This window comes from Ixodes scapularis, unplaced genomic scaffold (assembly GCF_016920785.2).
Source record: "Ixodes scapularis isolate PalLabHiFi unplaced genomic scaffold, ASM1692078v2 PGA_scaffold5__190_contigs__length_132052651, whole genome shotgun sequence".
NCBI classification, from domain to species: Eukaryota; Metazoa; Arthropoda; class Arachnida; order Ixodida; family Ixodidae; genus Ixodes; species Ixodes scapularis.
This window is the reverse complement of record NW_024609880.1, coordinates 53,405,985-53,478,073: the sequence shown is the minus strand read 5'-3', so window position 1 is coordinate 53,478,073 and position 72,089 is coordinate 53,405,985. Positions and strand designations below refer to the sequence as shown.

The window sequence follows — 72,089 nt, the reverse complement described above, 5'->3', positions numbered from 1 at the left end:
GTCATAAACCCTCAGCAGACTCCCGGTTTAACTCTTGCCGATGAATCGGGGAATGGGCTTAGCGATAGTGAGTGCGCTAACATGCTTAATATCGCGTTCTCATCAGTCTTTACTCAAGAGCCCGACGCACCACTCCCACCCGTAATCGTAACTATTGAATCGGAAATGCACCCCATCTCATTTTCCACTGCCGGTATTTCGTCTATTATTGATAACATCAAGTTGTCATCATCAGCGGGCGTCGACGAAATCACCTCGAAATTTTGAAGAATTGTAACCATGTAGGTTCGTCATTTTTCTCACTTATGTTCTCGCAGTCACTTTTCACAGGCGGCATTCCAGATGACTGGAAGGCGGGGAAGGTCGTTCCCGTTTTCAAATCAGGCAACAAGGACTCTCCATTAAATTATCGACCCATTTCCTTAACAAGCGTACCCTGCAAAATCATGGAACACGTCATTTATACCCACGTGTTGAACTTCCTGGACTCTAACCAATTCTTTCACTCTTCTCAGCACGGGTTTCGCAGGAACTTCTCCTGCGAAACTCAACTAGCTCTCTTTCTCCACGACTTGCGTATACCTATCTCGACTCTAACTGCCAAACTGACGCTATCTTCCTGGACTTTGCAAAAGCCTTCGACAAAGTACCTCATAGACGCTTGCTACTAAAACTTTCTCGGCTAGGATTAGACCCTGACGTCTTGAAATGGATACAGGAATTTTTGACTAATCGCTCTCAGTCCGTCCTCGTTAATAACCAGTCCTCCAAGTGCCTACCAGTATCATCAGGTGTCCCCCAGGGCTCCGTCTTGGGCCCACTGCTATTCCTTATATATATTAACGATTTACCCTTACACGTTACTTGCCAAATCCGTATGTTTGCCGATGACTGCGTTATTTACCAACCAGTTACTAACATTTCTGACCAAATCAATCTACAGGAAAACCTCAACCGCATCCAGGAATGGCGCGACCACTGGCTCTTGTCACTTAATCCTAATAAATGCAAACTCATGTCCTTTCATCGCCGAACCAACCCTTTCCTTTTCCCCTATTCAATTGCTAACACTCCCGTCGAACTAGTACAGTCCTATAAATATCTTGGTGTCACCTCAGGTAGCGACCTGTCATGGCGCGCACATGTCACTAACATTATCTCATCAGCAAATAAAAGTTTAGGATTTCTAAAACGCCATCTACGTACCGCTCCTCAAAGCATAAAACTGCTAGCATACAAATCACTCGTAAGGTCAAAGCTGGAATACGCATCCCCCATCTGGAGCCCGCACCAAGCCTATCTCAGTTATGCACTCGAACAGGTTCAGAACCGCGCCACCAGATTCATCCACTCATCTTACTCGTACAAAGTTAGTATCTCATCCTTAAAAGCTGAATCGGGCCTTTTAGACCTCTCCTCTCGTCGCCAAACTGCTAGCTTATGTCTATTTCACAAGTTTTTCTATTCTCCGCTCTATAGCGCGCCCTACATTCTACCCCACGCCCGCATCTCTCTCCGAACAGGTCACCCATTGCAGGTCACCCGTCACCGCACTCGAACTGCCACTCTTTTCAATTCCTTCTTCCCCCGTACTGCAACAGACTGGAACGGCCTTCCCGGCGATGTTGCTACGATCACCTGCCCATTAAGGTTTGCTGAAGCTGTGTCAACCATCAATCCAGCGTAAAAACCTATTGTTCAAGTTATTTTTTTTTTTTTTTTTTATATTCTCCCGCCCCTTATGTAATACCCCTCCCGAAGGGGTCTTTAAAGAAATAAAGTGAAGTGAAGTAGTTCTACTGTCCAGAATTTCGACCATTAGTAAGCAGGAACCACTAGAATATGAACCATAAAAATAAACGCCTTCTAAGTTCTGCCACCTTGGTCTGTTGGCTGTGGAACGTATTTTAAAGGCGCGTTCAGTAGCGCCTCCCTTGCCTCCGAACGGAGTGCCTCGAGTCGGAGACATCGGAGCGCCTACTGAACGGCAAAAAAACCCGCGGCTCCAAACCTGCTTCTACGCAACTTCCGCTTCCTCCCCTGTGACAGACGGTCTCCGAATAAACTGGAGGCAGACGATGGCGAGCACGATCGCTTTTATTTGACGCCGGTATTCAAGAAGTCTGGACAAGGTCATTGAAGAAAAAGCGGGTGATTGTACGCATCAGCGCTGCTGTTCGAAGCGATGCAACGCGATCGAGCCCTTCGCTTGGCGGTGCAAAGGTTAGAGGTTCAACTGACGCTAGTGTCTATGCGACTTCCGGGAGGCAAATTGAAGCAGACAGCAACCAGTCTACTTTTGCGGTGCTCCTGTGCATTCCTATGGGAAAACGCGTGTGAAATTTGTCTCTTCGCCGGAAAATAACATGAATAACTTTTATTATTTCGGTTGTAACGGATAGTATGTACATTTATTAATATTGTAAAAGTGTAATTGCTTTAATTACAGCATTTTTCTTTACCACTGAACGATGTTAAGCTTCGCTATATTTCAAGCCCAAACCTATGTTCCATGGCAGGTACGTAAAAACGAGCGACGATCCTAAGCAAACTAACGATTGAAAAGAATGTAGAGTGTGTTCAGGGTTCGCTAGCATTGCGGTGGCGCTTATATATTGCTAATATGCCCGTCCTGTCACTCTATGAAAATGACTCCTTCGTGCTTCTTTACGACGGTTAAAAAACATTTGAATGTAAGAAATAAAGTACGTGGACTACGAAAGGTGTGTCTTATTATTATTACCTATGTCGGGCAGTTTTTATCGGGCACCTGCTCTCTGGCTTCTCCCTATTTGCAAAGATTTGGAGCGTGTAAGTGATGATTTGAACCCAGAACAAGCATCTTCGCACATATTCATGAGCAGAAAGAATAAAGCGCCAGTACTTATTTATTGCAAATCGGACTATATTACGTGGCTTTCAATTTATTTTGATCGCCTGCATGCACAAGGAGTTACTTATCCAGTGTTACTGCGTAGGTCTTGCCGTCTCTCTTGGTTTTCCACATGTCCTTCGTTCGTTTGACACGTATATCCCCCATGGTGGAAAGCGCCGATGCTGTGTTCGCGCTAACAGTGCCCGACAGTGCACATAAATACATGTACGAAGCGGTTTTAGCACCATTTTTCATGCCACTAATTTCAAATAAAAACGCCGTAACTGACCAATTATTTTGTCTGCGTGACTGAGAAATGTTCTAATGTGCAAGTACGTACGAAATATTCGTGATATTTGCTCTTATAATTGAGCGCAGCGAGAAAATGCACTCGCTTTTTCCCATAGAAATGCATTACCGGAATCAATTGCCGACTGCAGCAGCACACTAGCGCCACATGAACCTCTACGTACATTATAATAACTCTATGGTCCGAACGACGCCGAGCTCTGAGTGAAAGGATAGTGGGTCGACCTCAATGCTAGATGCCTCGAGGTCAACTTACTATTTCTTTTTTTCAGTCAGCCAATAAGAGCTCGACGTTCTGTGATCATCGCAACCCCGGTGTCGGCAGCGAGCCCCGCGTCTCTTGTATGACGGACGAGTGGTCGTGCACTGCGGTTTCATACCCGAGAAAGATGACGTCCTGTGACGCGAAAAAAATGCCTTCTGCGCGGATCTCATTTGTGCGGGAGAATCGTCTTACTGGACATCGTTATTCGCTACGTTTCTTATGTTTGTACGCGATGATTTAACTGTACGCGTGATCTGTGGGTAAACAGACGCGCGGACCTCGTTCGTAAAATGGTACGTAGATTACTGCAGTGTATGAGGTAATTGGGATTGTATTGGAAAAACAAGACTCCTGAGCAGCTACTCTCTTGCGACCGAGTACGACTGAGAGCGACTCCTTAGGACCGGATGCGAGGCAGCGGAGCTGGTCCTAAGAGATCGCAAGAGGCTTAAAAACCGGTCTGGTCTCTCTCGGTCGTACTCGGTTGCAAGAGTGTGAACGGGCCTTTACCATATAAGTAACCGCGCGAGTAACGAAAGAAAAAGTCGACGCCGCCAGCTGCGCGATTCGACTGTCACCAGCGCCGCTACAAACGGCTGAACGATACGCCGTTTTGCCTCAATTTAAAGGACTATACCGAGGCTACGGATGTAAAGGTCGGTTCGGTCATTAGCGTTTGAGTATGGCCGAGTGCATTTGAGACCCCTTGGTACCGTTTTTGACGAGGGAACACCAGCTAGACTATAGATAGAAGAGCTAGAGTTCTTCTCAGACCACGGGAAGCGTCTGCAATTTATGGCGGACGTCTGATGCGCTGATTGATCGCGAGTCCGCGTGCGCTGCGTTTCCGCGTGGCGAGGAGTAAAGCAGCAGGAAAGGCGGAGGCACCTGCAGACGATCAACGCTTTCGGCATCTCGTTGTTGCTCGCATTGCAAATGCGGCCCATAAACCACCTGACTCCATCGAGCAGTTGAAAACCTTCTGTAATAGAAGCTCTTCCAGAACATGTATTACAGAGAGTTTCCAACTACTTGATCGGAGTCACGTGACTGACGGGCCGCGTTTGCAATACGAGCATGCGAGGAGGTGCCTAGAGCGTTTATCGTCTGCAAACGTCTCCGCCTTTCCGCCTGCTTTCCTCCTCGCCACGCGAAAACGAAGCGCACGCGCACTCAGTGCGACCGATCGCTGCAGGAGGTTTGCAAACGCTTCCCATGGTTTCAGATGGACCCTTTCTTTAATCTAGGCTCTCTAGAGAACACACATTTTCCGGTATAGACGCTTTACACACGCGCCAAATTACAGCCGCCATTGGTGACCTTCTCTTGTCTTACCGAGATGCCGAGCAACTGAAACGGTAGTTGACGATCCTCTACAAAGGCCGATGCTTTAGAAAAGAATACAGTTGAGTCTAATATGGCAATAGCCTGGCCTGCTATGGTAATGATGAAGTGAAATAAACGGAATAAGAGGAAACAAAAACTGAAGGTCAGTTATGGCGGCGTCCATGCACAGCTGCTGCAAAGCGTCTATTCGCGAGACCAAATCTACGCGCTCTCGATGAGAAATGGTCGGGAATAACATTTTGAAAAGCATTGATTGCCCACGGTGAGAGAAATGACGAAAACAATATGAGGAAATATAGGGTGGCGCAACCGAACCTTCCGCTGTAAAACGAGCCGGGAAATTAGGCGCCTGCACATAGAAAGCGTCGATTTTCAACGAATGTGCATTGAACAGGCCATTCTTACCCACATAAAATATCAAGGTGTAGTTATCTTCCTGTAAAACATGAGAGCAACAAACTTGCCAAAGTCAACGTCCACCGAGTTCGCATACAACGGAGTTTTTTTTTTTTTTACGTTTTATTTACATGAAACTAAAATGATTTGTAATTAATTAGCGACGCTACTTACTTATGGCCCCATCTCCTGATAGGCGCAGCGAGCAGACGACGAATTCTGTTCTGTGTCCGCTGCGCTTATTGGGAGATGGCGCTAGAAGTAAATAGCGTCTCTAACACGTTCGTCTGCGAAAGCGCCCAAGCTTGACTTTCGCAAGTTTGTTGCCCTCATTTTTTACTGGAAGACAACTACGCTTTGAAAGTGTACACGGTAAAAGCGATCTGCTCAGTGCACATTCGGCGGAAGTTTGCGCCCCCCCTACATACGCCGATCGAAAGTGTACCAGGGTTACCTTATATGTGGCGCCAGTGTGGCCTCTCGTCGTAAGCGGTTGCAAGTAATTGCAACGCAGCCAATCACAGTCAAGCATTAATGTGTGAACCAGACTTAAATAAAAAAATTTGGAACCTGATAGTTCTTGCAGAAGTGGGAGTTTCTAAAGCCATGAACCCAGGCTTCCGTTTTTCCTTCTCACACCATCACAAGATGTGTGCAGTGCCACCAGAAGCACGCGAATGACCGCGTAGCTCTAGCAGATGCTTTGTTTGAGTGAGCTCTCGCAGAAAAAAAAAAAAATAATTTGCCGTCGAATGCCGCGCCTCATGTTCTCGCCTTCCACAACGCCGCACGTAAACTCTTGAGTTGGAGTGTGTATATAGATCTGCCTCTGCGGCATGTCAATAACAGTCTGAATTGCCCGGACTCCATCTGCCGCCTGAGCAGAGCAGAGAGCATCGTCCTGTGACTCCGCGCGTAGCAAAGGAGTAAACAGGAGAAGGTGGCCACAGTGTTGACCGAGACCCTCGAGGTCGATGCAGAGTTGAGCCAAGGTTGAGTCTGTAGCCAATAACGAAAACGAGAAGAGTAAAAGGAGCAATACAAGCACACGACGTGCTTGTTGGTATGTCTTTCAATTGTTTTACTTCTTTTTTTTTTTCGAGTTTGGGCGTATATATATATGCAAAGATAACTATTGGAGAGCTTATCGCACCCACCGGCCAAGGTTGGCAAGTCTGCAAATCGCATCTCATAAGCCCACGCGAACGTTGACACGATGGCGAAAGATGCCCTCGGATGCTCATTACCTTGGACATAATCAGGAAAACATTTGAAATTCAACGGCATTTCAAAGTGTTTTATCGCTTTCTAACACCGGTGTAATTCTTGCAAATATTTGTTTCTTTCCGCAACCAACGTAATTGTCTCATCGGCAGTTGAGTGCCAGCTGGAACGCCTCATCACTTCGATGCCAGCATTGCAAAATGTAAAAGGAAAGGGGAAAAAGCGATTCAAAGCGTGGAAGTTATTGCTTTTTAGAAGTGTTAGACGCGGGACATCCTTGATCATTGGACCAAAATTCCAGGCGGGTTATACTGGCCCGTCAAGCTAGAACTTGGTCTGCCTCAACGGGAGACGAACCTCCCAGCTGTAGATGAGAAATTTATCCAGTGCAGTACAACCGCTAGCCTGGGGTCTTTAACGTGCACCACGCAATAGTGATACACGACCGCACACCGGTATACGATGCTCGTCCAGATTGAAACGGGCAGGAGTAACTATAACATTCTTGTTTAATTATCTAATAAACGCATAGTATAAATAGCAAAATGCAAGTGGCTGTTTCGGGAGTTCGCTAGTGACCCCAAACTGCATGAACTACACGATGATATAATAGCTGTCGTCGTTGTTTGTTCTGTAATAAAATAAAAAGTAAAATAAAAGAGCGGAAGGTGCAGGGCACAATCTTAACATCCCAGAAGAAAAAAAAAGCGGAAAAGAAAAGAGAGAGTAAGTTTATTTGTCCTGCAGGGGAAGAAACAAAAGGAAAACACTTCGATGCATAAAAAATAGAAAGACGCGCTCTATTATTGAGGCAGCAGTTGGGTAAGGAGGAAATATAATTGGGCCAGATATGCTCCATGTTATAATGTTCACTGGTCAAGGGATTATGTAATTAAAATTCATGTCGTATGCGTCATTTATAGCCTTCCTATTAGTTAAATATTGAGCCACGCCATTTTCGCAATTTTCCGATCTTAGTAGCGAGAGGAAACTAAGAATGACAAAGCACTTTTCAATTTAAATCAAGTTGGACGGCGTCCCTTGTTCAGACTTGTACGGCAATCGTTACAGGTGATCAAACTACTTGTAATCGGAAACGTTTTGGAGTAATTTTGTAATCATTTCGTTACATTTATTAGGTAGTAACCACAACAGTAACATGACTACTCTTGAAAGTTACTTTTGACCGTTACTGTTTTCTCCTCACCTTATAACGGCGTCCTTTGTCTCCACGACTCTCCAGTATATCCCTACCAAGGAATCCTCGAATCAAGTCTCTGAAAAGGGGACGGTCTACAAAGAAAATTATAGGAGGACAGTTAAGACTGCTTAAGGGGGGTGTAGTAACTCGAAAACATTCCTACACGGCGCGCCAGGTCTTCCCTTTTCAAGCGGCGCTCCGGCGGTGACATCACGCTCCCCCACTGCGCAGGCGCGGCGAACCCCGCCGGCTCCACGGCTTCCGTGATGAAGCCTCTGCGTTGCTGTGCTTTTGGCCAACGGGAATTTAACTGCCGTTTCGCTGCTACAGACGGTTACTGATAACTCCGGCTTCGCTCCATGGAACCAGCTAATGCTTTCGCATTAAAAAAGTGGTGGCTTGAAAAGATGAGTAGTTCGTAATCCGGTGATTCTGAATCAATAATGAACGGTAATGAAAGGCCCGTTTTTAAACTGGCAGAAAGATATGCCGTTTCAAAAATCTGAAGTAGTCTGAAAATAACGGTTCGGTTTCGACGAAAGTAATCCCTGGAGAAGGGGAACAAGAGGGACAAAGGACAAACATAAATCTCCAAACACAGCTAGGTGACTGGTGAGCGACCGAAAAAATCCGCCTGGTCCGGGTATCGAACCCGGGACCTCTCCGTTTTCTTTTTCAAGCCACAGTCAATCACTTTTCCTCTCGAGTAATCAAGTAATATAGCTTAATCTTTTTCAACCAAGTAATAGTAAATCTCATTTATTAATTTTTTTTAGTAATGTGTACAACTTACAAGCCTGCTCTAGTGTCAGGCTACCAAAGCTGTTAGAACCTGTTATATGCTATAACGGATGAGCGTAGGTGAGGCAGGGTTCACTACTCTGTAGGTGTGTATGAAATCAACTTCATGAAGCCCAAGTTAAAAATACCTAAGGGTTAGCATTGCAAAATCGTCAGCGCTAAGATTCGAAACTGAATAAGAAATTCCATTGAAGCTTCAAAGTGAAAACACATTAGATTCGAAGAGCGTAGAATAAATACAGCAAGATCTACGGCTTCTGCCATGAAGTTAGACCACAGACGTAGACCAGTCCGATATCTTCTCTCCAACACCCGCTAATCCGCACTATTTAACGCTAACAATACGACACAAATTATTTGGTCCTCCTCGTGTCAATAGTTATTTTAGCATATAGTACGAGGAGCTTTTTTCTTACCGACCGTACTGAACGCTCATTCCGTTAACTCGTAATGTGTGCTTACTTCAACTTAAAGAGAGAGAGAATGAACTTTGTTTGTACTCAGGAAACCCTGGTCCAGGTCTCCTAGGGGTGGGGGCATGCGGTCAGGACCTCGTACTCCTGAAGCACTTGTGCCGAGACAGTCTTGGCATGAGCCGCGAGGGCTGGAAGAGTCTGCTCGGCGATGTCTAAAGGTGGCGCCAGCCACTCCTCCCAGGAGGTGATTTCGGGCGGAAGGGGGGATTGAGGGGGGTAAAGGGGGCACGCCCAATATGTGTGACGCGGCCAGGGGTAGGTGTCACAACATTGACAATGGGGGTGGCTGGGTCGCCGGTGAATTCTATGTAGGACGTGATGTGATGGCAGTGAATGCGTTTGCGCCTGCCGGATAAGTGCGGCGTCTGCGCGGCTGAAATGGGCGGGAGGAGGGGGCAGCGTTTGTCGGTTCCTACGGTACTCCTGCAACAGTGTGCGGCGGTTGCGTTTATCGAGAGCTCTCTGTGTTTTGGGAGAGTATGGGCTAGACCAGCCAATGGAGGGTCCGGGAACGGGAACTCGGGTCAGCGCATTGGCTTTTGCGTTGCCCTCCATTGAAACATGGCCTGGAACCCACACTAAACGAAAATGATAGTAAGAAAATTGATGCAATATTGGGGCGAGGTAGTTTCGAGTGTAAACATTGACTTTGTTTTGAAGGTAGCTGCGGAGTGCATCCTGTGAGTCTGAAAATATAAAGGTTGGGTGGTGTGTGTAGGGTTCGGTGCAAGCATGCTCAATTGCTATGGCAATGGCGTGTTCCTCTAAGTCATCGATGGCGGGTGGGTTAGTGTAATGCAAAGCATGTTCGTGGTGCTTGGAGTGGTAGGCAATCGTTCCAGTGTTGGTGTCGGGCGACGCCAGCATTTCGCAGTAGCTACATAAATGTTCTTTCATGTTTTGACTCATCGGCAAAGCGCGGCGCTGTTATCGTATCCAGTTTGCTCTCGGTGGACAGGAGTGGTTCGGGTCTCAAGGGTGAGTTTTAGTGTTTTAGTAACATTGGCTTAGCCGCATATCCGCCACTAGCTTCAGGCGAAAGCCCGTTTTTAGAGTGCGTTGCAAGTCGTTTGAGTGGAAACTAGTCTATAATGTTGCAACTACAGCTAAATTAGCTTGAGGAGTGTAATGATAAAAGCTTGTGAATAACCGTTATTAAGTTCTGCTATTTCTTTTAGACTCATTTAGTGAAGACAGCACTTGCTACGATGTGAAGACAGCACTTGCTGTCTTCACATCGTAATAAAACTTTACATATAAAATGTCATTGATGTCCAGAATGGAAGGCAATATCTGCGCTATTTAATTGAATTAGAAATGACATAAATTAACTGCTAACGAAACTAGTGGAACAAATAAAAACATCGTATACGCCTGTGCTCCAAACGTTACTTTTTCAGCACCAAAATAAGCTTTTTGCTGCTACTAAATAAGCTGTTGGCTGCTTGAAAAGGTAATTCAAAATGACTTGGACCAATCACATCGCTGCTGACACGGAGCCAACTGTCTGCGCTGGGTGACTGATGTCCGATTCGGCATCTTGATCAATGTTTTTGTGTCAATACGTGTTCAGATCATTCTCTAGGTTCCTCCCATTTGGTACAGGTTATTGGCCTTCCGTGAACTTTGCACCAAAGAGGAGCGTGAACAATTGAGGGCGATCGAGCGATAGACAGACATCATTTTTAGCCTCTGTTCGAATGTTACGTTGTGTAGGTCTACGTATGGCCACGAAGATTGCCAACAAGACCGCTTCATTCCTGCGTTCGTGTTCTTCTTTAGATGAAACAAGACAGGAACAGGAAATTCCGGAGACGTGATAAAGCACACGAGCAGTTGCGTCCTCAACTTCCGTAAGAGATATATAAACAGACAAGGGTTCCCGCACCCAACGACTCGCTGACGCCAGTTCCGCGAAAGCCTGCTGCTGTATTCGAGGGCTGGGACTTCCGTTCGAGACACCCTTAACAATGAACGCGAGCGGATTTCTCGATCCTTCGGGGGAAATCTGCTTTCTGTGACGGTTACCCGTGCGTACTGGAGTGCTCTACCTGCGCGACAACTTCTCCAGAAGGAGGCAGCAGCATTGTCTTCAAGAAAGCTTCAGGAAAAGCGTCTGCTGAGACTTACACACGCATTTCCGCAGCATTGCCCGCGCCTTTTTAGGCAGATACTGTGCGTGCGGCTTTGGCGTTGACGTCTTACGTTGAATGAGGAAAAGGATATTAGAAATCCTGTCATTTTATGTTCAAGATGGGTTGAATTCAGATGATAATAGTAAGATGCGACCATTTCTTTATGGAGGACTTATGTGATATTTTAAACCCGCTCTTGAATTTTGTACGACGAACAGAAAGGAACTTCAAATGGACGAACAAGTCAGATATCACCGCCAAACAAAATGAAAAATGTAGCAACATGTTTATTGTCTTTTTTATTGCGGTAGTGTAAGAATTGCTGGGTCACCCCAGCACGCCTTGATATTTCCCCCGGCTGGTATATGTTTTGGGATAAAGACATTGCTAGTTGCACCGTCTGCAACCCATGCACGTCGAAGGAATTATGCGAAAAAACATTGTCAGACCAAATGAAATTAGGACACAGGAGATAATCAAGAAATAATGCGATAACACCGGAAGATGAAGCGGCACTAGATTCCGCTCATGTATGAACAGCGGTCACGCATTCCCAAGCTTATGTTTGCGCACAGCTGTCGAACATTCATGCACCATCAGAATATGAGTACAACCGATCCGATGGCGAGCTTGCAGGGTGCTTTTTTGTGATTGAACCTAGCACTTAGGCGCAAACAAAAAGCAGATGCGAGACAAGCTTCTTTGTACCCTCGTAGGCGCTCGAGTCTTGGCTTAGGTCACTAAAAGGAGCAAACCTCTCGCCTAAACGGTGCATGCTCGCACTTGAGTTACAAGAGAGCTATTAGTGCAGGCAACAAATAATTTCCTTATAAAAGAAACGAATACATACGGTGTCCAGCCTCGGAAAAACGGCCCGATAGAATCTCGGACGAGGAAAGCAAGAACGCGGTTCTGGATTGTCCACGAACGCGATGACGTTCGAGCTGCCAGTATCGGACAAAGATGCATTGGGCTTGGCACGCGGTTCAAGAAGGAAATGCACGCCAGACTCTCCGACAGGGCTGGGCGAATGTTATTCGTGTTAAGAAATCAGTATACTGTAAGATAAGGCAAACGAGAAAAAGTCCGAGAGCCAGCCAAGAAACTGACCAAATCATTTACAAAATATGCGTTTCTTTTTTTCTTTTCTTTTTTTTTTTCTTCCGAGGAAGAGAGGCTGTTGAAATAAAAATAATCTCCATGACACGTTTTTTTTCATTTTTTTTTTCAGCTTTTTACAAAGGAAAAAACGTTAAGCGAACGAAGTTATCGTGGAGGGTCATGTAAGTGTACTACCCGAGTCACCAGTTTCTTCGTGCTGGCCCCGGCGTATCATGCGGCAATCTCCGGTCACGCCCCGTAATGTTCAAAGGGTATGATCGCGCTGACTCGGCACTTACGTTTAACGGGTGTAAGGATATACTTCCTACCCGAATCGTGGATCACATGCTGATCCGCATTTCTTCGAATGGTGTAACTGTTTTAGGCGCATCAACTGTTGTTGCACAACCGTTTGTAAACTTGCAAAACGAGTTACTAAAACTTCCTGAATTCATGAGTGCCGAAGTATCACTCTGGAAAGAAGAGCGACAGTTTTCGCCAGAAGACCAAGTCAGCTAATGACTTCGTTCAAAGGAGCAAACTCTAAATCTTTGATAGTTCCATGACTCTAACTCCTGAGCGCCAATCCAACGCCTCCTAGCGGTAAAAAGTCAGACTACCAAACTCGCGCCAAAAATTCAAACCAAATCCAGACCAAAGCTGCTGATGAATCTGCTTGTCCATCACAGGTTTTTAATTTTATTGAGCTAGCTAGCGAGATCCACTAGTAAGGCTATAGTGTCATCTGCGTCGGCATTCGCATTTGATAGCGGGCTCAAATTTTAAACATGATGTATATATGTTTAATTTTATATACATTATATACATATACACATCACGCTGTTGTTTAGTATAAGTTGAGCGTTGACTTCCGAAGAACATGTAGAATGTATTAGTTCGAGAAGTTGGCTTAATTTTTTCGCTGGCTTTTGTAAACTGTGGAGAGTGAAGTGTTTCTGAATTTTGACGCCCGGGAGGTTGCTGAACGGGCAAAAGAGGTCCGCCAGCTAGCCAGACTACGGATTCAAGACCAGCAACATGTCGACGCCGGCCGCTACAATCCTCGCCAGCGTGACGTCCACTTTCATCCCGGGGACAGAGTATGGGTCTGGATACCGATTCGGCGACGTGGGCTCAGCGAGAAGCTTCTCAAGCGCTACTTTGGACCCTAGAAGGTACCTCGCCGTCTCGGGGACTTAGAACTACGCGGTGCTCCCCGACGGAACTCGACCATCAAGACGACGCCAGCCGCGACCCGAAGTAGTCCATGTTGTGCGCCTCAAGCCGTATTACGAACGATAGAACTTTAAACTGTCGTCAAACTGTGAACTGTGGCTCCCGATTCTGCTGTCCTTTTGTTGTGGATTTCTGTATTCGGTTTGTGCTGCATGGAGATGATGCGCGCTTTTAAACGGGGGGGGGGGGGGGGGGGGGGGGGGGATAATGCCGCGCGCAGGGCTGAGAAAGCAACGCTCGGTCACGGACTTCTAGAAGGTTCTCGTTTATTCTTGCTCCGGCCATAACTTCTATCATTTATTCCTGCTTTTGTTGTTCCTGAAAGTGCGTGTTCATTCTCGCCCAGAGCACACGACGCTCGAGCTTTCTTCGCCGAATCTTCGAGATAGTGACTCACTCTAGATAAGAGGCTGCCCGTGACCTTGTCGAGTCATTCTTGCCGCAGCGTTCAATACCGCTGTTACGCCGACTTCGACGCTCGCGACGCTCTATTGTTATCGTCTGTTTCCTTTCTGTTTTGGGCACAAGTTTGCCTCATTAAACGTTTAGTTTACTTCAGTTTTTGTCCCCTCATCACTTGTTGTGCGCAGGGCCGAGAAAGCAACGCTCGATCACGGACTTCTAGAAGTATGTCCGGAGCAAGAATAAACGAGAACCTTCTAAAAGTCCGTGACCGAGGGTTGCTTTTTCGGCCCTGCGCGCGGCAATATTGCACTGGTAGCTGAGACGAAATCAAGCTGTTCTTTTAACAGTTTTTTTTTTTTTTTTTTTGTGAATTTGGCTTTTAGAGTTTGGGAGCTAAATATTTTATTTTATTTTATTTTATTTAAAATTATATTGTCTGAGGCGCAACCTAAGTCACTCTACATCTGTAGCGAAGCCAATGACCTACAAACCTCGCGTTCGACCCCTCTTAATACAATGCCGACGCATTATTGAATTAGCACACCTCACCACATATGATCAAACTGAGAAGAATTCAAAAGAAGGCCCTTAGATTTATTTACAACAGGTGTTGAAGATTCCACGAGTAACCTTACGGCCGCAGATATCAAGCCCCGCAAAAACTTATAAATTTTAATAGATGCCCTTTTTTGTACCCCCCGGTTATTGAGGGCTTTAAATGCGATAATTCACGCTATGCCATTTTACTATCCGGGAAATATACAAGATTATTATTCTTATTCTTTATACAGACTTTTCCAGTGCGTCTGATAGTATGCACGAAATATCTACTGCGCATGCTCAGAAAGCGTCCTTTGCGCATTATTCCTGCTCCGCACGAAGTAGTTCTTACAAGAATTGATTGTCAAAAAAAACGATTTTTTTTCTTCTTTTTTTGAGTTTGAGACGTGTGCACGTTTTGATAAAATAACGGTAAGCTAATCTAAAATTCACCTACTTGTATCTTAGTAATTCACCACATAGAGCAGTAAATCAATAATGCTCTGTGATAAGCCGAACCTTTTTTTACTATGGTGCTTGGTGTGAATAACGAGCGTAGAACACAATTAATGTTCTTTTGGCTGCTGCAAGTTTTCCCCTTTCGCAAACTGCTAAAAAATGTAGCGAACAGATTTTTCTTTTTTTACCTTGAAAAATGTCGCATCTGCACGATCGTTTAAAGCAACGTTCATTTCATTGTGCGGATTAACTTCCAGTTGCTCATGGTCATTAATAATGCCCTTGAATTACCGCGTTTTGTGTGTGGCTGACCCCGCTACACCTGGTGCTTTTGATGTCTTTCTTAGTGCACGTCTTGCAAGGAATCTTTGGTGTCAGCGTGTTTACACTGTGCATTTGTCTGCCGTTTTATTATTACTTTGGTTGGATCTTTCAGCGTACGAATGTTAATAATAACAGATAAGCGTGATAATGTTTTTTTTTTTTTTTTTTTTTTTTACATTTGACTTTTTTTTATTTTACCAATTTTGTTTTTTTAATTATTTTTAAGCATTAACCGGCTTGTTTTTGCTTTCTCTCATAACGTATATACTGTACGATGTGTGATCGAGGTTTCTTTAGTGTAGTTTATTAATAGAATTGTTTTTGTTTTTTTTAATTTGCTTTCTTCTTTGCATTGTAAAAATTTTGCGTCGCCCTTTATACTTCTGGAGTGAAATTCCATTCCTACGATGCTTTCCAAGAGAATGTGCTAGTATCTGTAAATGAACAATTAAAGCTGAGTACTAATATATTAAAGGACTCCCAATGACAAAGACAAAAAAAAATGGATGTAATGGAAGCTTTGCACGGAGAATCGGAAAGAGCTTTTTGCTTCCTATTTCCTTCAAGTGAAGGGAAAAGGGGGGAGAAGGCGGGGTAATGAATTATGATATTTTCGTGGAGTCAAAAGTTTCTATAAAAATTTATACCAGGATTAGGCTAACAATTCCTGTAGTTCTTTTTGTACCTTTCCCAGCAAAACAATCTAAAGAAAGACGTAAACAAGGCACTTGTAAACTTGCCTTTTCTTTTGTCTGGTTATAGCTCTGTTCATAGCTGAGATTTATTCGAAAAGAATTGTCGATGTACTTGTGTTGTTATTGTTAATGCTTCTCGTGTCTAACCAGTATGTGCGTGCTTCCATTGTGATAGAAAACGCATTCAAAGGTGCGGAACAAGCTCAGTTTTCTGATATTTTAATAACGTATTTTTAATGCGCCATTGCAATCAAGGTGACAACGGGAGCGTGACTTGGTGGTATTTGATGGTACTTCCTTCTTGACCTTCATGAAACCCAAGCCGCAGTATTCAGAAAAGCTCGAATTTTCTTGTTTATGTTGTTTTTATGAGATCTGGTTTGGAAAAGTTGGTGATTATCCCATTGCCTTCAGCGAGGCAACGCAGGAAGGAAATGATCAGTTTATATTTTTAAGTTATTCTCCTTCTTCGAAAGTTTCGCCCCTATAAATATAACTCAGGGCTGATGTGGCTATTCGAGGAGTTGGTTCATGACTATAAAAATAAATGCAACTCACACAAAGCAGGCACCTAAGACGAGCGCTGGCGCTCGTACTGTGTCCACTTTTTATCTCAGCCCGTGTCTTCAGTGCGCTGTACTCATTTTTTTAGTAAAGCAGGGCGAAGTCATAGACTTGATCAACACATATCTGAGCAAAGGTGTTCTGAAAATCGTTGAGTTTTCTGCTTAACTTCTAGGCACTTAAAAGGACGAATGAATCGATCGTGGTGGTAGATACCCGAAGCAGGGCTTACTTAAGCCGGGGTCAGATATGCTCATACATCACACAAGAGACAGTCTGCCAACACAAGTCACCGCAATATTCGTGGTTCGAATGCCGCGTAACAGGTTTTCTCCTTGAACTCATTGCCATGCGGCATTCGAAGTGACGGATCTCGCGGTGACTCGCGTTCGAATCTATATGCAGACTGTCTTTTGTATGATGTATAAGCAGTGTGACCCCGGCTTTCGGGCACGGGGCAACACAAATACTGTACTCAGTTTCACTTCAAGATGGACCACGCTACGTTTCACGGGATTCACTTCAAGATGGACCACGGTTTGAGCCATCTCAGCGAATACCGCACTGTTAACGTTTTACGGGACTACGCACCTCGCGCGACGCTAATAGTGGTCGCTGCCAGTGGTCGCTGCACTACTCTCAGAGCAGGTCACGTGGCATTCCCAATGCATTGGATTGACTTGACGGCTTGTAGGGGTCTCCCGCGGCCCATCGTAACTTGACACGAAGTTGTTACATTCGTGTATGTTGCCTCCCAAGTCATCCCGATCTCAGGTAACACACACCGTGTTTAGCCTTCCCATCCCTACACTTGCACCCATACATTTCGCTCGTTAATGAATCAATACAATACGTATCTGAAAATGCTGAGCGTCCATCCCGGCGACCGACTGCCTCAGCGTCAACTTAAATTCAATTTCGCGTAAGTAAAAAAAAAAAAAGAAAAAAAAAAATTGTGGCCATCAAGTTTGTTACGCGCAAGCGAATGAGCTGACGCATAGGCCACACCGCGATGTCACCTGACGACTATCTAGCGATATGACCTGTAATTAATGACGTAAGCCAACATGTAACGCCAGAGTGGAGCAAGTCGAATTCCTCGGCACCGACAGACACTGTGGCGTCACCTGCTAACGGAAAGCGGAAACAAACCGGCCGAGACACGAACGGAAAAAGCCACTGTGCGAGCGTATCGCTCGATTCGAGTGTGGAAATCGCGCGGGAATTTCGAAACCGAGTTCCGGATTGCCTCTCCTTCCGAATTAATTTTATTTATTTATAAATACTGCAGACTCATGTTAGAGTACAAGCAGGAGTGAGAATCACAATATAAACATGATATACAACACCAAGAAGATATCAACACCAGCTGCAAGATTTAAGAACAAAGTAAACTTGAAGGAAAAAATCGTCTACAAAAACATTACAAAATAATTACATGAGCACAACTTTCAAATTTGAAATAAATTCTTCGGCACTGTCACCTTCTACTATATCTTTTGGCAGCTGGTTCCATGCGATTATTGTCCTGGGAAAAAAAAAACGAAAATTTAAACGTATCATTATGCACACGAAGCTCCCGAATCATTTTGCCATTGTTAAAACGAGTATTTGCTCGCGATACTCGGGTTACGTAAGGGCACTGTTTTAGGTGATTTAAATCATTATATATCAAGTACAAAAGTTTTAACCTCTTTTCTAAGCGCCGGATTTAACGCGTTTCAAGTCCAAGAAAACTGATCATTTCATTCACGCTGTCCGTTCAGAAGGTTGGGTAGTATCATCACAATGTTGCCACACGTGTCCTTCATTATTCGCCAACTATCTTCTGTTAAGTAGAGGGTGGCTCACGTTAGGGAAGTCTTTCGTTACCTCCCACCTAAACGACACATGATGGCAGGAAGTTTCACAGCCTCCTCAGCGATAATGATTCACGTTAACGGTTTGGCTGAACGCCCGAAGGGTTTCGCAAGGATACAGAACTGTTTCGAACTTACTCGAACGAATGGAATACGCGGAAATAAATGCGAATATACTGCCTTACTTCCACGAGTCATGGCGTCAGTTACGAATTACTCGGAAAAAGACGCAAAGATGGCTTCCATGCCCCCCTCCCCTTCCCAGATGCATGACCACACACCCGGCGCATTACGGCGATTGAATCATCGTGAAGGCTCTGGATTGAAGCTTTCATCTCGTGTGGCTACGTGACACAATGGGCTTCATGTGTATTTAAGGCATTCGAGGAGGCTTTATTGACCCTGGCCTTCGACAATGTGCAAGGCAGAGGAGATAAAGTATAGGGTGTCAACAAGGCGGCAAGCCTTTCCGCAAGTGGTTTGGCATATCGTTTACCGTTTCTAACTGATCAGAACGCTGTCATATATTTTTCTTACCTCTTAAAACTCTTGCATACCTTTTTTTTTTTTTTTTTTTTTGCGCTACAAATGATTTTTGCTTGACGAGCATATTGACGTCACATCAGCAGTGGCGTATACCTAGGGTGTGGCATGGAGGGACACGTGCCCCGGGCACCACATTAAGTGTGTGTGTGTTTGGGGGGGGGGGGGGGGGGGGCGCTGGGCTGACGAGGAACTCGAGGAGGAAGCCCTGAGTAGTATTTCACAAAAGGCACCGCGGATCCAAAGCTCTGTGCCCGAGCTGCTAGCACAGAGCGCTCTTCTAGCGAATTTTTCAGCAAGATTCCATGGGCCAGGACAGACTCTGCGATCTCGCTCGGTAGAGTGCAGAAAGGGGAGAAGCTAAGCAAACTGATTTTGATGACATCATGCACAAATCTCTTCAGCGAAAGCAAGAAAAGTTGTAGTTTAGTTTTCACGCGGTGCCATGATGCATTAATCTTTATATATATATATATATTTGTTTCATGAAGAGCAAGCGGTGGTAAATAAAATGTCAAAAACCTAAACAGCACTCCTCTGTTGATAATATGCCAATGATTTTATCTAAATGTCGTCACGATTTATCAAACTTAACGTGCCCACTTTGTTCCTTTCTGTGTGGTTTGAAGTTATTTAGTACCAATCCAGTTTTTACACATGCACTTTTTTTACGTTTGTAACAAAATATGGTCGCCAGGCGGAAATTAAAAGTTGGTTTGACAGGAGCTTACCTTGTTCGGTATCTTCTTTCCAAGTGTGTTCAGTAAATGAAATGGATGCGCTAGACACACCCAGTCCACTTTTGTGGACACGCGGGATTTTACCCGAAATCATCATCATCATCCTTTTCATCATCGTTATCACCATCAGCGGTGCGAAAAAAACTGCTTGCCATGGGCGCCATCACCACTAGGTACGCCACTGCACAACAGCGAGCTTGTGGTGGCAGCGCCGCCGAGCGCGTACCTTCTACAGCACGTATTTCGCACACCAAAATTGTTCTCCTCGGAGTAAACTTGGAATAAGCGAGAAAATATAGGTGAGGCAAAACAAGGATGTGTGACAATGACGCATTTTTGGGGGACGAAAATCCAAACAGCGCACAGTAAACGGGAACTAAAGGAAGTGCAAACAGGACAAGCGCTGACTCTCAACTGAACTTTAATCACATGAAAACAAAACAAAGAAAACAGCAACCCCGCCCACGTCACATGATACACTCACCACGTGTCAAAAAAAAAAAAAAAGAAAGCCCAGTGACGTTTGGCTTACGCAGTTCGCGCCTGCTTTGACAATTGCATGCGCCTCTAAAATTTCTCTATTCACTCTGTCTCTTCCATTGCCAGTGATACCAGTCTTACTGAAGATAGGTTTTCACCCAGATCCATGACAATGCAATGGGAGATTCCCCTTTACAGCTCCCTCCACTGATCGCAACGACAAGTCATGCTCCCGCAGTCTGTGATTAACACATCTGCCCGTCTGACCGGCGTAGGCTTTTCCACACGTTAGTGGAATCGTGTACACAACTCCCACCTTGCAAACAAAGTATTGATTCTCATGCTTCACCGAGCAAGCGGGGCCTTTGTCCTTCTTATCGCCAACTATGCGCGAGAGTTGGCGATAAGAAGGACAAAGGTCCCGCTTGCTCGGTGAATCATGAGAATCAATATGTAGTTTGCAAGGTGGGAGTTGTGTACGCGATTCCACTCACGTGTGGAAAAGAAATGTGTGTTGCAGAATGAAACAGGATACGGGCGCGGAAGAACACTTTGCACAGTGCCGATCCAGCCGATTGCCGAACGGACGATGGATGGATGGATGGATGAATACGGCTGAGCCCTCTGGATCGGGCGGTAGCTTACGCCACCTAGCCATTTTGTTTTACCATTTCAGCTTAGAATATTTAAATGTGCAATCTATATTCACTCCGCACTGCAAAGAAAGTGAGGCTATAAAACCCCCTTGCCATCAATTAATAAGAAAATGCCTAGTTTTCTCTCGCTTTCTGCCACCATGAATTCACTTAATCTTTGCTTGGTAATCTCTACAGTCTTGAAATTCACTCTCCCTTCGCTGTCTCTAAAACCCAATGCCTTTTAAAATTTATGTTGTCTTCGGTAGGCATAGGGTGAAGCCCTTTACAGTAGAGTATCAAGTGCTCAGCCGTCTCGTCCTCCTCTCCACAAACAGTGCACACTGCATCCATTTCCTGGTACTTCGCTCTGTATGTTCTGGTTCGCAGAACACCCGCCCTCGCCTCAAACAACAATCAGCTTCCCCTAGAATTGTCATAAATGCTTTCTTTGGCAATAACTGTTTTGTTTAATCTATAGCTTTCCAGAGCCGTCTTTGCCTGCATTCCGTCTAGCCACCGATCCCTTTCTGTGGCCTTATCTTTCTTCTTAACTGAGACCTTCTCTTCCTTATCTCCACTATAGTCTAAAAACTTTCCTCTTAATTTCCTAGTGCGCTGTCTCCACTTTCTGTCTATACTCCTCATGTATAAATAGCTGAAAACCTTTCGTGCCCATTGGTCCCCATCCATTTGCCTTAACCGATCCTCAAATTCTATCTCGCTCACCCCTTCCCTGTTCTCAAAAGACGCCCATCCCATGTCTCCTTGTACTCCCTGGTTTGGCGTTTTGCAATGTGCCCCCAAAGCCAGCCTACCTATACTCCGCGCTGTTTTATTTCTAGTCTTGCATGCAATTCGGATTTCATGCATAGCACTGCGTTTCCAAAAGTCAAGCCAGGCACCATGACCCCTTTCCAAATCTCTCTCACCACCTCATACCTGTTGTAATTCCAAAGTGCTCTATTTTTCATTACAGCTGCACTTCTGTTGCCCTTACCTATTATATACTTTTCATGCTCACTGAGATGTTCGGCACCATCACATATCCATACTCCTGGATACTTGCATTTAATAGCTCTCTCAACTGTAATATTATGTATCTTCAGCCTCTCAACTTCATCATCGTTAAAAATCATGACTGCTGATTTTTCACTACTGAATTCTAAACCCAATTCCTCTCCTTCCTTACCACAGATGCTCATTAATTCCTGCAACTCTGTCCTGTTGTTAGCCATTAGTACGATATCATCCGCGTACATCAATCCCGGTAAGGATTGCTGAATTTTTTGTCCTAGCTTACTGTACGGAAGGTCGAATCCAAGCCCACTCTTCTCTAGTCTATCCTCCAATCCTCTCAGATACAACATAAACAGCAAAGGCGATAACGGGCACCCCTGCCTAAGGCCTCGTCTTATCTCTATTTTCCCCATCGCCTTTCCTTCCCATGTTATAATCACCTCATTATCTTTGTAAATGTTCCTTAATAGGGCTGTTAGTCCTTCATTTGGGTTTAAGCTCTCCACTATGTCCCACAAGTTCTTATGGTTCACATTGTCATAGGCACCCTTGATATCCAGAAATGCCAGCCAGAGCGGTCTGTTTTGGTTTTGCGTTATTTCTATAAACTGTGTTAGAGAAAATATATTTTTCTCCAACCTTCTTTGTTTCCGAAACCCGTTCTGTAGCTCGCCCAGTATGCCCTCGCAATCTACCCATTCCTCCAGTCTGTTCTTTATAATCTGCACTACCAACCTGTGAATAACTGGTGTCACGGTTATGGGACGATAATTCCTAATATCAGACTTATCTCCCTTTCCCTTATATTTCATACTCATCCTACTAAGCCTCCATTCATCTGAAATATTTCCTTTAGTTATCATAGTGCTCACTACCTCCCTTAGTTTTGCCTTAGATTTAGGACCCAAATTCTTCACCAGCTTGATTGGGATCCCATCTGTGCCTGTCGACGTGCCACTAGGGACTCTTCGCTCCGCCTTTTCCCATTCTCTTTGTCCAAAATCCGCGATGTCACAAACTGGACTGCTACTTCCTTCGGTTCTCCTATCTTCCACATGTACCCGTTCCCAAAATGTCTCCTCCATCACTGCTCCTATATATCGTATCGCATCATCTCCCTCTAATTGATCTCCCTAATGCGAGAGTATGAACCTCTGTCTAGCTTGCGTCGTTTCACCGAGTGAGTTCAAGTGCTCCCAAAACTTCTTGGCTGCGTTTCTTTCTTTCTTGCTTACATTACTCATCCATTCCTCACCTTTTCTCTGAATTTTCGCGTTGATCAAACTGGATGCCTCTCGGCGACATGTTATAAAAGTGTCCCATTTTCTTTTTACTTCCGTTTCTGAATCCCCACTGCGCTTGGAATACCTGTGTTCTCTAGAGGCTTCTTGACGTTTTTGTATCGCTTGCTTCACTTCTTTGTCCCACCAGCCTTTTGGTCTATGTCCTTGCTTCCCCTTTCGTTTACTCTGAAGTTTGTCTAGTTCCAGAGCAAAAAGTCTGGTTAGGCTCTCATAGGTCCAATCTGTATACCGTTGCCCTAAAACTGCTTCCTCTATTCTTTCAGCAACTACTTCCAACTCTTTGTCGCTGTAGAAAGTTTGCTTTGAATTATGTTGTCTAGTTTCAGCATTTACTTCTCTGGAAAATTCAGCTTAATACGTTTGTGATCACTACCAAGACTTTTGGAACCTTCTTCATCTATTTTCATTACTTATAACTTACCATATACTTTGTGTGACATGAGTACGTAATCTATAGTTGAGTAGATTGCCAGTTTCCCACGTTATGTGCCCGTCACACTTCTGACTGGTATTACATAAAACTAAGTCATGTTTTTCCACAAGTTCTAGTAATATGCTTCCAGTTGAGTCCGTATACCCATCCAGACCCTCGATATGGGCATTCATGTCTCCCATAATAATTATTTTAGAGCCTTCCCCTAGCTGACTAATGTTTCTTGATATGCAATCAATCATTTTTCTGTTTTCCTCTTTAGCACCTGTCCCTGTCCATAGGTAAACAACTCCAAGGACTGTTGATTCCCCAGCGACTTTTCCTTTCAGCCACAAATGTTCAGCGCTCTCCTTTCTGAGCCTTTGAAAGTTCATATTCTTCTTAATAAATGCTCCAATTCCACCTCCCTTCCTCGTTCCCTCCATTCTGTTCCATTCTTCCCACACATAGTCAGGGTTGCAAGGTGGCTCCTCCATGTCTCTGAGATGTGTTTCCACAAACCCATACACCATTAAATCCTCCTTTCTTAGTTGCTCCTCTACCTCTTCGCATACACCATTTTAACCTATTTCTACCACCCTGCATGTTAATATATCCATTGTCTGATTGTGCTGTTTGTTTATACTTGTTCTTACGTTTTCCCCTCTTTTTAACCCTGGGTGCCTCTCCTGACTTTGTTGGGTTTTCAGTTACTTCAGTGCCCAGAGGGCCCTCGGTCCCCCCAAAAAAGCAGTCACCGTGCGGCCCATCCTACCCTCCACCATGTAACCCGCGGCCTCACTGTAGTGAATGCCATATGCAAAAGGGCGGGAGCCAGCCTCGTGCACTTCCCTGTTTACTTCCATTACGTCGTACCGAAGCTGTCGACTCATACCCTTAATTACTCTGTCGGCTTCGACAACCCTCCTCTCCGTTACCCCGGACTGCCCCCGAACTTCTGGAATGGTGCACACAACCACGTGCACATTCTCAGACACGTCCCTCAGCTTACGCATTCCCACGTTTAGCTGCTTTCCAAGATTCTGGCTCCTACCCTTGAGCACATCATTAAGCCCCGCATGAACTATTATTAGGTTCCTTCCCCCTCCCGGTTATCCCACACCGCCTCACGTGCTGTGGTCATAGCATTCACCATGCACTTCCCTGGCTGGACCTCTACGGTTACCCTCTGGTCTCCCTTCACCCTGTTACGTACACCCCTCTTAACCTGTGCTACGTTAGAGCTCCCCACTACTAGTACCCTAGATCCCCCTGGTACCTGCGCGCCTTTGTCCTGCGACTTATCTCCTGTCACCTGACTGCCCGACGCCTGCTGCTCGAAGTGGACAGCGAGCGCCACATCATGGGAGAGAGAGATACCTTAAAAACAATGAAAAACAGCGCCGCCACTTTGGTTCTTTATATTCGCTGTAGTTACGGAACAGATCGGCTTACATAAAGAATAATTTCGATAACATTCGATTCCGTAATAAATTTAGAAGACATTCAATGAAATACTTTATCTGTTTGCATTTAGATAATTTTGTTAATTCGCTCCGAACGCAAGAGTGCCGCATTAGCCGATTTTGACCATTTTCATGATTTTTTTTAAAGAATATAATTAAATTTAAAATAAAACATTTGTTCCATTTAATGTCTCGAAAATGCCTCAATGTCTCTAAAGCCGGAATTCGCAAGAAGACCCGCGCAGCCGTTATTATGTGACAATTTTTCGAAGATCGCAAAAGACCTCATGTATTCTCTATGGGGCGGTCTTAGCAGCCTATTGTAGCGTGAGCTCGTTCTGAGCATGCGCTCTAAACAGCGCCCTCAAATATGGCGTCTAGTGAATGCCCACTAAGATAACTAGGATAACTACATTTATAATAAGGTGTACTGCCTTTTTTAATTCTATTGTATCAAACTATTATGCAAAACTTTTATTAAGTAGATATCTTTTTCTGTCGTATTTTTGTTTTCAGACTTGAAAGAAAACGGGGATGTTTTTAACTGGACTAAAGAACTACCTGCCAGGTCCCGAAACGTTATCAATTTTGAACCTACGATCGCCACAGAAGGCCTAAACCATCAAGGGCAATACTGTTTGATACACGCGAAAGATTTAGGCTGCCGGCGCTGACCTTCTCATGTTTTGCCGAGATGTTCAGGCAGTGTAGTGGGGCGTTGATGAGCATGTGCATAAGCCTGAGTTGGAAATAAGCACACTGCGGTGTCTAAAAAGGCAACACCCTGACCTGATCGATGAAGTGACGTGACCGAGGAACAAGAGGAACTAAAACGGTTATGGCTGCGCCCATGCACAGCTGCCGCAAAGTGTCTTCGTGGATCTACCAGGAGAAGCAGTGGCCGTGACGAGCTATGAGACGTCAGCACGGCATGCGCCTTGGTGGTGGACTACTTGATACTCGCGGGTGAACAGTGGCTGGCAGTAATGAGGATGGGAGAGAAGCTTCCGGTGGTTCTTGTCAGCGCTCTGTACTCTGGCTCTTGTGAGCCACCGTACAGAGCGCGGGCCTAGCGGGCGTAGGCGAGCGTAGGCGAGCGAGCGCTCAACTTCACCCGCGGCTTTCTTCGTGATAGACGGTTTAAAGTCAAGATCGGAGACAAGACAGGTCCCGAAACTGCCAACCACGTCAGCGTCCCGCAGGGGGCGGTCTTGTCGCCGACTATGTTTAATATGGTCATGGCACGACTGCCCCCGCGCCTGTTAAAGATCCCACAGCTTCGTTTCGCCTTATATTCGGACGACATTGCCCTCTGGTCAGTGGCCGGCTCCGTGGGGGAGCAAGAATATACGCTTCAGCGAGGACTCGACGAGATCCAAAGATTTTTGGAGGAGGTAGGCATGACCGCCTCCCCAGAGAAAACGGAATTTGTCGTCGTTCTCTCCGGCCCGCAGCGAGAAGCTGAGAAGACCAGAAACCTCTACACTTTGGACCTGGCCGGGAAGCCCATCAAGCGGAGCTCGACGGTCCGTGTATTGGGTCTCTTTATCGACCAAGACGGCAAAGCCGGCACGTGGATGGCCCGCGTGAAAAAGCAAAGTCGGCAGATCCTGCACCTCAATCGCCGAGTGACCAGCAGAAGATGGGGCACCGGCGAGAAAGAAACTCGGCAGCTCGTCCAGTCTCTCTTCTCATCAAGAATCTTCTACGGTTACAACTACCATCACGTCACTACAAAACAACGGGAGGAGCTGGAAAAGTTAAACCGCGAAGCGATACGAATCGTAACGGGCCTTCCAAAGTACACCTGGACTGCGGACCTCTATGCCCACGGCAGGCTGAACAGGCTGGCCGACGTGGCCGAGCAACTCTTGTTTGCACAGAGAACTCGGCTTCTGAGCACACGTGCTGGGCAGAGGATTCTCGCAGAGCTGGGAGACCTCCCGCAACCAACACCGCCGATCTCCCCGGTGCAAGAGCCGCCATGGGAACGACAAATCAATATCACAGACGATGCACCGCTCCCAAGTCACATGGGCCCTGATCATCCCGAGAGAAGATCCCGTTTCGCGGCAGCGCACGAGAAGCTTGTCGAAAACAGAGATGGAAAGAAACACGTCTGCATCTGCACCGACGCGGCCGCAGAACAGCCGTCACCGGAAAAAACCGGAAGCCCTCTCCGAACATCAATAGCCTGGGTTGACACCACCACCCTCGAAGTGGATGCGTGCGCGCTGCCTTCGGGTGTGGGCGTGAAGGGGGCCGAACTTGAAGCCATTCTACGAGCAGCGATACACGCAGAGGAACGTCACTCCGTCGGAACAAAGGTGACGGACATCACTATCTACACAGACTCTAGGGAGGCATATTTGGAGTGCCGTAACGCAATCAAGAGTCAGAGCGAACGGGTGCGAAATATTCAAGACGTCGCGAAACGCCTACTGCATGACAGGAACGTCACACTACGAGTCGACTGGGTCCCGGCACACGCGGGTATCCGGGCGAACGAATGGGCTCACAGCGAGGCACGAGCAGCACTGCGCAGATCAACCGTGTCAGACGCAACCAACAACACAAAAGAGCCCAGACACGCCCCAGCGCCGAGTGAAACTGGCCCGCCGGATGACCTACCAGACTCCGCGGAATTAGCGGCAATTGCCAAGAAGGAACGTAAAGCCATCCTCCTCCGACTGAGACAAGACGCCGCCGCCGCGAACCGTCACAACCGAGAGATCCCACCGATGCCTCCAGACCTCAACCGCAAGGCACAGGCCACCATAAGGCGGATTATCACCTACACCGCCCTCACGCCGGCCCTCAGGCACAAGATGTTCGGCGATGATCCCAACAAAGGCAAGTGCCGAGCCTGCGCAGTGCCGGCGACCACCTCGCACCTGGTCTGGGAGTGCCCAACCTATGGCACAGCCCGGGAACTCATTCTGTCGGAGTTACCGGCAGAACACCGACCCACCAGCTACATCGACTGGATTCTACCTCAGGACACGTCGCTCGGGACTGTTCAACTCCTGCGGAAGCACCTCTGCCTCTTCGTCCACGCAGACGGAGGGCCTGGAGCCCTGCTTCTACACGGCCCGCCAAGGAAAGAAATCCCCCGTGTCTCTCCCCCGCCGCTGCTGATGCCGTAGGACAAGAGCAGCCTCGAAAAGGCCCAATAAAGACGTTTACAAACAAAAAAAAACAAAATTGTCAACCATCTGAACGACTCACTGTCCCTGTGGCCTATTGCTATTAGGGGTCGCTAAAACCTCTGCCGTCTCTCAAGACTGGGCATATCACACTGGGCACTATGAGGGCCCCATAACTAATCCTCCAACGGGCGCTGTCAAAATAGTGAAGTTTTCTCATTAGCTACTCCGCATTGTGAGAAATGGGGTGAGCGGGAAACCATCGAGCACTATTTACTAACATGTCCAGCATATGAAAATGGGCGTAGAGCGAACAAACATTTCATGGATGTTCTGGACAGTATAGGCCATCCTTCATAACTTCGCGAACTTTGGCCCGGCAAGCAACATCGCGCAGCGCTCGAGGCTCTTCTTTTTTTCCATTTCTTGACGACATAGATTGTTGACAATACTCTGATTTGATATTTTAGAGCGCAGCTCTTAGGGGCCCGTTACCGGCTTGAGCGGCGTCGGCGTAACCAAGGTCACCCCAAGGTCACGTGACCTTGAGAGAGACACGTGACCCCCAAGGTCACGTGACCCCCCGAGGTCACGTGACCCCCGAGATCACGTGGCCCCCAGGTCACGTGACCCCCCAGGCCACGTGACCCCGAGATTACGTGGCCCCCAGGTCACGTGACCCCCGAGTCACGTGACTTCCCCGGTCACGTGACCTCCCAAGGTCACGTGACCCGCGAGATCACGTGGCCCCCCAGGTCACGTGGCCCCCCTCCCCGAGGTCACGTGACCCCCCCCCCCCCCCCGAGGTCACGTGACCCCCTCCACCCGAGGTCAGGTGACCCCCCGGAGCATATTAAAGAATCAGGGGAGGAGGAGGAGGAGGAAGAGGGGTCTACCCTCCCCTCAGCACCCTTCCCTCCTCCTCCTCAAGAGCTGCGCTCCAATTCGGCGTTACAGGGAGTTGTAAACGGCTTTCACTTTTTCTTTTATTCGTTTTATAATCATCGCCATAACTGACATAGCGTGCGTTGTCTGCCTTGCATTTCATTTGTTTGTACCTGACTCTTTGTTTATCGCCTTCATTTTCCTTTTTCCTTGTTATAATCAGAAGCAAACAAGAAAAGACAGTAAGAGCCTAAGAAATTTGACCAGGTGTTTCCTCTATTTTCTTTTCTCCGTCTTTCTCAGCCTTTTTGCTACTTTTAGAGAACAAGAGAAGGAGATTATAAAATTCCTATCCCGTGTTTTTTATTAAGAAAAAGAAGCGTACCAGAAGTCTCTGTTGTTGTTTTTATATTGTCACGAAGGACAAGTGATGAGGCGACGAATAACTGAAGGAGCTAAACGTTTAATAGGGCGAACTTGTGCCCAAACATAAAAAGGAACCAAAAGATAACAGCAGAGCGTCGCGGGCGTCGAAGTCGGCGAAAGAGCAGAGTCGAACGCTGGGGCGAAACTGACTGTGGCTCGCCACGTGAAGCCCCTTATGTACATGCGTGGGCTTCTGGAATAATCGGCATAGAAAGTTCGACGCGTAGAACATTCGGACCTCGAACAACATTTTGCTAAAACCTCCTCTCCCCCTCCCCCTGATACAGCATTTTGTCATGGGCGCCCCCCCCCCCCCCCCCCCCCCCCCCCGAACCAAAATCCTGGCTGCGTGCCTGACGTGGCACCATCATTTCACAGAAAATAAATATAAAGGTATCCATACCACACGAATGTAGCCCTGAAGGAGACACAAACTCACGCTGAGTTAGCATGTTGTAGAATTTTTAGGAGTATCCATATTGCTGATTGCGCTGCGCAACAAAGATTGTACAGAAAGCGATCTTTTGTCCCGCTCTCTTCGGCGCCATCAACAATGTAGTTCCTCAGTGTACAATACAAACCCTGCATTTACGTCACATCAAAAGTCGTTATTGTAACCTATCTGCTCACTGAGTATATGTACCTTCATTATTTTTTTTTTCTGGAAGAACAAGGGGAAATGACCGACACCAGCACGCTGATGTGACATCGCAAGCCATGTAGAGGTCCAGCCCACAAAAAGCGTCCGACAAGGCGGCCGAATGACGTCACGACGTCATTCATATGGCATAATATATACTATTGTGGTCCTTATGGCACAATAGTACGCACTATAGCAGAAATGATACTGAAGGGACAGGCGATGTTTGCATGCCAAACTTTATTACCTTCGAAAACAACGTTTCGTATAAAAGGAAATTTGTTCTTATCATACTCTTTACACTTGAAATTCCCCCATCAGTTTGTACATTCTTTCATTATTGCCCGGAGTACCTGACAAAAATGGACAAATAAAATGATTCGACATGTGTTGCCACTTCGACGTGCTACAGCGCCCCCTATTCAGTTATGAGCACTGAAACACTGACAAATGCTTTATAAAGTCCAAAGTGCTGTCTTAGTTTTTCTTTTCAAGTTGTTTTCAGAGTCGCATAAATGAAAAAAAAAAAAACTTGTCTTTTAATTTGCCATTGATGGACAGATATCTGTACAAACGGAAATTATTTTGCTAACGACTCCCCGCAAACATGCTACCCAAACCTTCAAGAGGGCCGTTTATTCCGTTCTTTAAATAACAATTAAGTCTCGCCAGCACTTTCTATCAGTGCGAAATATATACTTACCTATATTTTTTGCATTGCCTATTGAATTACTGTTGTGCACCCATAAATACGCCCTATTTCTCCAACAAGAACTAAAAATAACCACATTTTGTGTATAAATTTAAATTTGATCACAAAAAAATCGTGGCTAGAAACAGCTGTCACAACCACAGCACTTAAACAATTACTGTGACGTCGTCCCAGATAAGCGGCATTAAAAGCATGATATAATTATGTCAACTAAAATAACTAAAGCTGTCAGTTTTTTTTAATCCTTTTCTCCGCCATAATTTCTAGAGCAGATATGAAAAAAAATCCCCTGGACATTTACATTTAAAAACAATATTCTGGAGCCGCACGTCAGATGTGGCTCTATGTCCGTTTTTCAAGAAAGCCCAATTGTCGAGGGGGAATGCGGACCATTTTCTACCGCGGGTTGTGCGTTGCAGGGTGCGAGCGAAGTTATAAATTCTGTTACGGTCCTTGCACGCAATATCGACGCGGGCATTGATATTGCTGACGTATTACTATGAAAGCAGTTTCCGGTCAACCCTCGTCTTGTCACCACGAATCATTTGCGCGAGAAATTTTCACCTTACAGTTGTCAAAGATCCGCACGCCATCATGGGACATGGTACAATCTTCCTTTAAAGCCACAACGAGCATGGCCCGGCGTTGTTCAAGCAGCTACCTAGATACTAGCACTGCATAATTAGCAAGCAGCGAAAAAAACATAATAATAACACAACTGCGCGAAGGTCGCGTACGTTGTCATCAATTACATCGCTTGACGCCAACACCGGCCAGAGAACTCTTGGGAAATGAAAGGGTCGCTTCGGAGCAGCAATCAAGAGTGGCGGCGGGGATCTGCCTCGTGCAATTAGTAAGACAGACAAACGGGAGGAATAAAGCTAACCGCCAAAAGCAAACGAGGAAAACCTCCAGAGGCACACATAGGCTTCCGGTCTTTCCTTTCTGGCATGCTCCCAGCAGAGGAGTCGTGGCTGCATGGTCTGCTGAGCTTTCTGAACAGATGAAGCTCACGCAGCAAAAACATATCGTAGACTTTTGAGGCATGGTTCACACTTTAGTTCACACATACAACGCAGCGCTATCTCACCGGTAAATCAACACTATACCAAGACAGCGCCGATGCAGCAGCGCTGTCTACAACATTGCAGCGCTGTCTTGAGCATAACTGCAACGCTGTCTAGAACGAAGCAGCGCTGTCTTGAACATAACTAGCAGTCATGTAAAGCCATGTCAGTGATGTGCACTGATAAAAGCGCAAAGTCAGCACTGTATCAGCGCTAAGATCAGCGATATTTCCAGCGCCGACTGTACGAGTGAACGTCTTAATACACAGTTTGATCATTCAGCAAGAATTGCATTACAAGTGTAAGGTTTTACAGCCGTCAGAATTTTTCGCTTTGTAATTCGCCTGCTCCGCAGAATCGAATTTGCAACAAAAAATACCATTTAACGCCGGCAGCGGAGAACTAAACCTTATATGCGTCATTAACAAGAGGCACGCATATGCCGCCTTGTGCCTTCTTCTGATAGATGGATGCTAACGGTTGCAGTAATTTTATAACAGCCGATAGCTTGCGCCATCTATAGAATAAAAACTAAGAAACAAAAGTATGACCCTTCTAAGCCAATTCGCTTCCCCTCTGAATCTGACAAATAAATGCTTCCAATGTTGCCCTTTTGGCACGGCAGTGTTGTGTGTTTCGGAGACTGCCAAAGAAAGTCACCTACTATACTCAAAAAGAGTTCTAGGAGGATGCAACCGCGAAGGGCGCAGTGACGCCGGCTAGGCGCTACACCTGTGTGAGCTACGTCGTACTTTCAAATATGGTCTTGTAAGCTACTGACAAGGTGAGAACGCGAGGCCGTCTTATTTGAATGCCCGGCCTCCAGCTTGCGCTCCTTGCCTTCCACCGTGCTTTGGCTGCGCCTGCACGCTCGAGGTTCACAAAACGCCGAAGTGTTATCGAAGGAAGATCGCGCTGGAGGCGGGACAACTGAAAGATCTCCCTGCCGTTATTACCATTTCTGTGACTATACCAACTCTAGCGCATACCAAAAGGATGTACTATCGTGCGACTAAAAAAGTGATATGCTAGCTACGTTCTGTGAGCACCCGGAGGTTTCTTAACACTAGTTTCCTTACTGTGCATTGGACGACATTCTAATGAAGAATCTCTACGGCGGCAGCGCCTTGTGTACTGGATATATAGGCGCGTGCTCACGAAGAACGCGGATGTCGTGAAAAGGATGGGTTTTGCGCTCACACGTGCACACACAGACGGAGAGCTGAGTCCTTTTGGTTTCTATAACTCCTTCAAGTTATCCTACATGTGTCTTCGTGCTTGCTAAATTCCAGCGACACTCCAGTGACAGTTGGCTCGTGGATACTGCTACAGCTGTTGGCGGCCATTGTACTGGACGGGTGAAACTTGATACGTGACATCATCATCTCTTACACTTTCCGGTTGCTTTCGGCAGGATAACTTTTGTATATTGTGTTTGGCAAAAAAAGGACAGTGTTTTTCTAACCGCAAAAAGTAATCCACGCACTGCCGAACAGTTTGTCTCCGCCTAAATATCGCTTCTAGCAATTGGGAAAAAATGACAGAGATCCAGAGCTTACCGTCATACGATTCAAAAGTTCAAAACAATTTTCAAACAATTTCAACGAGAAAATGCCAGCCAACGAAGTACGCCAGCACATGGAGGTGAATGGTGTCCGCCACCGGGAACGGGTTTCGTTTTCTTACTGAAAATTTCCAAAAGATGGCCCATAACTTTTGAACCAGATAAGTTCTGAAAGTTTGCCATGTGGGATCCCGACCGCTAGAAGCTTCATTTGAACCGACACTGAGCGCTCGGCGACGCGTAGTTTATTTTTGCGGTGACGAAAACCCGTTTTTTGGGGGGTTTTTCTTACTCCACACCCGGTATACATATAGTCACTGCTCATCGCGTGAGAGAGTCGAATGCGAGATGCGTGCGAGGCAGGCTGCTCGAGTCACGGACCACTCGACGTCGCGGTTCAGCGAACCGAAACAGGATCGTGGTCTCCCTACAAATAGACCTCTTTGCGAAGGATAACACACCGGAGTCAGACCATAATAAAAATAAAAAAAAGTGCAACGAAGCGGACTGACCTGCGGAAGACACATTTAGCGATAAACGCCGAGCTTGCTTTTTCTAAAACAAGCACGCAAGCAACGGGGCTGGCGAGCGAGGAGTGCCTGACCAGAATTCGGCTAGAGAACGACTGAGCGAGCAGATCGTATACAGTAGTAGTAGAGTAGATTGTCCTGACACCTCGGATCGGATGTCCCGAGCGTTCGGTCCGCCTTTCCCAACCAGTGGACCATAAGAAGAGCAGCGTTCCTGTGCACGCTCGGGCTCGAGTGAACTTCCCCATGCTGGGAAGGACCCGGGACGAAATGCATGGCTAATTTGACTAGTCTCATTGGCAGGTTCAAGCGATTCGAGGCAAACTGTTCAAGAAATTTCATTAAAAAAAAAAAAGAGCAGGAAATATTTGTCCTGTCGTCGATAATAGTACGTTATAGACCAACTCAACTCACTGACGTTACGCGACTGCGGTGGCGCTGCTGCCGGTACTGCTATAGCCTCCTCTATACTCACAAAGCCTGGCAGTTCGACGACGGATCCATAGACTGCCCCGTCGCAGATGTGGAGCGCGAGGATCTGGTAGCAGAGAGCATCAAGGAGTCATTTCTCTGGGAACCTGGACGTCAGAGCACAGCTTTTCCAGCTGCGAGGACCCGAAACCCACTTGTTCGCTCGGGAGAAGTGTGTTTCGGCGTTTCATCGCAACGGGGCGCCAGTCACGTGGCTCTCTTCTCATCCGTTGTCTGCCGCTCCACCTTTCGATTTCGGTGATCGCTTCCCGTGGTGATCTGCCAGGCTTTGTCAGTATAGAGGAGGCTATGATACTGCGCATGAGCAGACGCTTCACTCTTCGCGTATTTGGTTTCAGCGGACAAACCGGGCTGGTTTGTAAACACTGTGTTGGTGTATACTTCGTTTCACTTTAAGTCCGACCGCAGTCAACGCTGTGGTCCGACTGAGCCAATCAAGCGTCGCCAAAAGTGCATCGTCATGGCGCTCGTTGTCTTCGTGGGTTTGCCACCGCCCGCTAAACCAATCACGCGCAGAAAGAAAAAAAAAAAAAAAAGCGCAGGAACGCGACTATACTTCGTTTCAGCTTCGGTCCGAGCGCGGCCGATGTTATGAGCCTAAGAACCAATCAAACACCACAAAAAGTGCAGCGTCATGGCGTGCTCTCTGCGCTTGATAAGACTAGCCGCCGGAGGAGCACGCACAGAGAGACGGCGAATACCGGCTGGTCCTATCAACTGCAGAGAGCACGCCATGACGTTGTGCCTCGTTCGCAGTTTGATCGGCCCTTCGGCTCATAACATCGGCCGCGCTCGGACCGAAGCTGAAACGAAGTATAGCTCGCGCAAGCCACCGCCCGTTACAAATGGTATAGCCATTAACATCCATGGATGTTAATGACTATACCTTTTGTATAGCCATACAAAACGCACAAAGATGATGAGCGACGTGACGAAGCACTTTTGGCGCTGCCTGACTGGCTCTGTCGAGTCGTATAATGTCGGCTGCGGTAAATCAATTGAACGACAAAAAAAAAAAAAGACTTTCAAATAACGATAACTTTTGCGACTGTTCATTGTTCATTGCTGAGTGACATAATGTCACCACAGGTCGGGTTTACCCAACATAAGCTCTCTGCATGAGCAGCTCTCCGCATGGCCTCCTTTCTCTCCATGAAACGCCATTAGAGTCGGATTGGCTAACTCGGCTACTGGGCCGGAGCCCGACCTTCGACGCGCTGATCGGACAAGAGCCCGAGCCGAACACTGACACAGCACTCGCGCCCAACCTCACGCCTCGGTTGACCTGACTGTGACGACGCGTGCTTGCGGGGACCTTCTGTCTAGGTAGTGTTGATTTCACCCAGGGATCGGCTGACGCAACGACTGTCTGAAAGTATATCGTGTAATCTACGGCGAAGTGTGAGTGCCTATAAAGAATACGCGACGAAGCCGACGCAACGACGAATTGTTCGCGGGCGAATTGGCGTAAAAAGGTAAAATGGAGCTTTCCCCGCTGAATGTGAAGCGCCGCGAGGCAAAAGCACTGTAGTCGGACACGGCGGAGGTTGTTTAATGTCCGGGGATAGAGGCGAGAATAAATAGAACGCGATGCTCCGTAAATGACCGAGCAGCTTTAATTAGCCATCTGGCTGGCTGACCGGGGATCGCAGCGCTGAAAACGAGCGATCGCCTGGCAGACTATCAAAGCGTATGAAAATACTTCAGTAAAAAAAATCTAAAAAAGAAAAAAAAATATATGCGGAAGGCAGGCAGACTAGCTGCCAAATGAGATGTAAGCACTTATTAGCATAGCTGTGCGTCAGTGCTTTGTATATAACCTAGACAAGCAACGCGACGAGCTTCCGCTTCGGCCCTGCCATGAACCATAAAAACTTTAAGCATTTCTTTTAAACTTTTTGCTCCTTTTGTTTGTGTGAAAGAGTCCCGAATCGACTTGTTATGTACTTTGTTCTCACCTGTGCATAAGGGAGCAAAAGGTGCGAGTGCGAGCCTGTGAATTTTCTTTTGTAACTAAGCACTTATGGCAGCCTTTCAAATTCAAGAGAGTTTGCCCCAACTTGTAAAATTGAACGCACTATGGTTTCCTGAGTTAATTTTAAATGTTGAGCCTTACGCGCCAAACCAACTCAGGGCACCTGGCACGCAACAGCGAAGGACTGGTGATTAATTTGAACCACATGGGGATCCTTGGCACACAAACGAAGTCTTTGTTACACAACACCTGCACCGCAGCCAGGGAATATTGCAGTCACCCCACATGGGATTTGAGCCTGCCACCCAGGACTGGCATTTTGCTTCGGAATCACCGAAGCAGTTTAGAATAACTTTGTGAACAAACGCTAACCTTAGCAAGAGCTTGTCTAGAAGTTCAGACTACAGCCAACACAAACTTGGGAACTTAATGCTTTTAGTGCGTCGCACTAACGCATAAAAAAATGCATCTCAACTCGGCTATGCTGACTGTATGTCCCATCTTGCTCTTGGGTCCAACTTTTTGTCTGCCGACTCCGTTTGCGTATCACAAGCTTCCAATCGCTTTTCTTTAGAGAAAGGACATGTCCGAGCGATTAGCTTGTCACGAGAAATGGCTAGGCCCCATAATCATAAATGTAAGAACGTAAGAACTTCATAGGAGATTAAGAGGCCCTTGACGTCAAAGGTATCGGGCACGCCGCGTACGAAAGCTCTTTCAACGCGTTTGTCCCACAAGTCCAAAGACAAGGCCGCAGTGCTGAGTCTCTGCCGTGACCTAAAGAGGCCAACATAAACTGGACACGAGCGCTGCGTCAGCATTCGGCCGAGACTCGTGTTCAATCAAAAAGAACACGAGTCCAGCCGAGCGCTCTCGCCTGCGTTCATGTCCCATCCGTGCCCCTCGTTGGCCTCTTTATGCGACGTAGAAAGTCAGTCCCAAGGCCTTGCTATCTAGGAAGCGTTCGCTTGTCCCCTCAGTGGCAAAAGGGATCTCATGAAGGCGGTATCGCGTGAACTGGGACAGCACGGGACAGGCGATTGGTTGTCCGACGAATGACTACAAATATAACATCTAGTGACGTCTTCTGCAGCAGTACTGTTGTACTACAACCATTCGAAAATGCACCACGTTACCACGGGATGGACCGCACCCGAAACACGCGCACTCAGACAAACCCGGAAGACTTTTGTCATGGCTCACTTTTCATCCCTGGATTGAGTCAACACCGACTAGAATAATCATAGCCTGCGAACCTCTTCGTAACGTGATCGCACTACAGTGACGCCAACTCAGCCATTGGGCCCAAGGCTGACGCTGAGTGTCCTGCGACGCATTGATTGGCCTAGGATGGCGCGAAATCAGTAATTGGGCTGGAATCCAACACTGAGCGCCCTTCTATAGCCCAATCTGTGTCTGCCCTCCATCTCACTGTAATGACGTCAAAATTTTAGAGCGCCTGCTTTGGTTATTCTAAGTGGCGTTGGTGGAGCGGAGTGACGCGGCGAAAACTCTAGCCAGTTGATTGATTGCCCTGACTAGCCCGGCAGGTTTTGCAGCCTATACACTGTGAAGCGTGCTAGGGTGAAGTGGGGCCTTCACGGTGCCATGTCACGTGGCTCATCGTGACTCTGGACCCGCTGCGGTGGATGATCCGTTGACTACGGGTTCGTCCAGAAATTGCTGCTTCTGGCGCAGATGCTCGGTGAAGGCTAACTCGGGAGTCACGAGTCCAATGCACTCGTACGAGCTGCCCTGTTTTGCTCGGAAGCCCAGCACCTGAAACATAACGGTCGAGGAGACTCGTCAAGACCGAGAACTCGCGCGGGGTTGCGATTATCTGCAAAAATGAATCATTAACTCAGCTGCCAGAAAACTGTCACGACACCACGTCCCGTCCGATAAGGCTACACCCAGAGACATTAGAAAAAGAACAAGAAGTGCTTACTGCAATGGCAGGTGGTCAAAGTGTGCTAGTGCACGTGCATCCATATATGTTTCGCTGCATGGCCACAAAAGGTTGTCGTCGGTATAGATTACTAAATGACTGAGCATGAAATGCAACCGCAACAGTGTTAAAAGATTAAATGCTTGAAAGCACGAAATACAACTGTAACAGGGTTAAATAACTTACATTAATCTATTAAATTGAAAAAAAACTGTAATCTAGTTATAGCTGGCTTTATTACGAACAAAATCACTGATTAACTAAAAATACCGGTGTATCTCCTTTCCTGCAAGGCACGCGAAAACATGATACCCACCACAACGAGTCATCTTGGGGAAATTTCTTCAGATATTTAGCAACCCATAGACAGTATTTGTTCTCGTCGCGAAATGCCAAAATGCTCCCTTAGAAATGGCCATTTATGCTTGACGAAGACACCAAGGACAAGCTACAAAAGACGAGCAAAACATTTCGAAACTTCAGTCCTACACTGAGACTGATGCTCAGCAGACGAGAATGCTTTTTTTAGGGACAATAACATCTTTATTCTGCAGTTTTCAGTTCGTACACTTCCATTGAAAGGAGGGATTGGTTCTCTGGGTATTCTGCAGCGAGGCACGGCAGCCCCTCCCTTGATAATGAAACCGTACAATCTAAAACAAAGTTTATTAGCCCACTTTTCTGCAGAATACTGAGATAGCCAATCACGGCTAAATATAGAGAGATTTAAGAGAATGACGAAGCTCGTAATACTGAAAACTGCGATGCGCCCAGGTACATATCGAGCAAGTGAGACTTCATGCTCGCTAACGCACACACGCTTTTTTGTTTTTGTAATTATACTTCAAGCGCCGTTATTCGCTCAGGTCCTTGTGTTATTCGCCATGATTCGCTGTCTCGTGTCCGGCACGAAAGTCAATTCGTAAGCCTCTTTTTCAGAGAATAAAGTGTCGAATTTCCGGCCGTTACCTAAAGAAGGCCAACGCTACCGGGGCACAGATTGGACAACGTAGTTTCTCTTTAGCCGCGTCTTGATGACAACGTGTATTGGAGGAAATATGGCGGGCACGATTTGTTGTGACTTCAGCAACCCCAGAAGAGCGGTATGCAGGATAGCCAGCAGCATCCGGTGCACTTTACAGACACCGAAGCATGACGCACCTCCTCCTATAGTGCCGCAGACGGCCTTTCGCGAAAGTGAAAGAGAGGGAGAGAGAGAGAGACCTTGGTGTTTTGCTAGACGGCGACGTTGAACCGGGAAGGAGCGAGAAAGACCGCAATGTTTACCGACTCGTTTAAAATCGCCGGACAACTAACGCCGACAGAGGAACGCTTTCCTTGACGCGAAGCGACGTCCCTGTCCGAGCCGTCGGATGTAGCGGAACAAAGTAACGACTGTGCATCAGCCCGGATTGACGTCCCAAGACGATTTATTCAGTTCCTATATATGTTTCTTTTTCTACCGAGATATTCCGGTTGCGTCATGTCCTAAAACGAAACAAGCGATGGTCACGCAGCTACGTTTCGTATTGCTTTCTCCTTGGGATGCGTTAACGCACTGTAGGTCGGAGCGTGTGGAGCGAAAGTTTGAGCTGCAGAACCCAGGGAGCCTGCAGATCGATCCCTTCACCTGTCGGTTTAGACCTGGATGAGCATTGTGCCGGCGCCCGGTCGTGTCTGCAAGGTGCACGTTAAACATCCCAGGCTAGCTGTGGTACTGCACTGACCAAATTTATCGTCAACAAGAAAGATACCAGACTCCCAATGGGTCTAACTAACATCTAACAACTAACACACGACACAATTTTTATTTCTTTTCTGTTAAAAAAAAAAAAATTCAGTGTGTCGCCAAGAGCAAAACAAAAAGTGTACTTCGTCATAACATTGTCCGCTGGTAAAAGGGAAAATAGGCGGAACTAGTGATGTTCATTTACGTTCTGAATTTGTTTTGTCCTATTCGAACATCTTAAAGGTATGTCCAAAGGACAAAACAAAATGCACCCCGCAAACTTTATGCGGCGATGAAAGGAGAACATTGACATTAAGAAGTTTTCGTAGACCATTTTCGCCGTCCCGCCACGCTTTCCGCAACCACGATAACCGGAACTCTACAGTCAATGTCATTGGCGCAAAGGCGCAGTAGCGGCTTCTTCGTTGTGTAAAGCTTAGCAGACGGTGAAACGCGGTCTACGAAAACTTTCTATTTAAACTTCTTGCCTTAAAGTACCGGGCAGTTTCACGTAAGGTTAATTCTGGCAGGAAATATAGCGGAAATGCATGCTGGTGAGTCATTGCCCGACGGGGTTCATTATCGGGAAGTAAATTCAATTTCGAAATGAGCATTGCGCGTCCATTAACGGAGCAAATACGATAAAACGTATAACTTGCCTTACATTTTCATGGCGCTAATTTGCTGCAGCCCCGGGCGCAGACTTCCTTCTGGAACATTCGCCCCCTCCTTCTTTCGATTGTCCTCTTTTGAAATTCTTAAGTATTAAATTAAGGTCACTGGTTTTCAATTCACTATCGACTCACTGACCTCCTTGACTGTCTTCTTCTTCTTTTTTTTTTTATGTTGTAAACTACGGTCAGCGCGTAATCAGAGTAAACAGGGAGTTTTCGAAGACCGCGTGTTCCCACCTCCGCTACACTCTGCGGAACGAAGGCGTCACTACTACGCATGCTTGGCGCTAGCCTTGCCTGCAGAGTCGCGGATCTCGTAGCGGGTCGCGGAGAACGTTGGGGGACAGCAGAAACGATCTACGAAAACTACATAATAAAGAGTAGCGTCGAAAGAAGAAGAGAGAAACAAGATTCACTTTCGTTGTTTCTCTTCTTCCGTCCAGCCCCATGGGTAATGTTCACCACGTTATTCGTACGAGACAATTCTGACCAAAGCCTGACCTTTCTAGTTAGATATACCCACCTTGTGGCTGACCCAGAATCGATGCTTGGGCTCCTGACGCACGGGCCGCACGTCCCTCACGCACCTGGAGTACCAGAACCGCGTACGCTGGGCCAGAAGCCGCAGTTCCTGCGCCATGCGCTCTCTCCCGAACGCAGCCACACGCTGGTCCAACCTCCGCACGAAGTAGTCGTATAAGATCGCGTCGGCCGCGTTCAACGTCCTCAAGTTGTCCTTCTGGCGAGGCCCCAGCCGCCTGCGGAACCCGTTCTGGCGGGCGTTGTGCCGAAACACCACGACGTCGTCCACGTCCCAGCACAGAAGGTTCCGCAAGAGCACCAGGGATTCGGACATCCGCTCGGCCACCATGACCAAGTCGAAGGCGCCGTCCAAGTCTTCCACAAATTCCCTCACGACCGTAACGTTATCGAACCATTCGGGGTCCAAGCCGAGGTCGAAGCTCATCTGGTTGAGCCCTAGCTTGCCCTTGGAGCCTCGCGACAGCCGTCGAAGCAGAGTGGGAGAAGGCTGTCCAGCGGATATGGCGTCCAGGGACACGCCGGACTTTGAGCGCAGGTCGTAGTAAGAGTAGAGCGACTCGAAGAGAGACGCCGGTTCGCGCACGATGGTCACCAGGACTGCGTCCGGGACCAGGACGCGTCGCACCTCGGCCTCGTCGAAGCGGGTGTGGTGGGCGAGCACGTCGAAGCGGCGGGTTCCGTTCCCGGGGGCCATGGCGTGCTGGAACCGCCGAGGGTGTCCCAGGTAGTTGGTGCGGGCCGGAAGCACGAAGCTGAGGTTGTGGCGCTCACCGTAGCGCAGCAGCACGTTTTGTACCGACGAACTGGCGCACTTGTGGGTCTTCAGGAAGCCCACGCTGCGGCGGGGACTGCAGGCCGCCGCTTCCGCCCTCGGGTTGGGCACCGAGACACTGCGAGAGGTCGACCGTATAGTCAAACTTCAAGGAGCAAATCTACACAAATGGCGCTGACCGTCATAGGAATAAGAACAAGAGGACTTATTATCCCCGGAGCTTCCATACATCGTGTCACAGAGAAACGGCAGCCGCAGTATTTCACTCCATATAACCGTTTTAACGCAGGGCGTTTCAAATCCTTAGCATCTCATTATCACTGGTCGGCCAATGAGAGTGCGACATCAGCCAATAAAAACGCCAAAGGCCAATCATAAAGCAGGAATCGTTAATCCACGCCCGGCGTTTCTTGAGTTGTCCATGACCATGGTAGCAATAACTATTAATAGGACAGTACAGTAAGCCATGACATTAAGGGTGGCTAGCCGAATAAAGTACTACACCAAGGCATCACAGCCAGTTCTGCATCCTAATCCAGCGGCCGTAGGTCTGGTTTGCAAGTGCAAGCCTAGCGAACCTGTGATCCGGCAGACAAAGCACGCGAAAATTGTGCACCAACACCTGTAGCAGCAGCGCCCAGACCAACTACGCTGACTTTCAGTCACCCAAAACTCATTGGAATCTTTTATTCGAGCCGTGTGAGGCAACAGCCTTATCAGGCTGGCTTAGTAACTCTCAATGACACCTTGCTGCACATGGCCTCCTCTCGAGGTCATTCTTGGTGTAAAAGTAACCCCGTGTTTTCGGTGGCACTAACTGCCGAAAACCATCTGTCTCTACCCTTGCTTCAGTAAAGCAACAATAACCATGTGGGACAACAAGATTTCATTCTTTCTTTTTTTGTAAAATAGCGTTTAGATACGTGTTCGATTAACTAGTCGTTTGGTTGCATGTAACGTTTTATATGAACTATTAGATCTCAACAAGAAAGACGTCCGGACGGCCGTAGTTGAGGGCCTCTCGTTACCGTCGCTTCGTAAGCTAAGGGCCAACCAGCTCAGAAAAAGACTGCGCTGGGAACCAATTAGAATGTCTTTATCACAAAACCCAAACACGTGTTAAAAGAATTAAAGGGACCATGAAATTATTTTTCAGCATTTTCCAAATGAAGACCCCAATTAATCTTCAATATTCATCAAACTTGGAGCAGAAATCCGTTTTCGTTTTATTGCCTCCGGTTTTTCCCCCCAAAAGAGTTAAAGGGCAACTCCGGCCCAAACTCAAAATGAAATAAATTACCGGTATCGCTGTAGTGACACGAAATACGACCCCAGCCAAAATATTACGTCAGGGGGACGCCGCATTCTTAACTAATGCCAATAATAAAAATGCGACCCGCCGCAAACCGCAGCTCCGGTATTCACGCGAGGGAGAAATCCCGGGGATTTCTCTCCGGCACGCGCGCATCACGAGACGAAAACGCGAGGCTTTTGCACATTGCAAAGCCTGACGTTTTCGTCGCGGGATGCGCGTGCCGTGGAGGAATCCCCGGGATTTCTTCCTCGTGTGAATACCCCGCCCCAGTGGGTTGCCGATCGCTAAAGCAACATTGGGCCGTGACGTCAGTATCGTTCTCTTTTTTTCCTCCGGTACGGGCGTTGCGCGAAGTGTGCTTCTTTGAGCCGCTACCACCGCTACTTCGGCTTGCGATCGGCGTGTTTAGCCGTTGCTTTTATCTGTAGCCTGTGTAGCTTCCGTGTAGCCTTTTGTTTATTTGTTTGTTAGGACTACAAGACTCGTTTTAGCGAGCAAGTTAGTGCGCCCGAGACTGCCCAGCTGTTCCTCGAAACATACCGAGTGCAATTTGTAGCGCTGTGGGCTGCTCAAACAACACGCTGCGCAACCCGGAGGTGCGTTTTCACAAGTTTCTAACGGACTGAAAATTGTAGAAGGTGTGGGTGAACGCTGTTCGACGAGTGGACTTTGGAAAGCCTTGGACGGTCGAAGCTCTGCTCCGATCATTTTTCGCCGGAGAGTTACGAACGAAACCTACGGGTGTTGGTTGCTTGTGGCTTGTCAGCGAGAGGCTCGAGGATTAAAAAGGATGCCGTGCCGTCGCTCTTCGCCCACCGTCCGCCCAGTACTGTACCAGCGCGGTGCAGAGCAACGCCGCTCCACCACGGAGCCCCGATGACAATTTAGGCCTAGCGGCGAGTACGGAAGGCCGCACGCACGGCGACAGCCGCCGAGTACGGCACCGAACGAGTTCACTCGTTCGGTGCCGTACTCGTCCAATAGCTTTAAATGTTCCCCCTTACAGTTTTATATTAACAATTGGAACAATCTACCGGACTCATTAGTAAGTTAGTGACCATAAAAGATATTTCAAAATTTCGGGAAGCACTTGCCACTTTTCTTGGCTGGTAATTTCACTTTCATTGTTATTCTTTGATGTTTCGTTTATTCTTTTGTGCCGCGTGCTTATTCTGTAGCTTACACAAAGCACCTCGTGGGAATTTAATGAACTAATAAGGAAACTAAATAAATAAAAGAAATAAAAATAAAATATACACTGACGTGAGCATTCCGTATCAGAGGGGTGCGCTGATGTATGCACGTCGTAGCAATATAGCACGTGGTTTCTACCTGATTCTTTTATTAGACCGGGTGACGTACACCCTTAATCTCGTCCCACTTAAGTTCCAGTTAAATTAGCCTTCTGCATATCCTATTTGGAACAAGTCATATTTGTATGTGGACCGGGATCATATGTGAAACGCCAATTCTCTTCGCTTAATTTTTACTCTGTTTTATCTGGAACACGTAGGTGCGACATCGATTGTCGTTACACTTGCATGTCGTTCCACTTACTTTGTACCACTTAAGCTCTATTCTGCCCTAAATAATACTCCCAGAAAGATTTGTTTTAACATTTATTGTTTACAATTATCATTTACATATACACAGTTCTGCGTAAGCTACGAAGTATGCGGAAGACGGGCTCCCCCGGTTAAGCAAAACTTCAGTTGCAAAACAAGTTCTCGTTATGACCGGAATTTAAGTGGAAGGAGATTAAAGGCTCGTTCCCACAGTTGCGTCGACAGCATCGCGCTGCGTTGCGTCGTGCAGCACAGCGCCTTCCCATTGGCTCGTCGTAAGCGTCGCCATAGCAACAGCTCGACGCAACCATGCAGTCTTAACGCAGTCAAACGCAGGTGTCTGAACCCACCTTAAGGGTGCATTGCCTTGACTGTTTTGTGGAGACGATCCAACCGTCACACTCTTAGCGGATTAGATGAGACATCCGATTAGGATATGTCCAAGCGTGTGGAATGAGAACTCCATTTGCAGAGCCCAGCCATCCTAGGTTCAGTCTCTAAGCCGTGTTCCGATAAAAACGTAATCACCACTTCGCGATGCACGTGGAAGACTTCGGGCTAGCGGTCAGACTGCACTGGCCAAATTTCTCATCAACACAGAGGAAACACGATAGGGCAGTCCTCTTGAGCGGTAAAAACTTCCCGCTTTCTGACGTTGGCACAACAAATTCTACATTCGTGGCCCAACTGGTGTCCTAACAGAGCTTGCCCAAAAATAAGTTGTTAATAAACGCAAGGCGTTTCTTAAGTTCAAGGCATCATGTTATCGCTCTGCATACTACTGCATCAGCCCACGAGGATTCCAAAGAGGGAATCACGAAACAATAAGTGTGAACCTGCGGATCTGAAACCGTCGGGGACCATAGCTGAACCACGGGTCATATATAGTGGAGTTCATGTAAACCTTCCGTAACTCATAGGTGAACGCATATAATTCTCTCAGTGACAACGGTAACTCTCGTATAAAGCAGCCTTCTTATGTAGTCTTCTCCTTTTCAAAATTCGCGAGCAGAATAAAAAAAAAATTTAAGCTTAATAAAATCTATACGAAGCTAAACGAAGAAGGAAGGAGGACATGATTTTTCCTCGCCTCCGTTCATCCTCGCCTTTTTTGTTAAATTATTATTATTATTAAATCGCGAGGTGCTTCGAAGGGATATTCAATCGCATTTGATCCGTCACAGAAATAACTCGGATGCAATGAACTGCGTAGCGAGAAAAACAAAGACTATCCCGCATCGAGGCTAGCTTCTCGTAGAGCTAGCCTCGGCGGGTCTACCAGTCACTATATATCTTCGTGTTTTGCTCGCTCAATCGGGAGTTATGTATGCAAATACGCGAACTCCGGGTGGTACGCAGGATCCAAACGAGGGCGACATCGGTTTTCCGTAACCGGCCTCGGCAGGTCGGTGCACGAAAACCGGCCCGACACAAGCATCCCTTTGTCGGCTGTAGCGGTGTTCAGCTGCCGGATATGCAAACGCTGACCTAACCGAAAAGACGAACTTCCTTTTGATCTCTTCGCTGTCCGCCAGACGAAACTTTGATCCTCGGTCACGATTCGTCCTGTTTATAGTCAGCAGACAAGTTACGCCTCCCCAACCAAGCGTCATCACCAGTGGACGTATGCAGCGTCGCCTAGCTTGCGTCAGCGTCGCCGCCAGCGCGCCTTGCAGGGTCTCACGACGAGAGTGACGCACTGATCTCTATGTGGAGTGACGCCAGCAGCGGCGACGCCAAGACGGACGCGTGTCTGCCACTTTGCGGCAACTTCCTTCGATCTTCAGCCTGTTTGCCGCTTGGGGGCGGGTCGGAGATCCGCTAACGATGACGCCCTGCGCGAGCCTTGTCTGCTAGATGGTTCTGAGCACTGGTACTGAGCAACGACGCTTCAATCTCCTTGTAGCTTAAACTCATACAGTTGTCAAGTTATTCGAAGCTTCGACTGAAATCGCAGGAAACGCTTTTCAGTCCCTCGGGAAAGTTAAGACAGTCCGCCACAGAGCAAATCGATATCGTTTTAGCTTCCTCACAACTTATATGAAGCTCAGAAAGTCGCGATTCCAAAAAAAAAAAACGCCAAAATGGCGGCGCCCATGAGACGATCGGTATGGCGGCTATATACAATCAGGGAATAAAACGTAGATCCTCTGCAGCTCTTATAAGGCGGCTACTGTCGATACATAGGGCGAAATGTGAGCGCACCCCGTTTGCGAAGAGGCGCTTCTGTCATAGGGATCGTAATTTTTACCAATATTAGCCCTAATGCTGCTAAAGCTTAATGTTTTCTATATTAGGCAGAGGTTTACCGTTCCTAAATATTGGTTGGGTTCGGTTAGGTCAGCGCCACTTAGCCAGTGTTGTTAAAAACATTGGCTAAGTGGCGCAAGCTGCCGCCAGGTTTAAAAGGTTCAGCCGTACGCATATAGCAACGTTATTAGATTAGCTAAGTTACGAAACTGCCATTAGACGCTGCTTGCACGGGCACTACCCCCCCTCCCCCCCCCCCCTCACCCAACACGACTCGCCTCCCGTCGGTCGACGCGCCGGACGGCCGCTACGGTAACTGCAGTGTATTTTATTTATTCATTCATTCATTCTGCCAGCCGTGAGGCCAAGGCAGGAGTGGTACATATTTTCAAAAACATACCAAGGACACACAAAGAATTCAATAATTCAGTCACATCCCTTGGTGACATGGGAAGAAAGAAACATTTCAATTTCCTTCACAAAAGTTGACACACTTTGAGAGTTGACTATACATTCAGGCAGCTTATTCCAGAAATCAATACATCGAACAAAAAAGGAGTGCTTAAAATGATCCGTAGAGTTTTGATAGGATTGGATATTTAAGCTATGTTTTATTCTGTGGTACACCGGAGGAGACATCACGACGTATTTTCGGGTATCCAACATCGAATGACCATGAAATATCTGAAAAAAAAGTTTCATTCTATTCGTTTCTAATCTGGTCTTTATGCTAAGCAGGCCTGCTTGCTCCTTGAGTTTTGTGACCGACTCAGTCGACCGGTAGCAATTAAAGATAAATCTAGCAGCCTTATTTTGAATTCTTTCCAATTTATAAATATTTTGATTTGTGAATGGCTCCCAAACCGGACTGGCGTATTCCAGAGTTGGCAAAATTAGACACTTAAAGGCGATTAATGTGACATCGGAACTAGCGAACTCCAACTTTGTTTTAAGCATCCATAGTTTTTTTTTTTTTTTCAATTCGTACGTATTCTATGGAATACGTACGTTTTGAAGCACAGCGTCTAGATGGCGTTCCAGCTCTGCTCTATGGAACACACAGTTATAAAACGAAAATCTAGATGGCGCTTCAAATGACGGGAGGCAGACTGAAGTGACTGAGTTGCGGAACTCCCCCTTCCGCGGGAGTTCCGCAACTGAAGTAATCTAGTAACGTTGGCATATAGGGAGTATTCACTGGCGGCCCTCGCTGTGTGCGCGACTGCCGAGCGCGTGCTGACGGCGAGCTTCCACAGTTCTTTTGCAACGTGCATTCGGCCCCATCAAGATTTTAGCAGACTATTTATGTGAGCTCGTTCTGAGCATGCGCTGTAAACAGCGCCCTCAAATATGGCGTCCAGTGAATACTCGCTATATCCATCCATCCCTGAAACCGCCCTGCCTGAAGCGCGAATGCACGTCTCGTACGCTTGATTCAAAGGGTACGACAGGAGTCGTCAGAATTCCACGAGTACTTTCCATTTAATCACAGCGCCGAAAAAAAAATGCAATAAACGCCTTTATCTATTTAATCAAAATATATTTTTCCGTTTTTGTTGACCCGCAACCTGTCAAAGCGGTCGAGAAAACTAAATTAAGAGGCAAGAAATCGGCATTTCACGATAGAAAATTGACTATGTGACTAGTGGACGCCACTTGGATTCTATGGCAAAACTTTGTCAGTACATACGAAGGACGTCTATTAAAACTAACCAGATGAAGTTAAGAAGAAAAAAAAAGTCAAAACATGACAAGGATTAGGGGTTAAAAAAATATGTCATAAATGTGACCTTCTATAGTCTTCCAAAGGCAAGCTTGGAATAAAACTGAGTTTAAGAAAAGCAATATTTCTAGGGTGACCAGACGTCCCGCTTTGACCGAGACAGTCCCGTTTTTGAGGACCGCTTCTGCCGTCCCGCCTTTTTGTTCCAATAAAGAATCATGTCCCGTTTTCGCAGGAGCGCATAGTTTCGAAATTGGCACCAAGCGAGGTGAAGCAAACAGAAACTATGCCTACTCCTTACAAGTATATTTTACAGAAATAACCGTAGATACCTTAAAATATTTACCCAGAGAGTAATATTTAGAACTGTTCTTGCCCGCAGACACTTTTTCTCTCGCGAAAACGCGTGTGTAATTTTTTTTTTTCTTAGTTACCGGATATAGCCACTCATGTGCGGTTGAACTTCTCATATAAGTGCGCAGACTTTTACAACCGAGTCTTGCAGGATAAAGTCCTGCTTGAAAAACTTCAGTCATCGGCAAAATACGCCCACACCAAAAAGGACCCGAAGCAGGACCTTCCAAATACGTGCATACAACTGAACTGTGAGTGTGACTGTTCCCGAGGCCCTAGGGCATTAGTGCATTATGGTAACGCTTTGAAATAACAGCAGTTATTTAATTAATTTTTTTTTCTACCAATCTCACTTTTTAGTAGACCCCCCCCCCCCCCTCCCCCCTCCCCCCTTCCCCTGGCTGGGAGGGATGTCCCGTTTTCTAACTTGAGGAATACGGTCACCCTAAATATTTCTTTTCGTCACAGATCTTGGCAACAAAAAATAAAGCCTATAAAAAATCATAATTCACAAAACGTGCCCGGACCCTCCTGTCCTCATTTCAGTTTTATTCTCTCGCAACGCTTACAACACCTTCACGCTACATTGAAAAAAAAAAAAAAAAAAAAAAAACTATTTGAGCAATGTTAGCTTTTGACTCGTATACCAGTACACGCGAACATCTGTAAGAAACGGCGACGAGGCTCGCAGAGCTTAAAGTCTGTTCCCACTGCGCAAACAAGCAGCAAACATCGCTTGCACACATGTTAAAAAAACCTTTCCTTGTGTGCTTTGTTACCCTTGGGGGGTCGTTAACTAGCCATCGTTTCTCTTTCTAGTGGCACTTCCGAATTTTATTCCATGCTAAGTAAAGCAGGACATGCCCGTCCACAAAGTTCCCAGCTCGCCATGATTGTATGTTTTCTCCTCTTCACACGCTTCCTCTTCAACGTTCGCTACAATTACTTTGGTTAAAGAGTGGAAGGTTTCATGCGACGAGCCTGTGCGATTTTTCTTAACCTGCAACAAACTATGGGTCATTATCAAAGCACGCACGGAGGTGAACACAGAGACACAAAGAGACAACCGCAAACCACGAAGAGTGCTCCCAACATTCTTGAATGTCGGCCAGGCCCGCCGCTGAAGTGGTAGAACCTGGCTTCAAACCACGGCGGAAGAAGAGAGGTATCTGAACAAGGCCCAAAACGGCGGTGGAAATTTCACTCGGGCTCCGCGCATCTCCCGCGATGGGGCGCTGTCGGGTTGGGGCTCGGCGCGCAGGAGCAATGCGCGCAGTGCGGCCTTGAAAACGTGTCAACGAATATCATTCCGCGCCATCTCACAGCGTTTGTCAGAAATGGGAGCGAGCCTTCGACACACTTGCTCCGTGGCGAGGCGGTATCGTTCAAACACACCTCTCTTCTTCCACCGTTCTCCGAACACAGGTGCCTGCAGCATTTCGCTCGTAGTGTTCTCACGTCACGAATGAACTCCCAATTTTGGAATGATAATTATCAAGTCTACATCGTTGCAGCAGCGGCTTCGTCAGCTAGCATTACGAAATGGCGTCGGCAAGCTTTCTAAAACTGTTGGCGATTTTTTTTTTCTACATGTCTATAAGCAGCGTTTATCGTTTATATCATCCAGGGAGACGGCGCGGCGGCTCGTTCGCGGGGACTTCGTCTGAAATCTGAAACGTCACGAAGTCGCACCTTATTTGAGCGAAAGCGGGTTTTGGGTTAAGCTTGACGTCACTCAGTCTTTTCGGACGGCGGAAGCGAGGAAAAATAAAAAGTCCTATATGAAAATGATAGTGCTCTTTAGAAGGGATGCAGACAAGCGCGCAGAGGGCGGCTGCATCGGAGCTCCCATTCCAGTTCCGCCTAGATAAAGCGAAACGCTTGCACGCTCTTCCGACCCAAAGAGGAACACGTTACCAGGAACGAGCGCTGCTTCAGCGTGGCAACAAGTTTCCGCTGCTTGCTTTTGTCCTTCAATAATGCCGGTGGTGGATCATCAAGGGGAGCGTTGTTTCCGGAGTGCACATCACAACGCTCACAATACTTTTTTTTTTTGTTTTTTTTTACCGGTCAAGAAAGTGGTGTGCCACTTTTTGTTCTTTATAGCGGACCAGCTCGCCGTTACGCCTCTGCAGCGGTGGCGCTGCTGTCGGCACGGCACATGCGCAGAAGCTTTACCTCGCGCTTATACGGAGAAAAACTGAAGGAGAGGAGTAGACGAGAGCGTGCGGCGTTGTCGGAGCGTCGAAAGCTCTGATTGGAAGGATAGTGGGTATAGACGGACAAAGGTTTGGCTGCCTTTGCCTCTACCCACTGTCCCCCTCTGAGCGCAGCGATCAAGAGCGTCGTCTGCTCCCCGCTAGACACTGCGCGAGAAGCAGACGTTCTGATTGGAGGGAGACGATGGGTCTATACCCACTATCCTTCCAATCACAGCTCTTGACGCTCTGACTACGCCTCACTATTGGCTCTCCCCCCCCCCCCCCCCCCCCCCCAACCTCTATTACAACGCTTCTTACACGATTGCAAGCGGGCCATCTGACCGCCGCCATGTCTCAGACGCGACGAGCAATCACGCGAGGCGAGAAAAGACGCAACGCGTTCCACTGTTTCGGTGATTTGCCGATCGCCAGCGACGTGGCCCACTAATCTACTTTCCGACAGGGACAGCCCGCTCTGTCGCGTTAGCGGGCGTTGCATGTCTGCAACTGAAAGCGAGACATAAGGCCGGATCAGACATTTTCGTCAAGTGCGTTACCAGCCCCCCCCCCCCCCCCCCCCCCAAAAAAAAAAAAAAAAAAAACACTAGCGCGACAGAATTTCCGGGACAACCGTCGCTTCGTCCTCGCGTTGCGCGCCTAGCCATAGATGGATCTGTCACCACGCTTACCACCGAACAATCAATCAGAAATAAAAAAAAAAAAAATATGAGCGCACATTCTTTTTAGATTGTGAATCTTTTTTTGTTTTGTTTTTTTACAATCAATCCTTGAGGTGTCAAGGCACGGTTCTCTCCATGTCATCGCACGTCGTTGCGGTCCCAGTGGTGGACGTGACTCAGACGCAAATGTACGAAACGAGCAATACATACGTCGACCGAATACACATATGGCCTTCGAAACCGGCAGTCTTGGAGGATATACGTATGTGGCCAAACCTGCAAGGTTTCTGTGCGCTTGCGCACCTGGAACGCATAATGCGAGCTGTGAACGACGGGCTTACTTCTCCAAAATGGGCCTTCAGTACCGGAGCTTAAGAGCCGCGGACCCACCGCTACTACATCGTACGAAAGACAGTCTGCCTACACTGTCTTCAGAGACATGCTCGAAGCAGACGTGTGTACGAAGTAAAACATGCTTAGAACATGGTTCAGGCGTGTCCGCAAATTATGTCATCAGCGGACACCGCGTCTTTTGCACGATGTATACGAGCAGATCGACCGCGTCTTTAGTGACCACAAACATGAAAACAGCAATTTGTTTATTCAATAAACCTCGGCAATATTCTTTTCTTTTATTTTATTTTTTTTTTTATTGAGACGCATACCGTTACTTCCGACGAGAACGCCATTGGCTGTCGATATAGTCGCATGATCGTATACGCCAGCCAATGGAAAGTGAGGCGCCATCAGCGCCACCCACGTAGTTGTCACCTGCATAGAGTTATTATAATGTACGTTAGAGGTTCAACTGGCGCTATAGTGTGCTGACGGAAATTGAAGCAGACAGCAACCAGTCGAAAACTGACTTATGGTGGTGCATTCCTGTGGGAAAGAGTGAGTGTATTTTTTCCCTGCGCTCGATCATAAGAGCAAATATCCCGAAGTATTCGTACATGCTAGGTAGCTTGGAACATTTCTCAGGCACGCAGACGAAATGATTGGTCAGTTACGGCGTTCTTGTTTCAAATTCAATGCATTAAAAATGGTGCTAAAACGGCTTCGTACGTGTATGTGTGTGCACTGTCGGACACTATTAGCGCGAACACGGCGTCGGCGCTCTTCAGCATGAGGGATATACGTGCCACCCGAACGAAGGGCATCTGGAAACCGAGAGAAACGGCAAGAACTACGCAGTAACACAAGATTAGTGACTACGCGTATCATGTACGATCCAAATTAAAATAAGGCCACGTAATATATTCCGATTTTAAATAAGTAAGTTCTGTTGTTTTTTTTTGTTTTGTTTTTTTTTCTGCTCTGTGCGAAGATGCTTGTTCTATGTTCAAAACATCACCCGCACGCTCGATATCTTTAAGAACAAGTGCCCGATAAAAGCTGCCCGGCAGAGAAAATAATAAAAGAGACATCTTTCATAGTCCACGTACTTTACTCTTTACGTTTTCAATGTTCTATCCGCTCATAAAGATGCATGACGGGGTCATTTTCATATAGTGGACGGACTGGCATATTAGCAATATATAAGCGTCACCGGAATGCTGGCGAATGTTAAAATCACTCTATATTCCTTTCGATTGTTATTTTGCTTTGAATCGTCGCTTGTTTTTACACACCTGCTGCGGAACACATGTTTGGGACTGAAATGTAGCGAAGTTAAACATCGTTCACTGACGAAGAAAAATGAGATAACTTTTACAATGTTAATCAAGATACATACTATTAGGTACGACCCAAATAACCAAATTGTTCCATGTTATTTTCCGGCGAAGAGACAAAATGCACGCGCGTTTTCCCATAGGAATGCACAGGAGCACCTCAAAAGTAGACTGGTTGCTGTCTGCTTCAATTTGCGTCACGAAAGTCGCATAGACACTAGCGCCAGTTGAACCTCTAGCGTGCATTATAATAACTCTATGATCACCTGCTGCGGTGGTGCCACTATTATCGTTTTCTCGGTCGTGGCGATTTTGCGTCTCGCCCTGCCGTCTTACGTTTTCACCAAGTTAACCCCACCAAAATACGTAATGTACCTAAAAAAAGAAAAAAAAAAGTAGAACAATCGAAGCGTTTGCACTTTCTTTGACACTTACTTTCGCATAATTTCTGTTTTTCTAGTTTTCATGTGGTGGCCATTAAAGAGGAGGCTGACTCACCGGAGACAGCAGAGGGCTCCCCGGTCCACGAGGGCGAAGAAGAAGAGCAGCGGCACGAGCACGACGAGCACGAGCAGGACGAGGGAGAGGGCCCGACGCTTGAGGCTGCGGCACGGGGTCCAGCAGCCCGCCGAAAGCATGGCTCGTCCAGGCTGCGACGCTCACGGGCCCGGGACTCAGCGACGACATGCGGGGCTGCCACGGAACAAGTATAGAGGAAACGGAGTCAGGGAGCTGTGCGAATTGCAGCGTCCTAGAGGCCCTATGTCGGAGATCACTGGGGCCAATTTCTCATTGAAGCCTGGAAGGCTTTGTAACAGAAACCCTAGTCCCTGAAATTTATCCATCCATGCGTCCGTGAATAGCCGTTTGGGCCAGGGCAGAGCGTGTCGACGCGACCAGTCAACGATATTAGACCAAGTAACGATGCGTGTCGGGTCGTAGTGACGTGACGTCACGTAATGTGACACAATGATTTGACAACGTGACGTCACGTGATTAGGTCGTTTGACGTCACGGTGCCACGTGGCACACGTGACGTGACTCACGTGACAGTTCTGCTAACATGTGGCACTATGACTAATGTCATAGTGCCACACGTCACGTGACATGCCACAGGACGTGACGTCATGGTACGTTGCCTCACGATGTCACATAACGTCACGCCTTCACACCCTAAAGTTGCGTGAAGTATAATGTCTTCTAAAAAAATTTAAACGATCGTCCTTTAAATACTGCATTCCGTTAATTTATAGGACCTTAGACAAAAATGATAGCTGCCATTTTTTTTATATATATATTCCTGAGATTACCTTTGTTGGGCAGGTCCTAAAGTGGACTAAAATTGCGCCGGTGAATATCAGATACAAAAACGAAATCAATTTATTTTAGCCTTTTTTCCTCCACAATGGTTTTGTTTTATTAAATTACGATCGTGCATTAGAGTCTGTCGATTTACCCCGACTTAGCAAACGTTGCTGCCGTAACTTGGATCGCATTGGTAGCACGATCAATATCTCATCGTGCATGATTAATGATGGATGCGCGCTATTGAGGCGTCATGATGGATGGTTGGCGTAGGCCGCGGTTATTCATCGCAAGAGGGTAAACGAACCCCATGTGCCGACCTCAGCACGTGGTTTCAACACGACCCATCCGTCCAAAACAAAAAAAAAGGAGAAAACGTAACGTTTATTTTGAGGGGATAAAACCTTCACTGACCGTGTCGCGGTGTGCTGAGCGCTTTATTCCCAAATCAGCAAGCTCTTCGAAGAAACGAATATATATATATATATATATATATATATATATATATAATTTAATCCGCTCCCATTGTTCACTTTCTGCCATTAAGTCCCATAGTATATAGACTATAGACCATTGCGATAAGCCCTCCCTGCGGGCTGCGATATTTGTCCACTGGTCTGTGGAACCCGTTCTGAGCATCCGCAGAAGCTTTCTTCTGCAGAATAATGAACAGACGCCACCCACGCGTCCACAGTCAACACAACCAGGAGCGACTTGACCCGAGCCCGACGCCGAGCGTTCTCCGACGCGTTCATTGGACACGACGCCCAGCCGAACGTCGACGCAGCACTCGTGTCCAATCTGTGTATGCGCTTGGTGTCGCTCCGATGACGCCGATTCAACACGACCAACCCGATCAAATAAACGTTATTTTGGTATTGCAAAATTGCAAAAAAGAAAAAGAAAAAATCTTGACTATTTGTGTTGCTTTGCCTTACGACTAAACTAACAAACTTTCCAATGAAAAAAAAAAGTATATAATACGAAGAAGTAAGACCGCTCGCATTATTTTCTCATTGCCGTTCAGTGATTGTGTGCTTGCGGTATGAATTTCACAATATACCGTGCGTTCGGTTTCAATTCAGACCGATCTATTAGAAAGAAAGAAAAAATTAAAGACGCTTACAATTCTCTGTAATGCCGAATTAGAGCGCAGCTCTTGAGGAGGAGGAGGAGGGGAGTGTACGGAGGGGAGGGTACGCCCCTTTTCCCCCTCCGTACCTTCCCCTCCCTCGCCTGCTGCCCTTCCGTTTAGAGAAAAATGTTCACTAAATTTTCTGCTAAATTTGGCGGGGAAACGTGCTGAGGTCACATGACGTCAATTTACCCGCTAAATTTAGCGGGAAAATTTACCATAATGCGACGTGCGCGGTTACGCCGCCGCCGCCGTCGCTCAACCCGGAAACGGGCGCCTAAATAAGATCTGCGCTCTGAAACGCGAAAGGTAAACTAATGCGGTTTGTGCGGGTGAGTTATCCGGCCAGGACACATAATATTGGGGGATACTCGTCATGATACGTTGGATAATGAACTATAGTATCTTATTTAACCTTTTAATTACTTAAAATAAACGTATGGTTTCAATGAAAAACTCGCTGAGCGTCACCCGTCGAAAACCACTAAATCGGTATACATATTAGGACGTGAAGCACACAGGAAGAGCGGTGAAGTGCTAAAGTTATCAGTCGTGCAACAGGCGCAAGGCTGGCATGCGAAAACGGGGCTGATAACCTTATGATCTGCGTTTTCGCGTAGCCGCTCGGCTACGCTGCATGCGGGGGAGCGAGACACGCGCAATCGAAATGTCAACTCCCGTCTCCGCGAATGTCGCTTCTCCACTGTGCACCACTGCACCGAGAGAAGCACATTCAACGGGGCTGACCAGCTCGCCTCAACAGATCACTATGGGAAATGGCAGTGTACGATGAAAACATCAAATCAAATTGTACGTTATTCGAAGCGATAATCGCAAGTTTTGGCAATCCGGTCGTGCAGCAATTTAGTATTGAGAAAGAGAAATTAAATTTTTGGTGCAATTTTGACGCAAATTTGTCACATCATGGTGAAATGTAGCAGCATGAAGCAGGGTAACAACCACTGTGGCACCAGTGGCGCAGCAGTTAGATCACTCGAATGTTCTACAATTTCTCGACTGTGTCATGAGAGCTTGCAAGCGCGGATGACCTAGTCGCTGCGGCCTAAAATCACTCAACGAGCGTAAAAAAAAAAAAAAAAAATGAAAACAAAATGGAGATGTTGTTGCTGTTTTTTCCCGAGAAGGCGGGGAGGGGGGGGGGGGGGGGGGGGGAATTTACCTTAGTACAGCGATCATTTCCATTTTGTTTTACGTAGTTCAACATAAAAAAAAAAAAAAAAAAAAACATTTGTTTAATTTTTTTAATACTTTTTTTCTGATTGTTTTCGCGAGTTGCAACCTTTTGTGTGTGTGTGTGTGTGTGTGTGTGTGTGTGTGTGTGTGTTAAAGATTGTTGTAAACTTTCTTTTGGTCATTAACGTGTTTATTTATTGTGATAAAGACCAGTGACCTATTTATGTATAAATTTAATCCGTCGATCGACGCTTTCTAAAATTTGTTTTACACTGTTTATTCCTTTTTACAAGAAAGTACCAACCAAAAGAACGTATAAAAGTTATGTATTGTTAGCGTAAAGTCCGCTCGCTGACCCCATCTAGAAGTCACAGCAACTCGAATGTTATTTATCATTTCTTTTCACTGTAGTGCCAAAGTAAGCCAATTTTAGTGCATGATATGCTGCCCTACTAATAGTTTCCCAAGACTCGCGATACTACGATACTTTATCGAAACGCAGAGAGACTAACATAATGGATTTGTTATTAGTATATTATGCTCTGAGCCACTTGACCCCGGTACGGGTTGGAACGTTGGCCGCTAGGTACCGCATCAACATAATAAAAAAAATAAAGAACCGTTCAATACATAATTTATGGAAGAAACAGTCAAGCCTAGATGCTTGAAATTTTATGCAATACAACTCCCTCGAAAACAAATATGTATTTAAAAGAACATTTAGTCGCGTACCTAAACTTCATCCAAAAATATCCGCTCAAGAAGCATCGACTCATATTGCGATGTTGTGTCGTATCTTTCCTTTGCAGCTATTGCGTGTAATTTGTTTCGTTCACCCGACGTCTTGAAAAGATGGCCTGTCGATCTACAAGACATTTTTACTTCAGCTGTCCGGTCCCTGGCACAGACAGGCGGATTTTGTTGGTGCCTAGACTCGCGCGCACTTTCGAATGCCAAAAGACGCCAGGGCATCACTGAAAGCAGAAAGTTCGCGCCGAAGGTTAGGTCACAACCTCCAAAGGCCTCCTTGACGTTCCAAGGTTGTCAGTCAGTAGGGACGTCGCCGTAAACTTTCTTCGAACCCGAGTTTCAACTGGTTCGCCGAATCTTTGAAGTTTCGGCAAAATTAGACTAAGTTCGACTTCCTGAATGGTGTTACCCGACCTCTAAGCAAATTGTTCAAAGATTGAAAGAAAGAAAAAAAAAATTGTACGGGAATTTGATCTAAATTTACAGAATAATTAAAAACGTGTTAATCTAAAAACAAACATATGAACTTTCAATCCCTCTAATAGTTTCTTATATTTTATACCTTTCCTCCGCCGGGTAGTGTCGGTTCATTTTCAATTTATGCGCCCTCGCGTCGAACTTTTCTTAACGTTTGCATTAAAAGTTGGCGAAAATTCGAACCGGGTCGAGCTCTAATCTCGGCAGGTTTGCGGCATTCTTGTGATCAATGACTACCATAAAAAAAGAAAGAGAATTCGCAGAAGGTAATTATAAAGCGCCGTTGGAAACAACAAACTCTTCCGAAAAAGTCCGTTGTTGTAAGCGGTGCAAAAAAAAAAAAAAAAATAGAAATAATGTAAGAAGCGGAAGAGCACTGCCTAGCAAGTGTTCTTTTCTTATGTCTGTATGGCAGTTATATATGCAGTCGAAACAGCTGCTTTTAAAGGGTGGTCGTTAAAATTGAACGTTTAACAGAAACGATCTGCCGCTTTTTTTTCTTTTTTTTTTTTTTTTATGGCGGCGTCTCACAATGCGAGCAAACGAACAGCGACATGCCAGACAACTGCCCAGAAAAGAACGTTAAATTGTAAACGAGCGGTACCACTCAAGATTGCACGTGAGGTTTTTGTTGTTGTTGTTTTTCTGTTTGCGTGGGTGTGTTTGCGTGCGTGCGTGTTTTCCCATTGCGTGCGTTCGTGTATGTGTGTTTGTTTACGTGCGTGTTTGCGTGCGTGCGAGCGTTTTTTTTTTTGTGTGTTTTTTAATACGTGTAACATCAATAAGCAGCTCACCTGTTTCCTTACTCTTTCCTCCATCACCCCAACAGGTGTTTCCCTCAATTAACACTTCAGATAACAAAGTCGTATAGTGCCGAAATTTCGGATTTACCTAAACCCCCAGTCACGCTGCTAGTGTGCATCATACAAAAGGCACGGAGACACGGGGGAGAGAGAAAAAGAAGTGTTGAAAGGCGTGTGCCGCCCCCCCCCCCCCTCCCCCCAATTGCTTTGCCAAAAGAAAACAAAAAAATATTGCAAATTGTTATTTAATTTAAAAGCTATGAGTGACACTCTGAAAGTTTCAATGAGAAAATGGGGCCAGTTTCCGGTAACTGATCCAACCTCCTAGTATTCGTGGGCTTTGCCAGCCACCGTTATCCCACGGAAAATTTCAGAAAATCGCTTATAACGTTTTAATAAGATAACGTCAAGCCAAGTTGAGACACTGTATTGACAAGCAGCAAATTTTACCTCCCAGGAGGTTAGTGACCCAAATGCACGCTTTTAACAGCTCAACTCTTGTAAAAAAAATTAACAAAAAAAATTCATTTTTACGGTTATAACCGCAGTTGGCGAGGTTTCACAAAGGGTATCCCGTGTGTGTTTCTGTGCTATATAAACAACAATATAAAAGGGAACAGACTTCTTCGCTTTTTCTGGCGTACGTGCAAATTTTGGAACATGTTATGGTTCCCGACGAGGGCTAGAACGGAAAGTTTTGATCCCAAACTACACACTGTTTGACGGGTAGAGGTCTCACTAATGTTGTGGGAGCCTTGAAACCGGAAAGAAGAAAGATGAACTATTCCCTTTCGTATTGTTGCCGACAGTAGGTTGTGGCCCGCTAAAATTATAGCAGGAACGTTTCTCGCTATATTTAGCGGGGAGTCACAGTGTCATTCGCAGTATCGCGTGACGTCACGTCACATTAAGTGTCAACTTTGCCAAGCGTGCAAATTTATCCCCTAAATCGACTCTTTTCAGAAGTCCACCAAGCAACATTGGCAGTAGCCATTGCTTGGGGACAGGCAACGTTACTAAAACATTCAGTTGGGAAACTCCCATAGAGACGGCTTTCAAAAAGTGGCCCCAATCTGTCTCCGAGCACCGAGCTAATGACGAACACAACGCCACCATTTCTCCCGCAGCGGCCACTCAAGGAACTGCACGTGACTTCTATTTTGGCTTTAAGAACAGACACAACGGAAGTGAGTAACAGGGGTGCCAACCCCGTCTCCCCGGCGGACGCGCCGCGTTCGACATCCGAAGTTAAAATGCACCTAGGTCTGGACGCGCTACCTGAAAGGCCCGCTGAGGCATGGTTGTATAAAAACAATATTAATTGTTCCGCAAAACCTTGCGAACTAAAGATGATAAAAACATCACGCGCCCATAATTTGGTACTAAACTCCAGTAAATTTCATACAAAAAGAGTCTTTTCCGTTTGTTTTTACGCAAAAACAGGCTTTCAAAAATCTCAAGGTGACCACAGTACAGACAAATGATAAAGAGTGGCGCTGTTGTCGCATTTAGCTCGGTTTCGGTGGACGCCAGCGGCCCAGGTTTCGGCGGCGAGTTTCCCAACTGAGTGTTTTAGTAACGTTGGGGACAGGCGGCCAGGACAGAGAAAAATCGGGACTCCCTCCCGCGTGGCTCCGGCCCAAAGTCTGTCTTCAGTGGGCACAGTGCCGGGGTAACGCCGACTAAGTTCGACCAGAGGAAAATTGGTAACCCCCTCCTCACACCCCCCCCCCCCCCCCCCCCGGGGGGGGGGGGGGGGGGGAGAGTCGGCGAAGGAAAGAAATCATACTTTTAGTTCTTAATATTTAGGCTAGGTGGCGCAAGCTACCGCCCGATATAAAGGGTACAGCCGTAAGCATCCATTCATGGACACAAAGTGCGTGATTGGATGAGAGTCCTTGCCGAGCGTGGAACGGTGACGCGGCGCTCGTTTTCAATACGAACTGAGCCGAGTCAACGCCGAACGCTAACGCACACCTCGCGTCCAATACACGCTCAGAGTACGCGATCGATCGAGCAATGGCGGACAGGCGTTGCTTTAATGGTCACCGACAACTCGAGATACGCAGCGGCGCGACGAGTCCCGAGCATCTCATTACCGTTCGCCAGCCAATCAGACGACGGCATCGGCCGATAAAAATCCCGAAGGACCAATCACGAAAAGAGATGAGTGCTCATAACATACCAGGCCACGCCCTACGTTTCTTAGACTGTCGGTGACTATAGTAGGAAAAGCTACTCCGTCAAATTTAGCAGGAATGTAGTGTCGTGTGACGTCATGGTGCCACGTGACGTCATATAAACAGTGGCTACTAAGCTGCCGGTAAATACTGTTTGCTACATGTGCATGGCGTCTCTGGGCTGCTACAACAGATATTGTAAGGTGTTCTAAGTTGGCCCCCTCTAGGTAGCCAGCGGCGGCAGTGAGCGCCTCGCAGTAAACGTGGCGGACGAGCACTTATCTGGTTCCTTGGGGCGGAGCAGACGAAACAGTGAACATTGGCTATCGCCGTGGTTCATTCGCAAAAAAATATCGAGAAAACGGGAGTATTTTTGTCTTAGTATGAAGCAGGAAAACCCGGCCATCGCTCGTTGCGCTAACTTCGTCGCGCTGTGCGCTTACCCCTCCATTCCCCTTCCCACGGTTCACCGTCGCATGACTCCGTGTATCGACTAGCGTGCGGAAGGGATACTTCTCGTGTCACGCACGCTGGTCGCGTGCCGGTCGACGTTAGATCGGGCTCACCACCGAAGCAGCAGTAGTCAAACACCGGCGGGACGATCGATGCTCGGACACAGAATGATGGGATCACCACAAGTACTGGCGTACCGCACGGCACACCAAAAATTAAAGCAACCTGCACTCTTTTTTTTTTTTTTTCTTTTTTAATGATGGAAAGGTAGTAACTACGCCTACTTTACACTCCAGCTGTCAATCTACACTCCACCTGTCAATGTGAAACGAAGGGGGGGGGGGGGGGGGGGCATCGGTGAAGCAGGTGGAGCATGGAGCGGCTCGGAGCAGGTGGAGCGGAACCTTTGCCTGTCTCGATGTGGATGAGCATCGCACCGGCGTGCGGTAGGCTAGCGGTGATACTACAGCGGCTAAATGTCTCGCCTACGGGGGAGACACGCACCCTTTGGGGCCGATTATTACTGCCTCGCTGTCTAAACATTCACATCACGGTTAGTCATGTGCATGAAATCGCTGTGAAGCACGTTTTGGATTTGTGGTTTTATGTTATTACTTTGATCGCTAGACCTGTACAAAATATACGAGCGTATCCATGCTCGAACTGTATGCAGCGCTATAGTTATACTGATGGAAATTCGCACTGTACAGGCGTGTTTGTTTAGACAGTGGGAACTCAGTCAGCCCCAGTGGGCGTCTTGTGTCACCTCTGTATAGATGAGACATTGTGTCAGTGCAGCACCACTGCGAACCTGGTGTCTTTAACGTGCATTACGCAGTAGTGATATATGACCGCGCGCCGGTACGGTATGCTCATCCAGATCGAAACGGGGCAGGGGTGGGGATCGAACCCAGGATCCCTGGGTTTTGCAGTGGCTCGCAAAGTCACTTTAAGACTGTTAGGTCCGAAGCCACAGAGGTTGGCAGAGCTTCGAGATTGGCGCAAATCGACAAGAGGTTGTGGTGCCACTTATTCTTGGCCATACTTCAGTGCTGCTGTGGGGCAAAAGTTGCGACGTTGCTACTGTCATTTCGGTAGCATAAAACGTTAAAGGAATACTACAACGAAATTTCGGCGCTTATTTTTTCGTCTATATGTGTTCAAAGGTGCTGTATCCCATCAGACACACCAATATCATGTTAACAAAGACCCGAAAAGGAATTTTAAAACGAATTAAACGACTAACAAAGAGCACCTGGTGGTTGTCGCTAACGCCTCGTTTGTAATGCCCGTCTAGGAACCTTGGCATATAGTGACGACATTTGTCTCGCCTCCGGCCACGACGAGAGAAGAGGAGAAGGAAGAACTCCCCTCTTCCCGAGAATCCCTTTTGTTTGTCCCAGAAGCTGCTATTGTCCCCCAGAAAGATTATAGAAGATTAACCCGTCACTCAAAATTCGTACAAAAGCAGCCGCTTCGGTGGCTGGGACGACTAGGCCATCCTCTCGACGTCAGCCTCGCCGTAGCTTTGCTCGTCCCCAGACGAACTACGTCACGATTGCGTTGGATGTCACGTGGTCTCCGCTGACTGTTCTCCGAGCGCTCGCCAGAGTGGACCGTTTATAACGAAAAATACAGCCACCAGGCTCAAATACAAACGTGCAATTGTCATTTACGGATATTGTGGATCATATTCAACCTATTTCTGAACACGACGGGTATATTTCATATTTCGTTGAAGTATCCCTTTAAACAAATACCCAAAAAAAAAAGTCTAGATTTTTTTTTTTGTGCTCAAGGACAGCTTATCTCGGCGAACAATACAAGGATTTCCAGAAAATAACGACGCTCTATAAAACAATTTAACGAAAACAAATCAATAGACGCAGGGACAGAGTGCACGACGTTTCATTTGTTCATTGTTCCTGGTAACATTGCAATTGTAAGCCCTAATCGTGTGCTGAGCTTCGGCATTAGCTGGCATTATTCTATTGTTCTCCGCGATTGGCTGACTTTGTGATCTGCAGGAAAGTGGCTCGCCGACTATATTAGAGTGTACTACGCATGCATAAAAACAAAAACCGAAAGTAACGGAGCAAGATGCACTTAATTTCACTTCTCAATTTTTTTTTTTTCTTTTTTTGCTTTTGTTTGTGAATAGTAGCAGAAGTCCAAGTATTCTAGACTGAGTGTAAAAATGACTCCTCCGTAGGCTCTCGTATAGAAAAAGAAAATATACGAAATGGAGGACATGCACAGCTGATTTTCGTGTGCCTTCGAAATATCGGCGCTGTCTTTCGTTAGTAACACAACTTCGCTGTTGTCGTTGTTGTTTCTCTCACGTGACGTCGTTTTAGTCGTGTGTTGTAACTGTACTGTGTTGTGTGAAATCTAAAGGTGACAGTAAGTCCTTCTGCTGGTTGCGTGATCTACGAAAGAAAGCCTGAAGAACGCCCCATGCATGCAAGTAATCCGTTTTGTTCTGTTTTGTTTTTTCGTTGTTTTTTTTTTTCCTTTTTTATAATGACGATTTTTTTTTTTTTAGGCGCGCTTGCTACATTCCGGCGAAAGATGTTGGGCGTCTTGCTGGCGCAGGAAAGAAATTCTCATTGCTCTAGCCATGCGTTCCTTCTGCGAACGACAACAAACAAACAGAAAATAGCCCGACGTCAAAAGTTTAACAAAAAAAAAAAAAAAGAAACTGTTGCAACTAGTTTCAACACTTTCGTCCTCTCCGTGCTCTCCCACGCGACTGAGCAACGACGTGCAGCAGGCCAAGAAAAACAAAACAAAACAAAAAATGAAGGGGACACATTAAGCGCAACCAAGTATAGGAACGAAATCTGACACACACACACACGCACAGACAAGCAAAAAATGACAAACCCCAATGCTTAAAGAAAGAGAGAAAAAAAAAAAAAAAGAAAGACGCCAATGCTGGCACTGGGGCGACGCGCTGAATCGAAAGCAATTCCCAAGCACACACCAAAACAGACACTACCGGATGTGTCCCACGCGGGAGCTGTCTTCGTTAGCTTGTGCTCGAATGCGCCGCGAATGCTCCGGAACGTCCTTCCAACGTCCCAGCCGCAACGTTATCAGAACGCTTTGGCTAGACGCAGCTTCAGAATAGAAAAAGTTATTCCCAGTCGATCGTTAACGTTAATAAACTAAAATAATTATGAGCAGTCTTAAATAAAGCCACAACTTTCGAGCAAGCTTGAAGTTGCCGTAATATACCGTAATTTTGATGCAGGTATGCACTGGTCATACAATGCTGATTTTAAATTTCGGCAATTGTGGGAAGTTGTTCAGCTAAAAAAGCAAAATAAATACGGTGCCGGCGCCAGATAAGAGAACATTCGGACAGATTTCTATGATGACACGATCCCGTCTTTTGAATGCGGCAGCCAGTCTCCGCGGTGTAACTTTTCTTTCGTTGTTTAAACAGAAATCTGAGCTAGTTTAAAGTCCACCTAGCTATTGTGCTCACGGCTTTCGCTGCATCCAAAGAAGAGCCGGCTAATTGTAGTCCAAACAACCCAACAACAAAAGATTCACTTGGCTCCAGCTCTTTGGTGACGAGACCTCTCGGCGCAAGGACGTTGCCGAAGATATTTGCTCATTCGCACTGTGCTCACGCCCGATGGAATGATCGCAGCCCGGTGTTCCGTCAAACGCCGATAAATGCGCGATGTTGGGACTCACCGGCGGCGGACCGGAGCACGGTGTTCGGCGACGGACGGCCGAGCTTCGGACTGGACTGGCGCAGGGCGGGCCAGCGCGGCTTCCCCGTGTGTGGCCAGCCGAATGCAGCTAACGGAGTTCCCGGTTGGGCCGATTGGGGCGCCGCGTCGCTGGCTTCTCTCTCGTACGTCCACCCAAAGAGCAGATTCGTTGGTCTAGCCAACAGTCTCACGCCAGACTGTTTCGCCGCTGTGCTTTTGAGCTCTGGCGTCGTAAATAGGATCTTCGCTACCAAAACCGAGGCACTCTGGGCTCTTCCGACCAATCACCAACCTTCAGTGTGAGGGCAAACGACCGTTTTTTGTCTTCTCTTTTTGCTTGAGCTCGTCACCGTCGTCACTCCAAGCTTTCAAACCGTTCCGCGCGTGTTGAAATCGAAAGTGTAGATTTTACGGAGTACGGAGCTGCGCGTCTGCGCTCAGAAAATGATTAGAGGGATTAGAGACGTCTCTAGTTTGACAGAGATTCTGCCGAGTGGGTTGCGTGCCTCATGACGGCGTATTACGGAGTCTACTGCGCGGCCAAGTGGAGTAACAGTTCTTCAAAAGAACTCGGAGTGCTTATTCTTCCGGTTTCCAACAAACGGCGGGTGAGCCTTTATATCAAACTTTTTTGTCAACGTTCGAAACTGGAAGCATTGAAATATATGATCTCTCAATCTTTCCATTACAGCATCGAAATGGATTGCGTATGCAAAGCGCCAGGACTTTGGAAGCCTGCCGGTGAGCAAGCTGCGTCCGTGTCGTCTGTGCAGCAAGCACGCCGGTGCAACCGCGTTTGTATAATGTAGGAAGATTCGTTCGCGGAAAAACACGTGCCTCACCGTTCTTGTTACGAATCCGTTGCTGCAAGGACTGTTTCCTCCAAGTGAGTTGCTGTCAGAGTCTTCAGTTAATTTGACAGCTTCTAGGATAGAGTACCTAAAAGCGCCCACAATCAGTCACTCCAGAAGATTTTTTTTTCTTCTTCTTTGCGTTGCCAGTTAGCGAGTTTGTTTATGGTTTATTTATCGTTTATTCTTATGGAGCTCGCCTGCAACCCTGCGTTAATTAAATTAAAATGCAAGCCTGCTTTATATCGGAGTTGATTAGTTTGTTTGGGTATTCAGCATTTTTGTTTGTAGGAGTTGTTTATAGACGCATTTAGATAATTCGATTATAAGTGCTGTTCTGTTAGTTTGTACATTAAAGTAGTTGATTTGGTTTTTACATATTTGATAACGTTTACTGCCTACTACAGTTCTTGGTTCCGCTCAAGGGGCGGTGGACTGCCGACGGAGTTTGTAAATACGTGCTTGGAATATTGCAACTAATTTGAATGGTGTTCAATAAAATATACGTTTCAATGAACGTGCTGTTTCTGTTTTATTGTACTGGTAATTAATATCTCGCGAGCGCATTTGTTGCGAAGTGTAGCGCGCGCGGCTCGTCTGCTCGACCGGTGCCGCGCTGGCCGCTTGCAGCGGCCAGCGCGGCACCGGTCGAGCAGACGAGGAAAACAAACCGAAAAAAAAAAAAATAATAAAAAAAAAGGAGCGGGAGGGAGAGAGAGAGAGCAGAGAGGGGGAGGAGGAGGGCCGGAGGGCGCCTGCCGCGCCTGCGCACGCCAACGACATTGGTGGCGCCATCTGGCGGTCTCCCAATATTTGATTTGATTTTATTTTATTCACGATACCAGAGGCACTCCTCCTATAAATACCCGCCCTGTTTTAAAAAAGTTTGGGCCCATTTGACTGACTGACTGATTTACTTTTTTCAGTCTCACGCCGTACTTTCTGCCACTTGCGACTTATGGCGCTAGTTTTTCCTTACCACGGTGGAGGCTACAGCTGCACTCGGCTGGTGTGGCGTCGTCGCCGCTCGCTCGCCGATCTGGGTTTCTTTGGCTGGAGCGGGGCTGCCCGTCTCTCCTTTGGGCCGCTTCCGCGCTCCGCAGGGAAGCCAGCCTGCTGGGAGCGGTGCCCCTATTCGCCGCTTGGTGGCGCCACCGCATTTTTTTTAACCGCTGCATACCCCACTTGCCAGGTGGCGCAAGCTAATGGCCATTTGAATGAAAAGAGGTTGAAACGTAGAACGTATTTATTATTGTTTCGAATTGGACCTATAAAGTCACTTTCTCCTGCGGAATTCATGTTTTCCTCTCAAACTACGATACAATGCCAGTTTGACTGTGTGCAACCTTTTGTTAGCATCAGTTGCAAGGCGGGCTTGATTCTCTCATACTCAGAACTAGCTGTTCCGTTATTTCAGTTACGGAATCAAAGGTTAGAATAGAATCGTTTTGAACACAAAAATTGATGTTTCATTCGAGTCCTAAAAGTTGTAATAAAACTGCCATTCTTGATTCAAATAAAAACAGTTTGTCACATGATTATGATCAAATACATTTTATAGGTAGAACTCCATGGTAACAAACATCAACAAAAATACGATAAATAAGATTCAAACAACAAAAAAATCCAGCAGAACTCGCTAGGGTTATTTCCATGCTTCCATCCACAGTTAAAACATAATTTAGTTTTTAGTTACTAGATTCGCTGTGCCATCAAACAGATGGAACCTATATAAACGATAACTAAACAGAGTTGACATAAAAATAAACATATTGAGCAGTTTATATAAATATTCTCTCAATACTCAAGTGTACTTGCTAATAGCGAGTTCGTTTCACGGCACTCGTGCCCACGCGTGCCCACTCGAAGCGTGGAACGGGTTCGTTTCGGCCGGCACTCCACGAGTGGTTGCACTCTCCGAGTTCGTTTCAGCGCTGACACCCCACGCGTGCATGCACTCGCTGCACCGAGAAAATCGGGAGTGCGCCAAAATGCAATCCCGTCATGCCTCGCTCCGGCGGGGCCGGCGAGGAGCGGGAGCAGACGACGAGGGTTCGTCTGCTACGATGTGTCGCGGAACCGAACGGGAAAAAAAGTAGATTTTCTCATAAAAATCGGGTCCCGCGGGCCACGAAATCAAACGCGAGCTTGAATTGTGAGCGTCTGCTATTTCCCGAAGAAAGCAATTGACAACGCGTGATTTATTTGCAGGTTTTAAATCGCTCTGTTGCAGTACAAACGCTGAAATATACAAGTGTGTAAAGAAATGCTCAAAACAAACGTGACAGCGGGCCCTGAGATGTCTATCACCATCCGTGTGCGGGTGAAAAATTTAACATTTGTCGAAAAAACTCCCCCAGCAGAAACCTCTTTCTACCCAATAAGCATCAGAGAAAGCTAAAGATGGTAACTTTACCCGAGGATTGGGCAACGTCATCATGTTTAACATTTATTTACGTCAGATAACTTGCCCCGTCGTATTTTGTTCGAGAAAGCTCTCGTTCTCGACGCCCTCACCAAGGCTAATATCTGATCCACCTATAATGACGATCCAAATCGAAAGTCCCAGTTTTGCTGAATATTCCAACAGGCTAGTTTTAAGCCGTACCCTTTCAGTGGTTCACGCATAATACCATGCTCAAACGGATCAAGCTTCTGCTCGGACAGCATCATCAGTTTTCTTCAGTGTAAACGGTTATAAGAATAACTAGTGCCACTAAATAAGCTACGCTTCAGAGTAACGACACTTGGCCATATTGTGTCTTAAAATCATGGTTGCCAGTTATCTGAAACATTATCTGAAATCACAGGAAACACCTTTCCGCCCCCCACAAATGTTTAAACAGTTCGTGACAGAGCAAAGAAATATTGCGTGACCTTCCTAACACCGAATCTAATGCTGAGGAAGTCGCACTTTTGAATCATGACGATCGGTAGTTGCGTCTGCTCTGCATACGAGCCAAAATGGCGGCGCCCACAACAATGCCGGGGAACGGAGTGCCGATACTCTAAGCGCAGCTCATTTAATGACTCTAAGAATAACCAGCTGCTTTGTAGACAGCTGGTTGCGGAGATTTACGCCGTCTGTAACTACCTCTACGGCAGCCGAGCTGCTTGAAGTCATCGCAACTATAAACTACAGGTTGCAGCGACCAACGTTCGTAGATAAACGTTGGTAGCGACTGCATTCACGCATTCCCACGCATCACTCCGAACAGAAAGGCGCTAGTTTCGGTTTGAAGTCGGTGCCTTTTCTACAACATAGATGGCGGCAGCATCAGTCTTCTGCACTCGGTGCATTTGGCGAGTTCGTTTGAGTCCAGTTTTCCGTGCAACACTCTGTGAGTGCGATGCATTCTGGGAGAGAACTCAAACGGTGCCAGTGCGTGTGAAACGAACTCGCTATAAATCTCTTACTTGAAAAACAAAATCTCGTCAGAATATTGCTGTCCGTAAATATAAGAACCGCTTTTTTTTTTTTTTTATTGCAAGGATTATTGTTTTACTAGCGCTCACCATTCCCCCCCACCCCCCTGTTGTTTTAGTATTTGATATTTTTGTGTTTACCGCCCCGCTTCGGAAAAGTGCTCTCTTCTCAGCGCAAGTGTACGCTGTGGCAAAGCAAGACGCGCAAAATCGCGATGCCTGCTCCGCGGTTGGCGCTTCACTGCAGTGCACCAGTGCGCGGTGAGAAGAAGGTCACTCAACATAGCTAACTAACCGGTCAAAAATAGATCACGAACAAGCAAAGTAAAGGCTACCGCATCACGAACCTCGAACCTCCACAGTTTCGAACATTTGCACCAGCCTACTGTAACAATCCGCGGTCGCGTATACTGAACACGTTTGCAAGTCCGGCTTCAGGGCGCTGCCATCTTGCGTGTCTGGGGTGCGCTTGGACCAGTCATAATCCGATTACGAAGCCTTGCTAAAACGTCGTAATCGGATTACGGCCGCTCCCGAGAGCGCACCCCACTGAGGAAGATGGCGGCGCCCTGAGACCAGACTTGCAAACGCCAGTTAATAAATTGCAATTATTAAGTTCTGGCGCAATGCTAGCGCAAACTTATCATTATATGTCGGCAAAATGTTACAGGAATGTAGCACCTAGGGTGAGCACTTTGGCACAGTTTGGCGCAAATGGCGCAGCAATCACATTGCTGCAGGTGAACCTACTGTACTTCGCTTCACCTTGCGATGTACCGCAACGGACGGCCACTCCAGCCAAACCAGCGCTGTGAGCTCATCACGTGACTTCACACACCGCGCGTCACTGCGCCCCTCCAGAAAGTAACTTGACACTACGAAAAAAAAAGCTTCGGCTACAAAAAAAAAAAAAAAATACTGTTTTTTTTTTGTTTTTTTTACGCCGATAGCAAACTTTATTGTATATGTATATATAAAAAATGTTAATTAAACGTTAGATTTAAAAGAGCGCGAATTTAGTTTGCGAGAACATGGCGACATTGTTTATGGAAATGACGTGCTGAACATGCGAGTCCCATATGAGGTTAGATGTTATGTAAACTCCCAGATATGTGTAAGCATCAACGCTTTCCAAAGTCATGTCATTAATGGCCAATTCGTCTGGGCCCGCATCGCACCGGTGCAGTGTGGTTCGTGATACACGGAAGGCTAGAGGGAAGAGAGCAGCTTCCTTCTCTCCCCGCCAGCATTTTGTGTACTGGAGTGGAAAGAGTTTACTGCACTGGACGGGTGCGGTGCAGGATACAGGAGGTACGCCTGTTAACTCGTCTGGAAGTGGTCGTGTGATGTGCCAAAGGTTACACCTACGGTATCTAGAATCGAGGTCATTTTGAAGAAGGGATATGTCAGAGCTGTTAGCTACATCGGAAGCAAATAAAAAAATAGAAGAGGAAACATATACAAAGGTAAGTCATGCACAGAGCCTCGAGGTATTTGTTAATTTATTTATGTCAGATACCCCCTGGGCCAGGGGCATTGCAGAGGGGAGTGGGTGTTAGTAAGGTGATTAGTTATAACGCTCCAAAACAAGGTACTGTCGCTGATTGTGACTATATTATTTGGAAGGTCGTGCCAGCCCACAATGGCATCGGGAAGGGCAGAATAGAGGTGTAAGCCATTGAACTGAATTTGGGCAAGGGTATTTTTTGCAGGAATGATCAAACCTTGGAGAAACGTAAATGTGAGGGTGAAGAACAAACTGGTGTAAGCTTGGGTAGTAATACATTTTGTGCAAAAGACAAAGGCGGAAAATGTTACGACGATTAGAAAGTTCGTGAATGACAAGTGGGGCTTTCATGGCGGACACACTGGGGAAACGCAATACAGGATGAAACGACCGGCTCGGTTCTGAACCGACTCAATTAGGTTTGCTAAAGTGAATTGCTGAGGACTCCGAATCGAAGCCGCATACTCTAAATTTGGCCGGACGAGGGATGTTATAGAAAATTTCTAATGAGTCGGTGTTATGACAATTTACTCTTTGTGATCGATTAGTCAGACATGAGCGAATACAAGAAAGCATACTGTGCTTTCTTGTAGACAGTGACACT

At 46.7% G+C, this 72,089-nt stretch overlaps 2 protein-coding genes across 2 annotated transcripts; one reads left to right on the top strand and one right to left on the bottom strand.

The window, feature by feature from the left end:
* The first annotated feature begins 26,212 nt into the window (after positions 1-26,212).
* Positions 26,213-27,987, top strand: LOC115310613. The gene has a single exon (XM_040207693.3). The coding sequence runs from the start codon at positions 26,213-26,215 to the stop codon at positions 27,956-27,958; it is 1,746 nt and encodes a 581-aa protein (XP_040063627.1). The 3' UTR covers positions 27,959-27,987.
* A 2,143-nt stretch (positions 27,988-30,130) lies between these two features.
* Positions 30,131-65,776, bottom strand: LOC8051454 (galactose-3-O-sulfotransferase 3). The gene is made up of 4 exons (XM_029969123.4): positions 65,682-65,776; positions 54,175-54,369; positions 41,124-42,033; positions 30,131-38,028 (listed from the first exon to the last, which is right to left on the bottom strand). The coding sequence occupies exons 2-4, from the start codon at positions 54,312-54,314 to the stop codon at positions 37,870-37,872; spliced, it is 1,209 nt and encodes a 402-aa protein (XP_029824983.1). The 5' UTR covers positions 54,315-54,369; positions 65,682-65,776; the 3' UTR covers positions 30,131-37,869.
* Positions 65,777-72,089: the final 6,313 nt, after the last annotated feature.

Excerpts from the sequence above, each read along its gene's own strand:
- LOC115310613 (XM_040207693.3), top strand. The coding sequence starts at position 26,213 with ATGACCGCCTCCCCAGAGAAAACGGAATTTGTCGTCGTTCTCTCCGGC.
- LOC8051454 (XM_029969123.4), bottom strand. The coding sequence starts at position 54,314 with ATGCTTTCGGCGGGCTGCTGGACCCCGTGCCGCAGCCTCAAGCGTCGG. Across the intron at positions 42,034-54,174 it reads GGAGCCCTCTGCTGTCTCCG|TGTCTCGGTGCCCAACCCGA; the intron begins GTGAGTCAGCCT and ends GACCTCTCGCAG. Across the intron at positions 38,029-41,123 it reads GATTCTGGGTCAGCCACAAG|GTGCTGGGCTTCCGAGCAAA; the intron begins GTGGGTATATCT and ends GTTATGTTTCAG.